The sequence below is a fragment of the Delphinus delphis genome, chromosome 19 (genome assembly GCF_949987515.2).
Source record: "Delphinus delphis chromosome 19, mDelDel1.2, whole genome shotgun sequence".
Lineage (NCBI taxonomy): Eukaryota > Metazoa > Chordata > Mammalia > Artiodactyla > Delphinidae > Delphinus > Delphinus delphis.
This window is the reverse complement of record NC_082701.1, coordinates 23,518,046-23,584,709: the sequence shown is the minus strand read 5'-3', so window position 1 is coordinate 23,584,709 and position 66,664 is coordinate 23,518,046. Positions and strand designations below refer to the sequence as shown.

Genomic DNA, 66,664 nt, shown 5'->3' with positions numbered 1-66,664 from the left:
TAGCCCAGATGTAAGCGGATTACTTCCATTCTTTCCCAAGAGTTTTACTTGCTAGGGCGCCCCTGTTGATTTGATTGCCTGACTAATAACCACGTCTTCCTTTTCTTCCTTCTGAAGGGCAGTTTGTACTGGTGTTTTTTCTCCACGGTGTTACATGTGTCAGTGGAAGGGGACCCTATCCCAACTCCAGTGGCAGCACCTGAAGTGAGTCATGGCAATTCCATTGCCCTTGTCGTTAATTGGTTTAGCAATGGTTGAGTGTCTTCTGTTGGGTTCACTAGAGCACAGCCTAAGACAGGGATGCTTGATTGTTAGATGGACTGCCCTCGGGAGAAGGGACATGAGGGAATCTGGGAAGCAAGGACATGGTCTCATTTGGAGATTAGCTTCAGTCTGAGTCCATGGGGAGTTCTGGAGTGTAAATTGCACCACACAGTTCCTCCCATCTTGAAACCAGGGGCCAACCTTTTGTACCCCCCATGAGTTAATCACTGGCTACAGGCTCCCCTGAGGAGGGGCTGTGGTGGTGATGGTGTAACCTCCACAGCAAGGTGGCTCTGGTTCAGCTGAAGGCAATTCTTTGGAGTTGGAGACAATCTGTGGGTCATTAGTAGTCAACCCTCAGGGGAATCCCCAGCCCAGCAAAGGGAATTTGAGCAGGACACCAAAGACATGTATTATAGCATGGAGCTAGGGTGATCAACTGTCCCAGTTTGCATGGGACTGTCTTGGTTTTTTTCTTTTCCTTTTTTTTTTTAATGTGGTTGACATGCAATATTATGTTAGTTTCCAGGTGTAGTACATTGTGATTTGACGTTATGAAACAATCACCATGGTTAGTCTAGTAACCATCTGTCCCCATACAAAGTTATTGGAATATTATTGACTATATTCCTTATACTGCATATTACATTCCTGTGGCTTATTTATTTCATAACTGGGGGTTTGTACCTCTTAATCCCCTGCACCTATATCACTCAACCCCTACCCCTCCCCTCTGGCAACCACCCACTTGTTCTTTGTATCTATGAGTCTGTTTTCGTTTTGTTTTTTAAATTGCACATATAAGTGAGATCGTACATTATTTATCTTTCTCTCTCTGATTTATTTCACTTAGCATAATAGTCTCTAGATCCATCCATGTTGTCACAAATGGCAAGATTTCATTTTTTATGGCTGAATAATATTCCATTACATGTATGTATATATGTGTGTGTGTGTATATATATATATATATATATATATATATATATATATACTACATCTTCTTTGTCCATTCATTTATCAATGGACACTTAGGTTGAACATAAGGGTGCATATGTCTTTTCAAATTAGAGGTTTTGTTTTCTTCAGGTAAATGCCTGGAAGTGAAATTTCTGGATCATATAGCAATTCTATTTTTAACTTTCTGGAGAACTGCCATATTGTTTTCCATAGTGCTTGCACCAATTTACATTCTCATCCTCAGTGCATGAGGGTTCCCTTTTCTCCACATCCTCACCAACTCTTTTTTTGTTGTTTGGGTTTTTTTAAAATTTAATTTTATTTATTTTTTTATACAGCAGGTACTTATTAGTCATCCTTTTTTTTTTTTTGCGGTACGCGGGCCTCTCACTGTTGTGGCCTCTCCCGTTGTGGAGCACAGGCTCCGGACGCGCAGGCTCAGCGACCATGGCTCACGGGCCCAGCCGCTCCGCGGCATGTGGGATCTTCCCGGACCGGGGCACGAGCCCGTGTCCCCTGCATCGGCAGGCAGACTCTCAACCACTGTGCCACCAGGGAAGCCCAGTCATCCATTTTATACACATCAGTGTATACATGTCAATCCCAATCTCCCAATTCATCACAGCACCACCACCACCCCGCTGCTTTCCCCCCTCGATGTCCATACGTTTGTTCTCTACCTCGCCAACTCTTGTTATTTGATGTCTTTTGAATGATAACCATTCTGACAGGTGTGAGGTGATCTCTCATTGTGGTTTTAATTTGCATTTCCCCGATGATTAGCAATGTTGAACATCTTTTCATGTGTCTGTTGGTCATCTGTATGTCTTTTTTTGAAAAATATCTATTTTTCGATAGGTCCTCTGCCCATTTTTTAATCATTTTTTTGTTTGTTTGTTTGCTTTTGTTTTTATGTTGAGGGCACTATCTTGGTTTTAGCATGAAAGACCCACAGCCCAGAAAACCCTCAGTCCTAGGCAAACCAGGATGGTTGGTTCCTCTACAGCAAACCCAAGTTTGGCCCATGATATATGAGGGGAAGTCTGCCAGGGGATTTCTAAGAAAGAGATACAAGAAGGATAACTAATCGTTTTTCTTACTCGGGACGTTGTCGTCTGGATTTATGCCTGGAACTGCTGTCCTTGCCTGGCGGCTGTGACAGAAGAGTCTTTAGGCAAAGCTGACACCATCAGGGGGTGACTAACAGTTACTCCACCTAGAAATCTGGGCTAGCTCGACAGAAGACCCCTGTAAAGTGATGTCCTGTCTTCCCTTCATGAAACACACACCAGGCAACAATGACTAAAGGGGCTGAAAAGACCAGTAGAGTATGGGAAAAAAGAGCAGTAACTTTGTTACATGTTCCCTCGTACCATAAAAGGGAAGGGTCTTCCCATCCTAGGCCTTAGAAAGGAGGATGTTTAATGTGGACGGTCCCTCTCACTCAGCTTTCTCTGTCCCCTCAGTTCTCCCCCCTTTCCCCTCTTATAGGACGCACAGTACAGTGCATCCCAGCCCCTTCTTGAGAAGCTTCACCCCTGGCCAAAAGAAAAGCAGACAACGTCAGTGTCCCTCCTGTATCCCTTCCACGTCTACTCTCCCCTCAAGTACCTTCCCTTCCACACACATGGTTCTCGACATCACGCTCCTGCAACTTCCCACTTGAGGCACGCTCTGCTGTTGAAGTGAGGTGACCTCCTTGGGGCAGGCGGGAAACGGGGCAGCTGGTGGGAGTTAACAGCTCTGGGGGTGGCCCTCAACCAATGGTGGGTAGGAGTTGGTGGATAAATACCCCAGCTTTCTCACTCGTGGTTGGGACAGCTCTGAGGTGGGTTCTGTAAGGACTGAGCCCCAGCTGCCCATAGCAATCATCTGCTGCGGAACACATCTTGTGTTGCATTCCTCCCCTCACTCCCCCACACCCCTCTCTGCCCATGCTTCCTGGGACTACCACCCAATAACACTATTTGTCCTGAAAAACAGACTCAGGGTCTGCTTCTGGGGGAACCCAGGTTAAGTCCTTTGTTCTGTTTTAAAAACCCAAACATCTCAGGATTGGGTCAGATAATTGCCAGTAATATTCCCCTGTGTGCGGTCTTTGCTGACGTCAGAGGGATAGAATGTGGTTTGACCAAATGAGAACAGAAGTGGGTTCCCCAGTTCCCTTCACGCTCTACTAGCTTTTACTGCTGGTATGGAGTCTCCTGTTCTTAACTTTTCATTTATTTTTTTTTAAGTGAAAAACATGTTTTTGAAGTCAACATAATATATTTACACCATTTAAAAGCAAATGAGGACTTCCCTGGTGGCGCAGTGGTTAAGAATCTGCCTGCCACTGCCGGGGACATGGGTTCCATCCCTGGTCCAGGAAGATCCCACATGCCGCGGAGCAATGAAGCCCGTGTGCCACAACTACTGAGCCTGCACTCTAGAGCCCGTGAGCCACAACTACAGAGCCCACGCGCCACAGCTACTGAAGCCCGTGCACCTAGAACCCATGCTCTGCAACAAGAGAAGCCACCGCAATGAGAAGCCTGTGCACTGCAATGAAGAGTAGCCCCTCATTCACCACAACTAGAGAAAGCCCACGCGCAGCAACAAAGACCCAACACAGCCAAAAATGAATGAATGAATGAATGAATGAATGAATATAAAATTTTTAAAAAAGATGTTAAAAGAAAGCAAATGATACTAAAAGGCTTATAATGGAAAATATCAATTCCCTGCCTGACCCCTCCCTACTTCTCAGAGGCCACTATTTTCATCTAACATTTCTAGCTGTTTCCTCTGGTATTACCCCCATATTTCTAAGTAATATGCTTATACTGTTAACGCCTAATTTCTCAACATTAGACATTACCCATTTTACTTATTATTATGGTAGATGAGCATAGAGCTCCCTTCAATTCCTGGTTTCTCCTCTTGTACACCTCCACACTTCACATATCTTAATTTTTGGTTAATTCAACATTTACATTTTATGACTAAATAACTATGACTCCCAGCTAAGCCATATATTATACTATAATTACATTTCCTTTCTTATGCAGTGTTTTGGTTTGCCTGGAAGTAATTGTCTCATTCTTTCATTTGTTTAGTTTTCTTTGAAGCTACTACTAATTCTTCCCTCCCCCTTCCTTAATCCCATTTGTGACTGGGAATATTTCTTTTATACGAAAGGTAGTCTTCTATACATATACAGGTTTCCCTTGCTATCTTAAAGTAGAGCGTTCCTATGAAATCTTTCATAAAATAAAATGGCGTGAAGTGAAGAAACAATTACCTTCGGACACATCTTGCTAATGGGATGCACAAAATAAACAGATAAATCACAGATGCTCACAGACTCGTTCAAAGCTGCAGTGGCTTGATGCTGAGATGCTGAGTGTAGTTCCCAGGGAAGGCGCCTGGTGGCGCCACTCCCGCTGCCCAGCTAGCTGCAAAGCTGAGCGCTTTTCTTTCTTTCTTTTGTTCTGGCCGCTCCAGGCGGCTTGTGGGATTTTATTTCCGTGACCAGGGATGAATCCATACCCTTGGCAGTGAGAGCACTAACCACTGTATCGCCAGGGAATCCCCTTTCACCTTTTTTTTTTTTTTTTAAATATTTATTTATTTGGCTGCTTCGGGTCTTAGTTGCAGCATGTGGCATCTTCGTCGCGGTGGGTGGGCTTCTCTCCAGTTGCAGCTCGCAGGCTTAATTGCCCTGCAGCATGTGGAATCTTAGTTCCAAGACCAGGGATCGAACCCCCGTCCCCTGCATTGGAAGGTGGATTCTTAACCACTGGACCACTAGGGAAGTCCCCCCTTTCACCTTTTTTCTTAAAGCAAAAATCCTCTTCAGATTTCTTTTGGTTAGCAAAAACAGATACTAATGTAGGTCTTCTGTAAAAGCAAAGTGGTGTAAAGTGAACTTTTGAGAAGCAGGGGATATCCGCATACTCTTTTGTATCTTGCTTTTTCCACTTAATGATACATCCTGACCGTGACTCTGTATCAGTTCAAAGCAAACTTTCTTGTTCCTTTTTTATAGCTGCTTAGTACTCCACTGCAGGGATGTACTAGAATTTCTTTAGCCAATCTCCTATGTTTGGGCATTTGTTTCTCATACTTTGCTATTACAAATAATGCTGAAAAACCTGTGTGTATTTTTTTAAAAAATAGTGTTGGAGGGTTATATTCAGGGTAAATTCTTGACTGGGATTGCCAGGTCAAAGGGTCAATGCCTATTTTGTTAGATATTGCCAGATCCTCCGCCATAGGGGTTGTACCATTTTGCACTCCTACCAGCTAAAGGAAAACTGTTTCCTCTAAACACCAACAATACTTCTGACACCAAATGTGTGGTTTTTTTTCCTATACCAACCAATTCTCCAATTCTCTGCAGACACCAACTGGGTGTCCTAGAATTCAATTCACACACCAACTACCCAGAGTTAGAGCAGACCCCAAGACCCCACAGGTTAAGAGCTCAGGCCCACAAAGCTACTTCCTCACTTCAGACACCAGTCGTAAGTCCAGGCCTCACATACTTCTGACCGACCAGCTGTAAATCAGGGCTTCCCACATTTATTTGTTTTTATTTTTGGCTGTGTTGTGTCTTTGCTGCTGTGCGCGGGCTTCTCATTGTCGTGGCCTCTCCTGTTGCAGAGTACGGGCTCCAGGCGCGCGGGCTTCAGTAGTTGTGGCTGGCGGGCTCAGTAGTTGTGGCTCGCAGGCTCCAGAGTGCAGGCTCAGCAGCCGTGGTGCACAGGCTTAGTCGCTCTGCGACATGTGGGATCCTCCCAGGCCAGGGATCGAACCTGTGTCCCCTGCCTTGGCAGGCAGACTCCCAACCACTGCGCCACCAGGGAAGCCCTCTCAGGTTCAATAATTTCCTAGAATGGCTCGCAGAACTCAGGGAAACACTTTGCATACTCTTACTGGTGTATTATAAAGGATGTAACTCAGGAACAGCCAGATGGAAGAGGTTCACAGGGCAAGGTATGTGGGGAAGGGGTGCGAAGCTCCCCCACCCTCTCCAGGTGCACCAGCCACGCAGCACCTCTATGTGCAGCTCCCTGAACCCATTCATTTAGGATTTTAATGGAGGTTCCATTACACAGGCATGGTTAATTTAATCATTGGCCATTGGTGATTAATTTGATCCTCAGACCTTCTCCCCTCCCCAGAGGTGGACGTGGGATGGAGCTGAAAGTTCCAACCCTCTGATCTTGTGGTTGATTCCTCTGGCAACCGGCCCCTATCCTCCAAGAGTCACCTCACTAGCATAAATTCAGGTAAAGTTGAAAGGGGCTTATCACCCCTGCACTCAGGAAATTCCTAGGGCTTTAGGGGCTCAGTGTCAGGCAACAGTGGCAGAGACCAAATATATTTGTCTTATGTCACAGCAGCAAAATATGAAAGTGTGTGTTTCCCATACAGCCTCGCCAACAGAGTATGTGGTCAAGCCTTTGAATTTCTGTCCATCTGATAAATGAGAAATGGGGTTACGGTGTACTTTTAATTTGCATTTCTCTTCTTCATTAGTAAAATTGAGCATACTTTCATCTATTTAAAGGCCATTTTTAGATGTTTTATCCTGATGTATGTGAGTAAACTATCTCTTTGTGCCTCTTGCCCACTATTCTAACGGGGAAGGATAACTTTAGAAAAAGATACTGCATTCATTAAAGGTATACACTAAACTGCTGTAACAGAGGCCCCTAATACAGTGGCTTAGGTCCTAATACAGTGGCTTAGGTAAGACAGAAGATCAATTCCTTCTCATGTAGCAGTAAGAAGGGAGCAGCCTGGGGCTTTTGGAGTGCCTCTGCCACCTTCAACATGTGCTTCCATCTCTGTGTCTAAGCCACTTCTCATCAGCAGGAAGGGGAGGCGTGAAGGGCAAGCACCTTTTATCCTTCTAAGGACGGGATCCAGAAGTTGGGCACCTCAGTACTGCTTGCCTCCTATTGGCCAGAACTCGGTCATGTGGCCACAGCGGGCTGCAAGGAGGGTGATGAAATCTGGTCTCTGGCTGGACTACCACTTATCCTTGAGGGTGGGGTTTCCATTACCAACCAGAAGAAAGGGAGACGAGGTAGTGGAGAGTAGTACTTCAGGGGGTACTTAGGCCTCTCTGCCCCAAGGCCTGCATGAATCATAATAGAGAATGTTTATTGAGTGGCTCCTACGTGGACACTCTATTTCAAACACAGGACACGTGTGAAACTTGTAATCTGCACAAAAATGTATGAAATGGGCACGAGTGTAGAAAGGACCCCGAGGCAGAGAGCAGTCAATTAATTAATTTCCCCAGAATCTCATAGGTAATAAACGATGCAGCCAGGCAGCCTGGTGCCGGGACCAATACTCTTAGTCTCTATTTTATTCTGCTTCTGGACCATGTTTAGGTATTTTGAGATATATTTTTTTTGTTTTGCTCCCTGGGGCCAGAACTTTCTTTCCTCTAACACACGAATCTATTGTTCAGCTTTCAGACATATCACCCTCGTACACTTTTGTAGGAATGTGTCATGTTTGCCAGTAAAGGACTGTCTCCCTCACAGCTGTATTGCAGCCTTCGGCATTGCTCAGTCGCCTTCCAGTCACTGCACGGCCTTGTTGTTTGGCGGCTGAGACTCCTGTCCTCCTGCCTTCCTCGTGCGGCCTCGTAATAAACCCCCATTATGTAAAGAACTTTCTCCTTGAAAGAGCCCCAAACTCACCCCCTTATATGTGAGGCTGAGAGGCTGGCCTTTGCCCTGTGCATGTTGATGTGCCAATGGAGAGGTTTAAGCAGGCAGAAATCAGGAGCAACCTGACTGTGATCTAGAAGCATCCTTAGGTAGTGATGTGAGGGGCAGGGGAGAAACAAGGAGGCCAATGCAAGACCTTAACCAAACCCTTGGGAATGGAGAGACATTCCTCCCTCTTGTTGGGCACAGGGTCCTGGCCAGAGTAGCATGTCCCTGTTTTTCAAACAGGAGCTGCGTCCCATCTGGCGCCACCTGCCTCTCTAGGCGGGTCTTGCACTGTTCTATGCTATGCACACTCCAGCTGCAGGGCACCTCTCACTGCCCTCCAACAAGCTCACAGTTCTACAGTGCGTTGCCTTTGCTCATGCGGTTCCCTCTGCCCAGAATGTCTTCCCTGTCTAGCGCTGCCTGGAAAATGCTTACTTATCTTTCGAAGTCCAAGTAAAATGTCACCTCCCCTGTGGTGACCCTTCCCCTACCGTCCCAGACTTATTCACATCCCCCCTGTGCTCCCATGGAACTTGGTACACACATATATTACAGTAGTCATTGCACTGAATTGTAATTGTGTTTGTGTTTGTAGTCACCGCTACAAAATGGTGACCTCCCAGATGACAGGGATGAATTTTATTCCTATTACCCTTTGTTCCCAAAGTGCGTACAGGACGCCTGGTATAGGTAGGCGCTCAATAAATGTGAGTGAGTGAATGGTGGGGTTGATCTCAGCCTGACGGCTGAGGGGGCTCCCCACCTGCACCTTCCTGGAGCAACCTCTAGAGGGCAGTCTCACACCACATGTGGCTTTTCTACCCTCTGTCCAGTTGCCTTTATTACTTTAGGCAGTCTACATAGATGATGATGGATAGATAGGTAGGTAGTTAGATGCTACATAGATGATAGATAGTTGGGTGGATAGATATGGTCGGGTGGTCCAGATGGGCCCAGGAATTGACAAGCACTGGGATTTGGGACTCTAACCAGGCACTGCCGGCCCATACCTTAGACATAGGCTTAGGGCCTAGGGACTATGGTTGAAAGATGGAAAAAAGTTTTTGGTTTCAAAATGAACAAAGAAAATTGCAAAATGAAAATTCGTATTTAAATAAATGGCTATAAGACAAAAACGTCAACCAGTTAACTGCAGTTCCACTTGTACCTAGTTTATGTATAAATGACATTTCATGTGGCATGTGAGTGCATCTTAGTCTTTGTCATTATGTGGGCAGTCCTAAAGCATCGCGTGCCCTTGGTGCCCTTGAAAAGGCCCTGGGAGGGAGTAAGCGGAATGGAATGTTACTTGGAAGCCCAGACTCCCCACCAGAGGGCTCAGGGTCCTTCTCTTTAGCTCAGCTACCCAATGAATCTGAGGCTGAAGGCCCGCACACCCACATCTGCCTCCCCCCTTCCTGCTGGGGGCTCTGGAGCCATGCCTACCCAGGCCTGGTCAGTAACAAAGGCTGACCTCAGCCAACATCTTTCTTGGTCTCAAGGTAAGATGGCAGAGGGGTGGTTTAAGCTTCTCCACTGGGAAGATATTGAATAGGAAGAGGTTCTGTCCCCTGGGACTTCTGGCTCAGCAGGTAGAATGGGCAGGAGACAAGAACGGGACCAAGTGACTCTGAATTCAAGTCAGAACAAGTCAGGGGCTCTAAAGCACTAGGTAGGGACCCAGGAAGGCTTCTGGGAAGAGGCAGTATTTTGAGTTGGCTTTGACAGGTGAGTGTCACACAGGCAGTAGTTGGAACATCCTAAAAGAGCAGGAGAGAGTGGAGGGGAAACTAGATGGCATGTCCTTCAGGCTTCACAGAATTCATAGGGCAGTGGTGTTCCAAGTCATACATGAAGGGGTGAAGTTCAGAGAGTTAATAATAATAGTAACCAAGGCCAATCATTGAGTGCTTACTTCCATCCAGACCCTGTGCTAAGCCCCTTACATATATTGTCTCATTTAATCCTCTCAACAATCCTAATGAGAGGTAGATGTTATTAGGTTCATTTTACAAATAGGGAAACTGAGGTTCAGAGAGGTTAAATAAGTTGTTGAAAGTTAGGATTCAAGGGCAAGATTATCTGACTTCAAACCAAGTGCTCTTAATCACTACATCATGCCCTTTTTCAAAGTGGCCTGCCCAATTTTACAGGGCTATGAATTACATGGAAGGGTGGAACATTTATTGTTCCCAATCAATGTGTCAGACCCTGTTCTAAATGCTTTGAACATTTTAACTCATTTGCCACTCATAAATGGGGAAGCCAAGGCCAAGAGAGGCTGAGTAACTTGCTGAAGGTTGCTGCCAGGCTGTCTGGTTCCAGAGTCTGGGCTCTTTACCACAAGCCTGCCTACTCTATGGGGTCATAAGGTATGGGGCTGGGGCAGTGACAAGCCCAGTGGGGTAGAGAATAAGAGGGAGGGATGTAGTGGTCTATGTGATGTGTGAGGGAGAACCCAGCCACAGGAGCTGATCACAGTGTTTTACTCTGCTGTTTCCTCAGTTGGAATTCAATGCTGAGTTCCTACCAAAACTACTGAGAGCATAATGCCTCCCCAGGTATCTTTTCCTTATGGCATTTTGTTGAAGTAATTTTATTTATTTTATTTTATTATTTTTTTTTTGCGGTACGTGGGCCTCTCACTGCTGTAGCCTCTCCCGTTGCGGACCACAGGCTCCGGACGCGCAGTCTCAGCGGCCATGGCTCACGGGCCCAGCCACTCTGCGGCATGTGGGATCCTCCCGGACCGGGGCACGAACCCGTGTCCCCTGCATCGGCAGGCTGACTCTCAACCACTGCACCACCAGGGAAGCCCTGTTGAAGTAATTTTTAATTAGCAAATACAGCTGCTCTGCAAAGAGGGGTTTATTTTCCGCTTGTGACCAGAGCTCCTGGTCTGTTGGAGCTTTCCTGAATGGCTCACAGTCCTCCAGTTAGGCTGAGGAACCACTTTGTTACGAAGGATATTAACAAGATGGGGCCATACAAGGGAAAGGCTGGTGTGGATGTGGTCAGAGATTGAATTAGGAGATGGAATGGAAAGCTTCCATGGCCCTGGTCCCTAATATGACTCTATTCAGGGTCTTTGGGACCAGTTCTAGTCCCAAAGGTGAGACTAGATCGTTTCCCCTTCTTGCCTGCCTCAAGGGGAAATATTGTGGACAGGTATATATGCAGGTGGAACGATCCCATTTGGGGAAAGGAAAATTGTAGGGAGATACAGAGCATTAATAATTAATTAAGCACATGGGCCCTGAAGTTGGGACTGTCTGAATTCAAATCCCTACTCTGTTATTGTATGATGTTGGGTAATTTACTCAACCTAAGTCTTGGTGCCCCATCTGTAAAATGGGTATATTAATGATACCTTTGATCATTAACTGTTTATACAGTAATGATTAATGGCTTTTTGTGGGAATTAAAATGACCAAGTACAAAGTGCTTAATACAATGCTTGTCATACAAACATTCAATGCCTATTATTTTATTCAAATTAAATGGGGGACAACAACAAAAACAATTCTATTGTTCAGAATATGTTAACAGGTACTGAAGTTGGCTGTAGAAAGAATTTCCTAACAACAAAGGGTGTGAAGCCTAAGAAAATTGTGAAAGCCCCTCCTCAGTTTCTTTCCAAGAGTGGATCTCAACTCAGGGGTGGTCATTTCTGGAGGCAGGGCCTGGGGATGCCCTGGTGATGGGCAGGTCTGTGTGGCTTCCTGAATCCATGACAACTGATAAACAGACACTCTGTATGGCATTGCCTGGGGTTTACAACCAGGAGAAGGAGCGCCTGCATTGCCAAGATGCCCTTTATAGCTGTTTCCTGAACCTGAGTAAATTTCTGTTTAAAAAGTACCTCCTGGGCCCCTACTTAAGTCTCCTTACTGCTTAACATTAGCAGTTGCTTCCCTTTGGCTGAGTGAGAGCTGAGCTGCAAAAACTCCGGGAAGGAAGAAAGGAAGGAAGGGATAGTGGGTTGGGTGGGGTGGCAGGGATGGGTCCTCCATAATGGGGGATGGGCCTGAATCCGAGCCTGGATGTCCCTAGGGCCTCTTTAAGAGAATTTGTCCTGACTTGAAGGTAGCTGGAAAGCCCGACTACTGGCAAAGGAAGAGTTACTAAGCATCAGCTGAAGGGATGGCGAGTGGTGAGTGGGGCCCTGGCCAAGCAGTTTTTATCTTCGGGAAAGTTTCAGAGTCATTGTCACTTGCAGGGGATTTCCTGGACTATGAACTTTATTGCAGAGGGCAGAATGGGTGGGCGAGAGGAAGTTGGCCTCAGGCGCCACACCCACCCCACCCATTGCCCCACAGCAGGATTCTGTGTTACAAACCTAAACCCCGATCCAGCTTGGCCTCCTGCAGCAGTGCCACCCTCGTCCACTCCTCATCCTCACTAAGCCCTGGCTCCCTCCTCTATAAAAGGGGATGACAAGAGCGCTTAACTGGTAGCAAACACTCAATGTATCTTGGATTTAAATAATATGTGATGACTCCTGAGGTCAAAGATTTGCACTGAGGGGAAGGAACAGAGAAGAGAGTCTGTCCCTTTTCTTGGGAGCTGATTAGAGGAACAAGCCAGGCATAAATCAAAAGAAATGCAATTGGAAAATGCCTTTTCCAGCCAGTGGTGGGGAGCAAAACACAAACATTGGAAAGAATTTCTAGTTACTCTCTGCAGTATATTTTGTCACACCTTTGCGTTGGTTTTCTCAGCCCTGTCTATCTCGAGATGCTGTTCAAATAAAAGTGTGTCCTCTGGGCTCCCACACACTGACAGCAGGAAGCAGCAGTCAGGAAGCACATGGTGGCGAGCCGGACATTTGGTCAGAATGTGTTCTGGGCCGCCTGGCAGATTCTGGGGAATTGACTTGGGGAATCGACCATTTCACTACAAAAGCACAGAGGGGATGGCAGGGACTAGATTGTGCTGGCTGAAGACTAGGCAGGGGTCACCGAATTCAACAGGAGGCAACAAGCATCTACCAGGCACCTGTGTGTTCAGTAATCAGAGAAGGCTTCCAGGTGGAGGGGGCTTCTTCTTGTAACTGGCGGGAGATTATTGGCTCAGGCAAAGGGTATAGGATTCAAAAAGGAGAGGAGGATCAACACCAAGAAGCAGTAAGGTGGAGAAAACACCTCTGCCTTGGGGGCTTGTAGAGAGACCAGGTGGTATCAGAGGTATCGGGGCAGTGAACAACACCCCAGGGAGCAGATGTTGAGAAAGGATTAGCCTCTGACAACGGATGTGAAATACTGACCCAGAGAAAAGTGCCTGGTGTTTGTCCAGGCCAGACCAGTGCAGCAGCTTCTGCGGGAGGAGGTGCAGGAAGATGGCCCAGGTTGGGAGGCCTAGGCTCCTGCAGCTCGCCCTGGGGGAGCCTCACCAAGGTCCAGAACTCAGTCTCCCTACCTGGAGACAGATCCTCCAGGAGGATTTAGAGGAGGATCCTTATGTTTGAAATCAAGGCAGGTGGCTATGCACACACAGGAGCACACACGTATAAATAAATTTTTTTTTTAAGGTCACCTATGCATAGAAAGAACTGGATGGAAATGTTAATAGTGATTGCTTGATGGAACTATATTTCTTTTATTTCTATTTCATGCATTTCAAATGTTCTTTAATGAGCAAATACTGGTTTTTAAAGAGAGAAAAGAAGCGCATCTGCCTGTCAACGTTTAGTTCCTGAAATCAAAGGTTTCTTTCTAGCCCTACTGATATAGCTAAAACTGACTAAATTACTTAGGCCTCCATCACCTTATACTTCACTTGCACGTCTTCTTTCCATATGTTTTTCTTTTCCTTTGTTAATGATTCCTTTGCACCTAATTTACCTGCTAGTATTTGACACTATTGAACTCATTTTCTGAAGCTGTTTCACCCCTCGGCTTTCAGGTGGCAGCTTTCTTCTGCTTCTTGGATGGCTGCCTAGCCCCGAAAGTTGATGTTATTCAGGGCCTGTCCTCAACTGACCCTCCACGTTAGCACACTCATTCCCATGGCTGCAGCTACACTGCCCTGTGTCAGTAACAACTTGCAGCTCCAACCCATCTTCTTATTTGGCTGCATCAGGTCTTAATTGTGGCACACAGGCTTTTCTCCAGTTGTGGCGCACGAGCTTGGTTGTCCCGTGGCATGTGGGATCTTAGTTCCCCCACCAGGGGTCGAACCCACGTCCCCTGCATTGGAAGGCGGATTCTTAACCACTGGACCACCAGGGAAGTCCCCCAGCCCATCTTCTTGCAGAAACATTTCTCCAATCATCTACTGTCTATTCCTGCAAGTTCCTCAGATTCAATATGCTTAAAACTTAAACTCTCTGCCTGAGAGCAACTCTCCCTTCTGTATCATCTATCTTGGTGGTCTGGGTCAGAATCGTAGTTATCATCTATTCTTCCCTACCTCTCTGTAGCAGGTTGAAAAGAGATGTCCATGTCTTATAATTACTACCTTATATGGATAAAGTATACTGCCTTATAAGAAGAAAGATGTGATTAAGGATCCTGAGAGGCGCTTATCTTGGATTATCTAGGTGGGTACTAAATCCAATGAGGAGTGCCCTTAAGAGACACTTGGAGGAGGAGACACACTGAGAAGAGGAGGTATTGTGACCACGGAGGCAGAGACTGGCATGACGCTGCAAGCCAAGGGATGCCAACAGCCACTCAAAGGACGGACTGTCCCCTCCAGCCTCGGGAGGGAGTGTGGTCCTGCCAACACCTTGGTTTTGAACTTCTAAGAGCCTCCAGAATCTGCCCCTGTGAAAGAATAACTTTCTGTTGCTTTAAGGCACCCAGTTAGTGTTGTTATGGAAATTAATATAACCTCATTCTTTGGCACCTAATTGATCACAAAAGTCCTGTTGACTACAACTCCTAAATAGCTCTGGTTTTCCCTCCCTTCTGCATCTCCACTGTCTGGTCCAGGCCCTCCTGAGCTCTCTTGAACCACTGTAGTGGTCTCCTAACTGGTCTCCCTTCCTCCCGGCTTCCCCTGATTATTATCCCTACACCCAATCCATTCTCCACAGTGCTTCCACAACCTAGAACCACAGGGATCATTCTAGAATATGTTTGACTACATCACTCCCCTATTATAAGACCTCAAAAGCTCTCTATTGCCTTTAATAGGACCAAGTCCAGATTATTCCTCAGGACGGTATACAAGGCCTTTCCCAGGCTGGATTTAACCTTTCCAGCCTCCTCCTTTCTCACTCTGCCCCACTAGGAACGCCGTGCTCTCATCACACGGATTGTTGCAATCTCCTTGTCATGACCTGCTTTTTGAAGCTCCTGCTCTTTTTTAGAAAATAAAACTTTACTTTTGTGGTAATTGTAGATTCATGTACAATTTTAAGAAATAATAGAGAGATCACATGCACCTTTTTTTTTGTTTGTTTTTGTTTTGCGGTACACGGGCCTCTCACTGTTGTGGCCTCTCCCGTTGCGGAGCACAGGCTCCGGACGCGCAGGCTCAGCGGCCATGGCTCACAGGCCCAGCCGCTCCGCGACATGTGGGATCTTCCCGGACCGGGGCACGAACCCATGTCCCCTGCATCGGCAGGCGGACTCTCAACCACTGCGCCACCAGGGAAACCCTCACATGCACCTTTTAATGCAGCTTCCCTCAGTGGCAACATCTTGCAAAACCTTAGTACAATATCACAACCAGGAATATCAACGTTGATGCAATTCACCTACCTTATTCAATTTCCCATTTTTCTGGTTCTCATTACATAGTTGGTTCAATGCATTTTTATCACATGTAGGTTTGTGGATCCACCACCAGAGTCAAGATACAGCACAAGGACCCCTTCCTCACATAGCCCTCACACCCCAACCTCCCTTCTACCTAACCCCCAGCATCAGTAGCCTAGTCTCCATTTCTATAATTTTGAAATTTCAAGAGTGTTAAATGAACAGAATATATAGTATGTAATTTAAAATGCTTTCAAATTTAGCTTAATTCTGTGGAGATGTCAGTCAAGTTATTGCATGTGCCAGGTTTGCTCCTTTTTATTGCTCGGTAGTATTCCATCCTTTGTCTTTAAAAAAAAATTTATTTATTTATTTGGCTGTGCCTGGTTCTTAGCTGTGGCACGCGGGATCTTCGCTGCCGTGTGCGGGACCTTCGTTGTGGCATGCGGGGATTTTAGCTGTGGCATACGGGCTTTTAGTTGCAGCATGCAGGTTCTAGTTCCCTGACCAGGGATCGAACCTGGGCCCCCTGCACTGGGAGTGCAGAGTCTTAACCACTGGACCACCACGGAAGTCCCCATCCTGCGCTCTATTATGGCATCCTCCCCAGTTTTCTCCACCTAAAGGCCACTCATCCTTTAATCAGATTTGAATCCCATCCTCCCACCCGCAGCATTTGTTATAAATTATTGCAATTATCTGTTGCACGCTCAGCTCAGACCATCTTCTCTGGTACTCTCCTCTCCCCATGCACCTCCCTTCCCATCCCTGCAGTGACTCAGAGCTGTCAGGTTGGTGCAGGGTGACCGCACATTCTGGCCACAGTTGACTGAACAAGGAGTGAGTGCATTGGTTCACCCTAGCAGGGCCAAACAAGTCCCTCCCTCAGGGAATCTAGAGTTGGACTGAGATTCCCATCCTTTCCTTTCACAACTCTTTTTTTTAAAGCAGAGTAGCCTAAAAACTCAGATAAGCAGCAACCAGTTTCCATCATGCAGTCTGGGAGGCAGAGAATCAGACTGCAGTGAAAGAGGTTTGACTCAGAGGCAGAGAAGCAGGGTAACAAATGGCAAGGGATGATGTCTCTGTGTCACCTAGCACTCTAGCCCTGAGGGCTGGGAATCTTAAGCCTGGGGCTCTGAGACACTCCTATATCCTTAAAACTGACACCCTTCGCCACCCTCCCTCCTGTCCCTTTTGAGCTCAAATGAGCTTGTTAGATGTGGTTCAACTGACTGGAGTGTCTTTCAGGACACAAACTTGTCTCTTTTTATATGCTAGTACTTTTGCTTCAAAGTTCTTTGCATTCTGGAGCGGCTTCTCTCTCCCCCTTTGTAGAGACCCTCAGGATACCCTCCCCATTTTGGTCTGCCATTTTTGTCCCTCAACCTCTTCCAAAGCACACTCTCATAAGACATCATTAACTTGGGCTTTGCTCACATCTTAATTAACACTCAGGTCCCATAGCCCTCATGTCTTCAGTTTGCGAGATGATGTCCCTTATCTTTGCGTCCTTAAATTGGGCAGTTAATCTCATTTCCCCAACAGATTAGGAGACCCCTGAAACCTGAGAATCTCTCCCCCAGCAGTTCGAGGGCTCCCAGAGGGCAGACAGAATGTCTTCATTAATCTTGCAGATCCCTCGAGGGAAGAACTTTTCTATTAAAAAAAAAAAAAAATCCTGGCCCTGTATTAGCTCTGCACACTGTGGGTGCTCACTAAATGTTGACTGACTGGGTAAACGACAGACTTAGTTCCCCAGAGTGTCATATTCTTTCTTTCCACAGGGAGAAAGTAATAACACTAGGCAGAGCAGGCTGGATCCCTTCATATGATTACCTGGGATTTGTGGGCTGGTGACTCTTTACCCCAACTTTATTGGGTCCATTCATCTCCACAAAATAGATATTCCCAGAGACCACCAATGCTGCTGGCCAGATGGTAGGCTACCATTAATTGGCCTGACGCTACTAATCACAACTGAAGCGCTGCCTCCAGCCCAAGAGAGGGGGAGAACCCAACACTGCTGAGGCAGGGGTTGTACTGACAAGTGTGATTTAACCAAGGTCAACAGTGCTGAACCTGCTCTGTATCTGTATTTAAGACATCCTAGGGACTTCCCTGGCGGTCTGGTGGTGAAGACTGCATGCTCTCCATGCAGGGGGCACAGGTTTGATCCCTGGTTGGGGAATTAAGATCCCGCATGCCACATGGCATGGCCAAAAAAAAAAAAAAAGACATCCTTTTAACCTTTTAAAAACATACCAACTTGAGATATAACTCACATAGCACACAATTCACCTGTTAAGTGTATAATTCAGTGGTATTTAGTATATTCACACAGTTGTGCAACCATCTCTGTAATAAATTTTAGAACATTTTCTCTACCCCAGAAAGAATCTCCACACCCATTAGCAGTCATTCTCCATTTCCCCCAACACCCAGCCCTAGGAAAATACTAATCTATTTTATTTCCATAGAATATTTTCTTATTTTGGACATTTCATATAAATGGAATCATGCAGTATGTGATCTTCTGTGACTAGCTTCTTTCACAGCATGTTTTCAAGGTTCGTCCATGTTGTGACATCTCAGTACTTCCTTCCTTTTTATTGCCAAATAATATCCCGTTGTATGGCTATATCATATTTACCCACTCATCAACTGACGGACATTTGGGTTGTTTCCACTTTTAGCAGGTTATTTCTCCACGTTTCATCTTATTCATCTATAAAAATGGGAGTTAATACCTGTTTCAGGGACTTCCCTGGTGGCGCAGTGGTTAAGAATCTGCCCGCCAATGCAGGGGACACGGGTTTGATTCCTGGTCTGGGAAGATTCCACATGTTGTGGAGCAACTAAGCCTGTGAGCCACAGCTACTGAGCCCACGTGCCACAACTACTGAAGCCCGCACGCCTAGAGCCCGTGCTCCACAACAATAGAAGCCACCTCAATGAGAAGCCCGCGCACCGCAACTAGAGTAAGCCCGCCCGCGTAGCAAAGAAGACCCAATGCAGCCAAAAATAATTAATAAATTTAAAAAAAGCTCTCTGTTTCAAAGGGTTACTGAAAGTATACATGGAGTATATGAAATGTATTCTAAACTATAAAGCACTACATGCTTATAAAGCCATTATTTTAATATTTATATGAGATTAAGGAGATCTCAGTGTAATTTCCCCGAGCTTGTGGCCTGTTGTTGGTTAACTCAGGAGAATTAGGTGCTATCTCTTCAGGTTTGATCTCTATGTTATGCTGAGTCCACTTTGCTTTTTTCCCTAGGTAATGGACGGCATCTTTTTGCCACAGCCTACCATCTCATTAGCATTTGTTGCTAGGAGACCAGGTTAGAGAGTGCTTAGCTCAGTGCAGTCCACAGCCACTGTAGAAAATCACTCGAATCCCAGGATCATATTTAAACATCAAGGCAGTTCCATTTCATCCCAATTTTTAGCAAGATGAGGCAAAAGGGCTGAAGCTACAGGTGTTCTTAGGGGTCTAAGTTTACCAAATATCTTGCCAACTCTCCCTTCTCTGATTTTAGGTTAGCTTTCCTTCACCACTCACACTCATGTATGCCAGGGTGACTTTTTTCCCCACTGCTTAGTGAGTGTGCTAAGGTAACGCAAAAACATTTTAATATTAGAAAAGAGAAAATGAACTAGGAAGGAAAACTTGTTGCCAGAATAAGTACACAGATTCTCAAATCCATTTTGCTCCCACAAGCTGTTATTTCTTGCAGGAATTTTCCAGCTTTAAAATCTGTGGGTGTAAGAGGTATAGACGGGAAAGGCTGGGGTGATGATTGGATTATGTAAGAATGACTGTTTCCTTTACCACTAGTAGATGCCTGGAGCGTAATTTCCCCTTCAAAGCCTTGGTAAGAGCAGCTGGGGATAATGAACAGTGGTTAAAGATGCTTTGTTTTACATCCAGCAAAAAGGATGATTAACACCTCAACTGCTTTTTTGTACCAAGCCTGTGGAAGGGCTCCTGCTGCTGTTGATAATCACGGTAACCCTCAGGGTAGCAGGGGCAAAGGGGTGGGTGATTCACCAGAAAATGGTATTCGCTGATTTGGGTTATGTGCACCACTGCTCCTCTCCATTCGTGTGCTTAATTAAGAGCTGACTAGTATAAAATAAATGAAACTGCAATTCTTCACTGGAACTATCTGGGGAGCAACAGAAATTTTGCAGGAAGGGTATCTGCCAGAAAAACTGTGTTACTCTCTCCCCGTTATATTTCTATTCATTCATTCATTTATTTTTTTGGCTGCGTTGGGTCTTCGTTGCTGCGCGTGGGCTTTCTCTAGTTGCGGTGAGCGGGGGCTACTCTTCGTTGCGGTGCGCAGGCTTCTCATTGCCGTGGCTTCTCTTGTTGTGGAGCTCTAGGCGCGCAGGCTTCAGTAGTTGTGGCATGTGGGCTCAGTAGTTGTGGCACACGGGCTTAGTTGCTCCGGGGCATGTGGGAACTCTCTGGACAAGGGATCCAACCCTTGTCCCCTGCACTGGCAGGCGGATTCTTAACCACTGCGCCACCAGGGAAGTCCTATATTTCTATTCTAAACTTTGTCTTAATGTCACATCTGATTCTTACAGGGCAAAGGCTTATGAGTCCAAGAGACATCATATCGAAATGGTGATACGGGAGAAGCAGTGGGAGTATAGTCTCATCTTCATTTTATCAAAGGAGAAATAAAGGTGAGGAGCTGTGACTAGGACAATACAGTTAGTCTAAGGCCTAACTTAGTCACGTCAGGGAAAACCACAGAAGGAATGCAGAGCTATAATTGGCTCAACCTGATCCACAGCATCATGTTTCACATCATTCAAAAGTTTCTGTAAAAGTCTCTACAGTGACCAGCTGGCTGACGGCCTGGGAGTCATTTCCATTTGTTCAGTCCCTGGGGTGGAGAAAATGGAATTGCTTCTTATAGTTCAATTAGGCAGATCTGGATGGAGGGAACTGAAGTTAGTTCACAAAAGGTGCCCAAATCCACACCCTTTCAAAAATGCACAGAAAGTTAGAACAAGAAAGTCAGGGCTCCAGATTTCTCAAACTAATGCTTCATCACCTCCCTCTCCACCTCAAGATAATGGCCAGGACACTCTTTTGTTGACTAGTTAAGACAGGTGAAGAGAAATCCTTGGTGGAGTCTATAATTCCGACAATCCTTTTGATTATACTTTCCCCACAAGCTTAAAAATAAAAAAACATGAACTCAAGGTTTATTTTAAATTACCAAAGTCCCTGAATAGAGGACTAGTTTATTTTTAGTATTAAAGCGATTAACAATAGTTCTTATTCTAACTTATCCATATTCAAACTCACCTGCTCAGAAAGTTGCAAACCCATACAGTTTCTAACAAGTCCCACTAACCATTAAGAAAGGACTTACAACAATAATAGTTATGTGCACAGGAAAAAACCAGAGTAGAAAATGCCAGTCAGAGGTATCCAGAGAGAAAGCCTTTCTGTGAGTGAAATATTTCATGTCCATTGTTCAGGAATGCTTCCGTCGGGAGCTGGGAAATCAAGATGAGAAAACTTTGGTATCCAAATTGGATATCTGGGTTCTCTGCCATGCCTTTTTTGACTATTCTAAATTAGTTGGAGAAGGAGGCCTGAGGAGGAGGTAGAAATTCTCAACCTCTGATCAGTCACCAGCCCCAGGGTTAGGACTGAGGACTGAGTACAAACACACTCAAGGCCTGACCTTGAATGGCAGTGGGACAACCTGGAAAACTACTCACTTAGTACTCGAGTCAGGCCTCCTGTGAACAGCCAGGTCAGCTCCAACCCAGGGCCTTTATGCTGGAGACCCTCGCAAGAATGGGCATTTTAGTTGAGAGGCTGACACAGCTGGAGTTATGTGACTTAAAAGGTACTAAAACCCACAAGGATGGAAGTAACAGCCCTTAACACTATGCTTCAGATAACCGACATGACTCCATCTATAGGGCAGCAGGACTAAGTAAATCCCTAATGATTCAGGTTAGGCAGGATCTTGGGTCATAACTCATAGTAGAAGCTTCTACTCTATAAAATCCATGTACAGTATAGATCCAGGAGGCCGGGACACTTAGAGAGTGTGGCACAACACATGGTCTTCAAAGATCTGCTTCTCTTTTGCTGGGAAGGCCTTGTCACAAATTGGACAATTCAAACTAAGGGGCTGCATGTGCTGCTCCAAGGTGTGATCAAACAAGTCATCAGGAAAGTCTGATTTGCAGGTGGGGCATTTCTTGATGGAGAGCTGGGAGGAAGAGCAAAGAGGTCAGTCCGAACGTAAGCTATATGCGGCAGAGACTGTGTCTGACTTTCTACTATATCCTCAGCACCTAGCATCATGCTTGGCAGATGGTAGGTGATCAAGAAGTAGAGGATGAATGAACAAATTCACATTTGGAGCTCCTCACTGGGGCATTCTCTAACCCCAGGATTGAAAGGATGTAATACTGCCTGGAAGGGGCACTGGACGTACCTTGTTTGGCTACCTGCCTGGTTCATATCTCCTCCCTAGTCCTTCTACCAAACTCAATTCACAGGTGAAAAATCTTCAGCGGAACACTGATGGATGAACTGTGTTTTCTTCTCCCCGCCCTAACAGGCTCTCTCAGCTTTCGGCACTGACCAAATTGACCCTGCTGACTTGGATTATCACAGTGAACCAGTCTCCCTACGGTTCTCCCGTGAACTGGATGGAGCAGGAAGGGAAATCTTCTCAAAGATTTGCTGTGGGCAATCTCAGGAGTCAAATACTTACCAGGCTGGGGGCAGGACTTTCTTGGATACCTGAAGGTAATAAAAAAGACTGCACTCAATGAAATGCATCCTTAGAATACATTCTCCAGCTGTGTTCTAGCAGCTGTTTTTTGTAACCCTCATTGTTCCCCTTCTGATTCTTTAGCTCTCATATATACCATCTACTTTGATAGAGGGGATCTAGGTCAAGGATAGTGGGAAAAGAGGAAAAAATAATGAAGTGGCATTTTCAGTAGCCATTATATAATCAGAAAAAAACAATAAACCTATTTTCAGTGTGGAGAAAATGAGATTTTAATGAAAACAGTAACAATTTAACACGGAAATAGTCTGAGAATAGATTTTAAGACCAAATCCACACAGTCATTTTTTAAATGAAATGTTTAAAAATATACTTTTAAGGAAAAATAAACTTGTACCCCTGCCTGTTGCAAAGATCAGATTGTGACTGTTAAGAGAACAGGACTGGGCTTCCCTGGTGGCGCAGTGGTTGAGAGTCCACCTGCCGATGCAGGTGACACAGGTTCGTGCCCCGGTCTGGGAAGATCCCACATGCCACTAAGCGGCTGGGCCCCTGAGCCATGGCCGCTGAGCCTGCGCGTCCGGAGCCTGTGCTCCGCAACGGGAGAGGCCACGACAGTAAGAGGCCCGTGTACCGCAAAAAAAAAAAAAGAGAACAGGACTGCTTTAAACTGTCGCAAAAAAGCAAATGAGGTCTCATATCGCTTTGGAGACAAAAAAGGAGGAAAGTTCCCTGTTTGGCAAAGACATCTGACCCCGGGTCCTTCAATGACAAGACTGGTTGTCACCCCACTTCCTGTCCTCCAAACCACTCAGGAGTCTCTGTTGAGCACATCCCTGCTACCCTTGGTCAGGCCACGGGGGTGGCTGCCTAACAGCCCATCCTGGGTGGCACAGTCCGCCTCTCGTGCTTCCACTTCCAAATCTTAATTAGCCTCCTCAGCTTTAGATGTATATATCTTCTACACAGAGACATTTCTCTGACTCATATATTTGGAATATAGCCACGGGACTCAATTTGTGTCTGCTGCCTCTAGGCGAATGATCTATTTGTGTCTTCTAGATTCAGATTTATTTCTCAATTAACACTTCTTGCCTGGCAGTCTTTCTGTTGGGTACTCAGCTTCTGCCCAACAAGTCTTAACAATGAGGCTGGTCTTAATTAGCATTTCAGATAAAAAGAAAATTTATTGGAGGAAAGGGATGCAAGCAGGGGCCTCCACCTCGAATGGCAAAGTTGTCTTACCAGAATATGGGTTTCCATAGACAAGTCCTGGGTTTGGTCTCGCACCTCCTTGATTCGAAGCAGGCGCTTGATACGGCAAAGAGTCATAATTCAGACCCATGTAACTCAGCAGTGTGCTGTTCTCCATCTTCAAAAGCTAAGGATAGAGTATTTAAAGAGACATGTTAAAAGCCAACAACAAATGGCCACAAGGAACTGGCCAGGGATGCCCATTACAGGTAGTCCTCAATTAACAGTGTGGCACTGGAGAAGCCCAAGAAATGATAAACCATAATCCTTCAAAAGGGGAAGCAGCAGCCTCAGTATTCCAAAGATCTGAGTTCTTAATATCTGAATTTAAATATGTATTGAATTTTGTTTAGAATGAATGCAAAAAGGAATTTTAAACCTTTAAATACACACCAACTGAAGGGGGTACAGAAGTTTTATGGATATGTGAGGGTGGTGGGAGCTATATTAAGATTGAAATTGTTACACATTATTGAGAGCAGAATGCTTTTTAGTCTCCTTCCTAGAACAATTTTCTTACACAGTGTGAATATTCATCTGATATAATTTTCCCTCTTCATGTTTTATCCCATTAAATGGATATGCCAACAGAGAGTGAGAGGGAGGAGAAAAGAGAGGGAGGGAATGCGAGAGAGAGAAAGAATGTAAGAGATCAAGCCACAAGGGGGACAGGCAGCGTTTAAAGTTCTTAGAAAAAAGAAAATCAGTAAATTTCCTCTTAACATCTTCAGAGGGTTTTACTACAGTTCCTAACAAAGCTCCAAATATCAGATCTTTCTCTTCTTGCTGCAAGTTGTGTGCATTCTTCCTCCCCATCCGCTGCACACCCTTCCCCCACCCCCAGCCCACACCATCGACTATTTCAAAGTCAAAGTACCGCTAACTAAATCAAGAGGATGAGAATGACAGGACCAGAAACAGACCCCAAAGTCTTTCTGCAAAATTGAAACACATTGGCATAAATGATATAATCAAAGGTAGAAATGATCACTTGAAGGCACAGCCCAGAAGGTTATGGAGAGGGTAGAGATGGAGAATGGCTGGAGGTGCAGATCGGAGGAGCAGCCAGAATGCATGGACACCTGCTCTTTGATGCCAGCAAGCACGTGAGAATGACTTCAAGTTCAACCTTATTTGCTGCCATCATCCTCAATCAATCAATAATAATGTGTTAGCATACAGCAGAAAATAAATACTGGTTGGATGAAAGAATGAACTGATGAATGAATGAATGCATGGTATTTATTTGGGGCCTACCATGGGTCCAGCACTGGTACAGACCACCACTTCTCCTGGTTTGGCAGCAGAGAAAAAGAAAAAAGTTGTGCTGAAGGAAAAGAGTCCCTCAGCTAGCACAAAAATGATGTAGGATATTACTCCCCAAAGACAATACTTAGAATAGCTGTGGAGTTAAAAGCAAAAATAATAAGTTAGATCTTCATCAAGGCTGTTCCTTTCAAGGTCACTACTGCCATGCCAAACAAGCTTCAGTTACAGAACAAAGAATGGGTTTTGCGGTAGATTAGGAAACCAGATGAAATGTACCCTTTGTTTGGGAGCAACTGTCTCATCCAATGTCCCAGAAAGGGCTCTTTTGTTTAACTTTTTATGTTATCATCACATCTCTGGGTCACCCTGCTCCTTCCCTTAAAAAGTCTTTTACACACTTACACCATTTTCTTCTTCCATTCTCTCTTTCTCTTTCTGCAGAACGTTATATATAATCTTGTTCTCACTCAGTCTTTTTGACAGGTCAAAGTTCTGGTCCTGTCAAAAAAAAAATTAGGATTAGGACCACCTATTGCAGTCTGGATCCAAGGTGGGGTAAAACAAGATCAAAGAGGATCTGGCTGTCCAAAGTGGTGGGACTGAGGTGGTGGAGAAGGAAATGGGGGTAGGGAGGAGTGGTACCATGGAGGTGATGCTGACTTACAGAAAAATGACTTAACAAAATGCCTGAAGGCTTGGGCTGGCATCAAGATGCCAGTTTCGTTTGGTTTAGCTGGGAGTAAGTGACCAAAGAGAGAAAAAGTTAGCTTGGGGGAAACCTCAAGACTGGCTTAACAGAATTAGGGATAAACTGAGCTTTTTTTAAACCCCACGCAACCATGGAAACAATCATCATCTTTGTCTTGAATAAACATCTCACCCAACACAGCGTGAAGCACTGAGTTAGGCTGGTGTGACTCCCTCCCAGTGTGAAGATAGGCATATGGACTCAAGTTACACTGAGGAAGAAGGAACCCTGGAAGGCATTTATCCAAGGCTAAAAGGAACCCAGACTGCGGTCCTGGGCTTCCCAGTACGATGGGTTCACCTGACTAGTTTCATGGAGCCAAAACTCATAGGCATGCTTCAGCGCTTCCCGACACCTGCCTATATACACACACATGCGAATACCTCACAAAAACACTTTAAGCTAATCCTACCAGTTGTGGGGTTTTTTTTCAAGATTTTTTATTTGAATGCTGTGCACTTCTAGCCGACCCTGAGGTAGTAATGCGAAAGGGGGCTACCCGATGACAGTGCTGACTGCAGGCCCCTGGTTCCCCACCCCCACTGGCTCCTGCTGGCTCTTCTGGTCCTGGTTCACTTCCTCAAAAGGCAGAAATAAGAAAGCACTATCTGAGTCTGTACAGAAACCTGCTCAATGGTTATAAAAACCTTCCCTGAGGGCTTCCCTGGTGGCGCAGTGGTTGAGAGTCCGCCTGCTGATGCAGGGGACACGGGTTCGTGCCCTGGTCCGGGAAGATCCCACATGCCGCAGAGCGGCTGGGCCCGTGAGCCATGGCCGCTGAGCCTGCGCGTCCGGAGCCTGTGCTCCGCAACGGGAGAGGCCACAACAGTGAGAGGCCTGCGTACTGCAAAAAAAAAAAAAACCTTCCCTGAGACCCATGGCTGAGCTGGGGCCTCTATTTCTGGGGATCTCCAGGCTGGTTTCTGGCCCCATACTCCATCCCTCTTTTTAGCAGAGGGTGTATTCTCCTTAACAAGGGTGTACAATCCTCTGGGCTTGGTCCAGGAGCCACAAACCTTCACACCCTTTGCTTCCTGGGCCCCTCATCTCTGTCACCTACCCGTGCGGCAGCCCTGAGTTGCCTGATCTGTTTGTGGAGCCGCTGACACTCTTTGTACTTCTCCAAGAAACAGGCTTTCCCGGCCTCTACCTTTGCCTTTAGGCGTTCCACCTCTTGTACTAGCTGCTCCTCCACTGCTGTTTTCTTGTTCTTAGGCTCCTGAAGCCTAAGATACATAGTCGTCAGAGTTAGGGGACTTTTGGATGCATGAGGAATAAAGAATTGCTATCAGACAGCTGGGGAGCCCCTGGATCTTTCAAAGTATTCCATGAAAACCAAGGAGGTTCAAACCTTTGAATGGCTGTAGATTATTTAAAGCAGATTTCTTTGTTACATCAGAGGTCACAAACTCAAAAGTGCCAATAGGGGCCTGGCAAGTAATGGAACTGAATGAAGGAGTGGGATGTAACAAAACAGTGAGGACGGCAGCCACATGGGGAACGCATGACCCATCTAAGGGGTCAGCAGCTCCAGCTCCAGATACTGCTACTGGGCGGGAGTGTCGGCTCATATGTTGCCAGAGCCTCTGATTTTTCAAGAAGCTGGAAATACAAATTTCTTTTAACGGGAAATGTTCCCATTTTTAAGTGCTGTTCACCAAATCAGTTTTTTAAAAAACACCATCTAGAACAATAAAACATTCCTGTGAGCTATACTTAATCTGTGAGTTGAAGATTTTCAAACTTTGTTGCATCTATTCTTTATTATATAAGCTAAAATACGCAGTATCTTATATACAGTAGGTACTCAATGATCAATTAGATAATGATTGAATGAATGAATGATGCATAGAGGATATGAGTTACATTCCCAATAACTGGATATTCTCCACACATCAGGAGTTCTCATGTCCTTACAACAGTTCAGAAAATGGAGCTTCTAGGCACCTGTGATCACCATGAGGCCTTGTTTCCAACAATATATTATAGGAAATTATTAGTCAATTAGGCTTTCATTACTATATTACATAGCTCAGAACAATTTATAATTATGATAATTGCTAACATTATATTAATTATAACAAAATTTGTCTGACTACTATAATATCTTCTAATTGTAGAGCTCATTTGACAATCATTAATTTGTCTGCCCCGACAAAAACTCTTTAAGAAGGGGGTAGGGGTTATTCTGTGTGATTCCTAGCCCAAGGCTCTATTTACTACAATCTCTCGTGAAGTTTAACTTCCAATATTCCTTTTCACTCGTCACATATTAGAAATGCCCACCTCTCCTCAACAGTCTATAAATGGCAGATTCTCTGTCCCTTTGGGTAGAGAGAAGAAAGTCCAGAGGTAAATGCTATTCTAATCTGTGTCATTTATCCTGTCCATCCCCTGAAAATAGGCTCTATCCCTTCCTTTCTTTAGGCTCCCTCCCACATAGCCATCCAAAGACAGACATGCCGTTAACTCCTGTTCTTTCTTCGCTGCAGCAGTTTCTTTCTGCTTCATCTCCTCCACTGTCCGTTCGAGCTCCTTCCGGTGTTCCCTCTGCACAAAAACAGATTTCAGTACCACTGCTGGGAAAACACATGCACACGCACACGCACAAGCACATGTGCGCACGCACTGGGGAAAGGCCTGCTAAGCTAATGAGCGAGCAGGGTGCAGAGAGAAAAGCAAGTCTTCTCTTGTAAGTTTCTGAGAAAAGCCGTTAGATACCTCATTTCAGATGGCTTCCCTGAGACCTTTCCCGCAGCCAGTGACACCCAGGTATATGATAGAGCAAAGAAAGAACAATGTATATATTTTTTCACAAATGCCTAAAAATATTTTGTTCCATGACTCTACCTGTTCAGTTAAGCTGAGAAAGAGCTGGCCGTTTTCCTTTTTCAGGTCCTCCAACTGCTCTGCTTTATCTTGGACTCCCTGAACAAGCTTCTCTATTTCTTTCTCTTGAGTTGACAGCTGGGCCTAAAGCAAAAATAGTGAATGTAACCAAAATAAAAAAGGAAAACTAAACAGGAACAATGCTTTTAAATGTGCAGTAACATAAAGAGATGTGTGTCCCCAGCAACTCCCAGCTGCCAAATACCCCTAAGAACGTCTTCACTCTTCAGCTCTACCTTACACCTGAGAATCTAAGGCTCAGCTGAGTAAAATCTGACAAGCCACCCTTTAAAGCCCCTCTTCAAGGCACAGCTTCCTAAAAAAGAGAGTCCTGCTGCTACCTGCTTTACATTCCAGGCCTTTTAGTAAGACTTTGCTTGAAAAGATTTTGTAGCTAAAAGAAAAGTTAAAAAGGGTGTGGAGGGCCAAGAACGGAAAACACACACACTGAAACTGTAGTGTGATGCTCTGAGCGATCCACCACTAGGCCCTCAGTACAATGAGCTGTATCTTCCTGGGCCACCGCAGTGGAGTGGTGGCAAGGCTAAGGAAATATACTTTGGCAAAGGTTTGGCATTACCTACCTGAAGCTGATCCACTCTGACTCCCATCTTTTCATTTTCTGAGGACATCTTCTGGTTTTGTTCTTTCAGCCTGTGGAAGTGGAGACGACTAAGTGAAAAAAAATACTGATTCTAGGTCAGCTCCCCCAGACCTTAAACGATTTAAGGCTGCCTTGGCCCTAAGCCTGCAGAGTTATTTTTAAATCCACTAGTCTCTTCTTCAGTCCTATTTTGGCTTCCTGACCTCAAACTGCAAGTGTTCAATACTTAACGCTAATACTTGAATTCAGGTCATTTGTCCTTACAATTCTGATACTAATTCTCTAACCTAGAATCAAAGAGCTCATGAATCAAAGAAGGAGAATCATACCTATCACTGTCATAATAGGAAGACTGTTCTAAAATCTAATCAGACCCTGCCTAAGGGTGTCTATAATACAGCAGCTCCTCCCATTCAAGAGTCACACTCACTGAAGAAGCTCTGTCTCCCAACAGTCCTTCTGCTCTTTCATTGTCTGTTCCAATTTCTTATTGATGCTCTTTAGGGTTTCTAGCTCCTCCTGTAGATTGAAACATCAAAGGGACTTAACATTTCTAAGACAGTGTTTAGGATCTCAGGCAGCCAACAAATATTTATTGAGCACTTATATGTCAGGCATATAGCATGACACAGCAGTGAATGAAATATCCAAGTAAAAGGAGTTCTATATTAAAATGTTCTTAATATGTTCTTTCCATATTAAAAATACATCTACCTTAGGAGTTTGGGATTAACATTATACACACTACTATATATAAAATAAATAACCAACATGAACCTACTGTATAGCACAGAGAACTATACTCAATATTTTGTAATAAGCTATACGGGAAAAGTATCTTATATATATATATATATATATATAAAAAACTGAATCACTTTGCTGTACACCTGAAACTAACACAACATTGTAAATCAACTACAACTCAATTAAAAAAAGGAAGAAAAAATACATCTACCTAATTTCTCTTCTAGTGGAGCTTATATTTGTCCATTAATTCATTAAACAAATATTTACTGAGTGCCTATTACACACCAGACACTGTTCTGGCACTGCAGACACAGCAGTGGGCAAAATAAAGGTGCTTTTCTCCTAGAAACGTGCTGTCCAATTAATTCATGAAAGCCACATACATAATTTAAAAATTTTAGTAGCAACATTAAAACAAGTAAAAAGAAATAGATGAAATTATTTTACTAATAGTATATGTATTTAATTCATTAAATGAAAATATCATTTCAATATGTAAACAATAAAAAGGAAATCTCTAATATACTAAAATCTGTGCCAGATATTAGTATAAGGGCGTGAGATCACAAGAAAAACAGAAAATGATTCTGATCTCCAACCTCCAAGTTCACCTTTAACCAGCAGCCATACCTGCTTCTTCTGGAGCCTAGCCTGCATGTCTGCGTTCTGCTTCTGGAGGCTGACACAGCTGTCCTTCAGCTGCTTGTTTTCCCTGCAGAGCTCCTCGTTGTGCTGCTCAATCTCTTCCACCTCACCCTACGAAAGAACGTTCCATAAACTCATGTTTGGCCCTTTATAGCTCAATGGATATTCAAGTCCCTCTAGCAGAAAATTCCCATAGGCTGGGATGGTTAGGGTCTAGCTGATTCCCACTCACTGTAGTGACATCTGTGTACCCCAAGTGGAAGCAGCCCCTCAGTATGTAGGGAAGCGGGGTAAGAGAGGTGTGTCTGTATAATTGCAGCATTGAGGCTGCCATTACCAAGAAAGAAAGATAAACAAAATTAAGGCCACAAAAAGTTAAAAGGGGTAATTGACAAAAGAACAGAGTTTTTTCTTGCAAACACTTAATATTGTTTGTCTCTCCTCTCAGACTTAGCTCCTTGAGACTGGGACAGGATTTTAATTGATTCTTCACTACATCCCTAGTGCCTACCAGAGTGTTGGATGGAAGTAGGTGTCCTGTTAAATAACTGAGTAAGCAAATGAATCTGAGAGATACAAAGATGAATATCTGGTGTGTCTCTCCTCAAAGGAGCTTATAAAATTTACTATGGTGATAAGATGTGCAGATGACAAAAATTAAGTAACTGGGAAAGTTAAATAACTGAATGTCAACTGAGTTACAGAAGTTTTAGAGAAAGGAGAAATCACTTATTGTTATGATTCTTGTTAACATTCCTAAGTCATTCCCTTAGGAATGGTGGGTTTGAATGGGTACTGTATAAAATTTTCCCAACAGTTAACTGTTAGACATTCAATAAAGGCTTACTGACTAAAATTCTACCCTATCCTGGAATTGCTACCCTTAGCGGCAGGAAGGGATTGAGATGAGACGCTTACAGACCTGAGTGGTAACAACCAGGATGTCCTCCTCATTTTCTGGACAGAACTGGAAAGGGATACTTGCCCCCCGGACCACACCATCCTGATCCACATAGCAGAACTGGTAATACTCATCATCCTTGGGCAGGTAATAAGCTGAAAACAGAACATGATTTTTAATCCAAAATAAGGTCTATTCAGAAAACTAAAAATCCGGAAGTCTTTTATCTACCCAGAAAGCTCAAGCTCAAGGGAATTAATTAGTCTTGGCTGCTAGCTGTCTTCTACCTTTGATCCAGTATTTTTCTCACCTTTGAACTGGACCTCCTGCTGTTTGGGAGATTTGCTGTTTAGGTCAACAGGCAAAGTAACCCACATGAAGGTGTAGTACTCACGGGTTGTCTTCCATCCCACCTGCAATGACAAGAGGCTCTTGTTCAGCATCTGAAAGCGCTCAGGTTTGGGCCACGTCTTCGTAAAATGCACTTTTTGTTATGTTGATTTTACAATAGAGTAAGTTCATTATGATACGATCTACCCACAATGGATCAAATCTTGTTTTTTGACTTATGATAACTATATATACAATTAAAAACTGGTATGCACACACACAGTCTAAATTACTTGTCTTAGAAGGAAACAAAAACTGGCCATTCAACACCCAGGACAAGAGTTCCAAATATTGTATCTCCAAGTCAGACATAGAACCGAGAGTGATCGGGGAAAAGTTGTGGGATTGTGAACCTTGATCCCGCTATTTTCCTACAACAGTGTTCTTGGAACTTCTTAATCAGAAAGCACTTCTGATCTGCCCTCTCCACTGGTTCGTCCTCTCCTGTGTCCAATTCAGTCTTGTCACCTATACCAACCCGGTTATATCACTGCGTTTAAAAGTGCATTTTATTTTATTTATTTATTTTTGCGGTACACGGGCCTCTCACCACTGTGGCCCCTCCCACCGCGGAGCACAGGCTCCGGATGCGCAGGCTCAGCGGCCATGGCTCACGGGCCCAGCCGCTCCGCGGCATGTGGGATCTTCCCGGACCAGGGCACAAACCGTGTCCCCTGCATCGGCAGGCGGACTCTCAACCACTGCGCCACCAGGGAAGCCCCTAAAAGTGCATTTTAAAAATAATGTGTGTGTTGGGGTTGGATGCAAGAGTGTTCTTAGACTATGAGGTACCAGATAACTGAGTCCAATCTGTAGAGTTTTCTTTCTTCAGTGTTTTTCTTAATGCATGTTTAATGAAGGCTTTTTGGTGATAAAGATAACAACAACAATCTGGTAGTCATAAAGGCCCCTTCTAGGTATGGAATGCAGTAAGTCATAAGATATAAGAATACTGTAAAATATGCCTCAGAGCAGAAAGCTGGCGAAGTGGAAAACATTCTCACTAAATGTGAAGAGGGTAAAAGACGGCTCAAATCCCATCTGGAAGATGAGAGTACACTGGAGAACAGAAAAGGAGCCGTGTGTCTTCAAGGGGAGAATACTCAGCAAATAAGCAAAATTACATTTATTGCCATATTGTGACCCTGCCTGAGCCCAGTGGGAAGAAAAAGAACTAAAAATAAATTCCACGTTCATATACTAAGGAATCAGAGCAGGGTTGAAAAGGCTGTAAGTGCATCACACATACTAGGGCATGTTTTAGTGTCTCATTAACACCCACACCATTGCTGTAAGCACCTCTGGGCCACTGAAACCTGTGGAGGTACAGGAAGCAGGAATTTTATGGAGTCTTCATTCACATCCTGGAGTTTCTTAATGCACTGTGACCAAAATATCATCTAGGAAGGCCTAAGAATTACTGCTGCCTTGGAACAAGGAAGCAACTCCTAGCCACCTGCGATTTCTGTCCTTGGCTCTTCCATCTGAGCAGTCCTAGTCGCAGCCTGCCTCTTGTGCTATGACATCTCCCCTCCCCGGAACCTTGGAACATCGCATAAATGCCCGGGTAAAGGAGAGTATGGAGCACAGGGCTCCACGTTGAAGGAAGAAAAGCTAACTCCCATCCACTTTAGGCTTTATCACTGGTGGTAGCTTTCACTCTATGGAGAAGATGTAGCATATTGCACGTGCAGAAACATTTTGTGAGGGCCTACTTGGTGCTGGGAACCAGCAGTGTTAGGGCAGATGAGGAGTTGAGGGGTATGATTAAGACTACACTGCAAGAACACCAGGAGCACTTTAGAAGTGAGCTAGGAAGTACACAACTTTACAGTCAGCCCTTAATTCTCTAACTGACCATCTGTTGTTCAAAGGAATTCAGCAGAAAAGAGGAAGAAAAGCAGAGGTTTGGGAGTCAAACAAACTTGCTTCACCGCTAGGAGACCTTGGGAAGGTCACCATCTTGAGTACATTCACTTTATTCATCTGTGCACAAGCAATACTACTACTTACCTCAGGGGGCTGCTGTGCTGTAAGGATTAAATTAGAAAACACAAACACACACAAACACACACACACACACACACACACACACACACACACCCCTCATCAAAGACCTAGCACATCATATGTTCTCAAAAAGTTTGTGTTCTCTCTTTATTAGTCTTAAACTTTGCTTACACACTTTAGGGTAGGTGTTCAAATCAACAGCTTTGTGACAATGAACATCAGAGGCCATTCTCTGGGTTAACCACAATTTCCTTATTGTGGTACGCAATACCTCTGAAATGAATGAAGTATAGATGCATTTAAAAACAATGCTTTTAAACATTTGTTTTTAAAAAGAATAACACTTTCGGGACTTCCCTGGTGGTGCAGTGGTTAAGAATACACCTGCTGGGCTTCCCTGGTGGCGCAGTGGTTGAGAGTCCGCCTGCCGATGCAGGGGACGCGGGTTCATGCCCCGGTCCGGGAAGATCCCACATGCCGCAGAGCGGCTGGGCCCGTGAGCCATGGCCGCTGAGCCTGCACGTCCAGAGCCTGTGCTCCGCAACGGGAGAGGCCACAACAGTGAGAGGCCCACGTACCGCAAAAAAAAAAAAAAAAAAAAAAAGAATACACCTGCCAATGCAGGGGACATGGGTTCAAGCCCTGGTCTGGGAAGATCCCACATGCCGCGGGGCAACTAAGCCCGTGCACCACAACTACTGAGCCTGCACTCTAGAGCCCGAGAGCCACAACTACTGAGCCTGCGTGCCACAACTACTGAAACCCGTGCACCACAACTACTGAAGCCCGCGCGCCACAACTACTGAAGCCCGTGTGCCTAGAGCCCGTGCTCTGCAACAAGAGAAGCCACTGCAATGAGAAGCCCACACACGGCAACAAGAAGTAGCACCCGCTCACCGCAACTAGAGAAAGCCCTCGTGTAGCAATGAAGACCTGACACAGCCAAATAAATAAATAAATAAATAAAAATAGGGCTTCCCTGGTGGCGCAGTGGTTGAGAATCTGCCTGCCAATGCAGCGGACATGGGTTCGAACCCTGGTCTGGGAAGATCCCATATGCTGCGGAGCAACTAGGCCCGTGAGCCACAACTACTGAGCCTGCGCGTCTGGAGCCTGTGCTCCACAACAAGAGAGGCCGCAATAGTGAGAGGCCTGCGCACCGCGATGAAGAGTGGCCCCCGCTCGCCGCAACTAGAGAAACCCTCGCACAGAAACGAAGACCCAACACAGCCAAAAATAAATAAATTAATTAAAATAAATAAATAATTAAATAAATAATAAATAAATAAAAAGCATAAGACTCTCATCTGTTTTAGAGTGAAGTCCTCACTGGAAGTTGCTCCGGCTGTCCCTCCGGTTGTCCACTACCCCCACCTCTAAACACCAGCCTTGTTACCTACAGCTTCCATCGTTCTATCACTTAGCTTGGAATTCCAAACAATTAAGGAGAAGGAATTCGATGAGGAAATGTGAATTAGCATCAGCTCCTACACAGTGCACTCAAGAACGATGTCTGATTTTAGGATGAACAGCATTGGTAAACAAGCACATGACATACTGAGGTGTCAAAACAAAGGTCACTTATGTTGGGACTCAGCAGTGTAAGTTACTTACGTTTGACCTTTATCTCTGTCTCTGTAATTAGGACGATTTGTCATTATGGTGTGTGAGTGAGTGAATGAGTAAGAGTGTGCATGTGTGTGTTTGTGTGTGAGGGGATGTCAGAGACAGAGATACAGAGGGGGAAAGAAGAGGAGCTAGACAGTAAGTTGACTATAATAAAAAGTACCATTTCTGTACTTGAACTGACAGGGCGATTAGACACTGGAAGAGGAAACCGAGGGAGCTCATAAACTTTCCGTTCTTGGAAATCTTCACAAAGAAGCAAGACACGCTTATTCAGGAACAAACTTCTTGGATGCAAGATATAGGACAAGGTAAATTTTCAACATCCTTTCCAGATTTGTAATACTTATATTAAAACAAATTAAACACTGTACTAAGTAAGCAAGTGACGTTTAAATTCACAGAAATTATATAAGGGGCCACCTACCCCAGTCAAGTCATAGATGAATATTTCAAAATAGGATAATTTAAAAAACATTTACATTTGGTCTTTGAAAGTATAATAAAACTTGTGGATTGTATGATTTGCTATCTTATTTTAGCTTAAGACTGAAATTAAAATTTGAGTCCTACAGCACATGCTGGTGTGTGTAGGGAGAAGTGCTAGGGAGCTTAGTTTAGGATTTTAACATTGGCCACACATATATGCAAAATGCTTATAATACAGAGACAGACACACACTCAGGTAACTAAGATGAACCTCTAGTTCCCAGTCACTTGGTACTAAATTAAGCACTTACTCTAAAGATGCCAATCCAATCCTTTCGACGGGGAATGAAATGCTGGGTGAGGGTGTAATAGCATGTGATGTCCCCTCCAGGGACGTAGAACTTCTCCACACTGTTAAAGATGACCTGAGAGAAATGACAGTGGTCCAGCAAGACAGCTGATGTGGGGGGATCTTCTACTGTCTCTTCCATGGTAGGGGTCCTGTTATGAGATATGGGATAGAATAAGGCTCAAAAAGGGTTGTCTGAAATGCTGGAAATTTCTGGGCTCTCACCCAGGAAACATTCAGTTCGGGGCAAGTCAGTTAAAGCAAAAGCCTGACAAGTATTGAGATCACACAACTTGCTTTCGGTTTCACTATGAGCCACTTTGCATTCATAACTTCCTGTGCTATAAGAATTTTCTGAGTCTCTGTGACCTCTTCACCACAGGCACCACCACCCTCACATACCCTTGTTCTCTGCTCACATCTAGTTTGCGCCCCTTCCTCTAAATGCCTTAAGTAAGGCAGCCTAGAGGTTCCTGAGCTGGGAACTGTTAAGACTTAGATTCTAGATTTTTCATTCCAACAAGCCCTATGACTTTTGGAATGTCAATTTCTCTAGATTTCAGCTTCTCTATTCAATTTCATTTATCCTGTAATTATCGGGTCCTTCTATACATTAAGGCACTCTGCTAGGAGCTGGGGATGGGTGCAGAAAGAAAGATAGGGATGAGAGAAGGAGATTATTTGACATGCAGTGGTGACGAGCATGGGTTCAGAAATCAAAATGTTGGAGTTCAAATTCCAGCTTCATCACCTATTAAACGCATGCCCTTGGGTAATTTACTTAACTGGACTCTGTGCATGGTTCCTCATCTGTAAAATGGGGCTAATAACATCTACCTCATTCTTTTTTTTGTGAGCATTAATTGAAACACAGGCATACCTCGGAGACATTGCAAGTTCAGTTCTAGACCATCTCAATAAAGCACATACCTCAATAAAGCAAGTCACACAGTTGTTTTGGTTTCCCAGTGCATATGAAAGTTATGTTTACACTATACTGTAGTCTATTAAGTGTGCAGTAGCATTATGTCTAAAAAAATGTACATACGTTAATTGAAAAATAATTTATTGCTAAAAAATGCCAAAGACTTCCAAAAGTAACATCAAAGACCACTGATAACAGAGCACCGTAACAAATATAATAATAATGAAAAAGTCTGAAATATTGTGAGAACTATCAAAATGTGACACAGAGACATGAAGTGAGCAAATGCAGTTAGAAAAATGGCGCCAACAGACTTGCTCAAGGTAGGGTTGCCACAAACTTTCAATTTTGTAAAAAAAAATAGTATCTGTGGGCTTCCCTGGTGGCGCAGAGGTTGAGAGTCCGCCTGCTGATGCACGGGACATGGGGTCGTGCCCCGGTCCGGGAAGATCCCACATGCCGCGAAGCGGCTGGGCCCGTGAGCCATGGCCGCTGAGCCTGCGCGTCCGGAGCCTATGCTCTGCAACGGGAGAGGCCACAACAGTGAGAGGCCCGCGTACCGCAAAAAAAAAAAAAAGAAAAAATAGTATCTGTGAAGCAGATAGGTATGCCTACAATGTGCAGTGTCTAGTCCTTAAATCAGTACCTGCCATAGAGTAGGCAATTCACACAAAGTAAAGGCTGAGTGACAGAATAAAGCACGTGCACAAAGTCTGGATAAAGAGAGGGTTTTACAGATGTTAGTGACTATTACGTTTGTGTTTCTTTTCTTTTCCGTCAGTCTTTGCCCTCAAAAGAGTCCCAATCCGATATGGAGGTTAGATGAGAATTTAAGTGACTGCCAAATAAGTGCAAAATGCTCTTGGGTTCAAAAGAGAGAGAAGTGAAACTGGTTAGGAAAATGAAGAAAAGCTTCGAGGAGTGAGTAGAATCCTAGATAAGCCCTCGAGGAAGATTAGAATTCTGACAAATGTGTTTGGGGGTGAGGAAATTCCAGATGAACGAAGCAGCATGCATAAAAGCAAAGAAACAGAAAAATGCAGCCCATGGAGGACAGCAAGCAAGTTTGGATTCCTATCTATAAAATGGGGCTAGTAAGCTGTATTTCACCTTTCTAGGTCATAGTACAGATAAAATGTGATCAAGGATGGGAACTATTGGGGAGATAAAAACAACACACAAAAGAAAACAAAGTCTTTTGAATTGTCGGGACCTCAAAAGCCACATGCCTGTCTTCTAAATGCATTTAGTGAGTCTATGTTTCTCAACCCAGAGTTCTACTGGGAAATGAAAACAATACTGCAGCTCCACACAGCAGATGCAGAAAGGGCTGGACATTTGCAAACACTACTACATGGTATCTTACAAATTCAGCTGTTAGAACGTGTTGGAAGATTGTACACACACACACACACAGACACACACACACACCCCCCTTAAAAAAAGAGTAAGTACAATAACCAGAAAAACACAGTAGCTCTTCTAGCTCTGCCCCACCCCACTTATTTCCTGGTTTTATTTTGAACTCTAAGCTAACAGGCCTCCTCTTCCAGCTCCCCCAGAAGTCAATTTTTTCACAGAGAAGGTAAGAGAACTTTGAGGCACTGAACTGTCTGTTCTCGAGACTGAGCTAAGGAACTAAGAAATGTACTAGCTTTCTGGTTTGTGACACAGTTTGGCCACATCCTCAACCTCAAACCTCAGATCAGTTTTTCTAAGGAAGAAAGAGGTCACATTCCAGTCTAGGCCAGTACTTGTTCCTCATGATAAGCTGTTGACTACTGATCTGTTGGATGCTGTGGGAGGTTGGGCAGGGAGATTTCTCAGCTCGCAGACTCCCTGTCTTTCCTAGTGGTCTTCAGTCACACTGAGGCCAGCATAGCCCCTGTGTCCTAAGCCTGGAGCACCATTTATCTGAGCATGTGACTTAATCTGTCCTTTACTGTGGATCATGAGAACACTCCGGAAAGAGTGAATTCGGGGCCTGTCTCTCAATTAGCCTAAATACCATCATACTCCCTGTTCTTTTCCTTCATAACACTATCACCACTACATACACAACAGAACACCTAGCCCATAGCAATCACTTATTGCTAGGTACTCATAGTACTTACTCACTGAATAAATGAATGAATAAGATACATATGCAATTCATCAAAAAGTGAAAGGAAGCGGCTTTGTAGGTAAACAATGCTGTGAATGATGGAGGGGCTGATTATTGTCTTTAGCCCCGCTCTTAACTTGTTGGGTACCTTTGGAGACGCTGTTTCTCAGCTTTCTCTTTTCTAAAATAGGGTGAGGCGGGAGTTCCCTGGTGGCCTAGTGGTTAGGATTCTGGGCTTTCACTGCTGTGGTTCGGGTTCAACCGCTGGTTGGGGAACTGAGATCCTGACAGAATCTCACTGAAGAAAGGACAGCATACACACACAAAATGACATGAAAGAGCTCATATTCTGAGGCCTGAGTGCACAGCCAATGGAACCTTCATCTCTTGTCATTCATCTGAAAACCTAACATCTGTCTGGAAAAGTCAACAGCCTTGGTTCCTTGCTTATCAAAAATATAAGAGACTCCATGAAGTTTTCCATTTCAGAGACCTCATTACATTCCCAGAAGGACTCAGGGGACACCCAATGGCACTCCGGGTGTTTGGAACTCAATCATTCTTGAAATAAAAAACTCTTCTGCCAAGACTGCAGAAGGGTTTGAGGAGGTAGAGTGAAGAAAAATAGTGGCTTTTCTGCTTCTTACCAAAGCCGACGACTTTTAGAAAAGGCCATGGGTAAACCTAGAGCATAACCATGTCAATCTACACTGGGTCAGTGAGGAGGTACCTCATTCAACTTTTCCTGGAAGGAAGCTATCTACTGATTTTTAAGGTCAGTGATCCTTAAAGCTTATCCTCCCTCCCAGCGATAAAATTCCCTGGGAGAAATGGGCTCCAACAACGGCTTGGGAAATTGTCTTTCTGACAAAGCAGTCTAGAAATGACTGTTTGTGGCGGGGGCGGGCAGGAAGGATGCGGAAGGAAAATTAGAATGATTTAAGCATCAGCTCCCCTCTTTTAACCACTCTTCCCACTATAGAACCTGTCCACCATCCACTTCTAATTCTGGCAATATCCACAGAGACAAGGAAGAGAGAAGAAATACAAAAAGAGCAAATGTTAAATTTAGAAACCTAGAGTCATTAAAAAGCAGTGGGATGAATTAGGCTCCCTAGAAGTCATGGAATGGTATTCCACTTAATTCCTTACTCCTACCCTCAAATCAAAGACTGGCCATATAACGAGTGACCAGGGAAAACAAATAGAAAATTTTAAAAACAAAGCATCAGGGCTTCCCTGGTGGCGCAGTGGTTGAGAGTCCGCCTTCCGATGCGGGGGACGCGGGTTCGTGCCCCGGTCCGGGAAGATCCCACATGCCGCGGAGCGGCTGGACCCGTGAGCCATGGCCGCCGAGCCTGCGCGTCCGGAGCCTGTGCTCCGCAACGGGAGAGGCCACAACAATGAGAGGCCCGCGTACCGCAAAAAAAACCAAAACCAAAAACAGAAAACAAACCATCAAACGTGGGAAAATAATGCAGAGATTCCACAAACTGTCAGAGGCACTTTAGTTGGACTCTGACACAGTTGCTACTTTTTCTTTTTTTTCAGCTCAGTTTCCAAAATGATTAGGGTCCTCAGAGGAGGCAGGCAATAATAGGCAATATATCTTAAAATGAGTCTCCCGAACTGGCTCCTGGCTTCTAAGAAAACCTGACACATTTTCATCTAATGAGCTTCTCAAGCCTAATACAGTACTCCCAGGACTGTTCCATGAGGGCATAGATTCTCGTATATTCTCCTGAAGGAACAAGAAGCCAGTTCTACTCCTGCTCTTTCTTGAATCTGTAAACTACGCTGATACGCTTTTTAGCAGAATAATTGAAAAATGTTAAGCTTTCTGTCTTTTTTTTTTTTAAGCTTTCTGGTTTAGGTTCTAACAGTGCAAATATTCAACCAAATCAATTCACCAATTTTCCTAAAGCTTTTTCCTCATGTGTGCTGAACCACAAAGAATAACCTTATAAAACGACAGCAACAAAAACTAAAATTCTAGCACAAAGAATGCCCAACATTTTTACATTCGCCTTTTATACCAGTGGGCACATGTTTCAAGAGAAGTGAAGACTATAGATTATAAGTTTCTCTGGATCAGTTCACAGAAGGAAACCAAATGAATCCACAGCCGAGAGAGAAATGCCAATCAGTTCTTCATTTGGGAACAGTAAAAACAAAAATAAGTAAAAACTAAACACACATTCAACCTAATCCCTTCATCCTTCTGCTTACTTAAGTTTCTAAACTACTAGCAATTAGCAAAATGGACAAACTGATTTGAGTTCCACTCCCCCTGGCCCTGGAATAGATGCTTCCACAAAACTACCCTTTAGAGAACACTGACAATAGATATTATGGGTGTGTAGATGGCCCTGAGATGGGGAGCAAAAGCACAGACACATAGTCACTGGTCCTCAAATTATGAGAGCCACTTGCTCTAATCCGAATTTTCCAAGTTCATTCCAGTTCCTTACCTAAAATCTTTCTAGTGCCTTAAGTAAATTCTGTACCCCCAGGAGACTTTTAATACCTAATTCAGTAACAACTGTTTGGATTAGCTGCCCGGCTTATTCTAAGCAGCCTTCATCCCACATACCACAACACCACAGTGCCAACAGTACTAGGGAAGAACAGAAAAACTGTTCTGGGCAACCAGGAGAAACTGCAAAAAGCTCCAAGCTGTGGACTAAATCTCCATTTTATTCCATTTTACTTTACTGAGATTTTATACTTTTTCTGTGAAAAGGGTGATTCTGCTAACCCTTGAAGTGACCTGGGTAGTGACAGTGTTTGAAGTGTAATAGAAAGGGGACTAAGCTAGGAGCCAAGGCACCTGGGTTCCTGTCTTAGTTCTGCCACTAACTAGCTCTGAGATCTTGGCCAAGTCACATTACCTCTTTTTAGGCCTCAGTTTCCTCATCCGTAAAACACACGGATCAGGCAAGAAAATCTCTAAGGAACTTTCCAGCTATAATGATGATCCCAAGTGAAGGAAAAAGGAAATGAAAGAGTTTAACTGTCTTTTCATCTAAGAAAATGAGGAAGCATGGTATTATATTAATAAGCACAGTCAAAAATTTTAAAGAGCCCTATTTGTACTATCTGACTCCAAAGACCACATGACTTGTGTTACATAACTCTTACTACCTTTCTTAGGGTCCTTCCCACTCCACAGCTGTCATTTCTGCAAAAGGGTAGAGTTTCAAATAGAGGCCCTCTGAAAGTATCGGTGAAAGTCACTCACCTGGATATTCCTTAATCATGTGCTCTACACAGTCTACAAAGACCTATTGTATTAAAAGTCTTTTGCTTTTAACAGTTTTTGCAATAGTGGAGATGTTATAATACATAGCTTTTGTATTATTCTACTCAGCTCCAACCATGGCCACTTGTTGGCTTACATCAGAAGCCAAGAATCCAAGTGATAGAAAAAAGTTTAAATGTCCAGGAGGGGTTGAAATCATAATAAATTAGAGTGGGAACATTAGCCCCAAACTAAATTGGGGGTGGGGGAAGATGGGGGGGGATGGTGGGGAGGGAGGGGCCACCGGAGATCAACGGTAAAGAAGCAGGTCACCGCACCCCAAGTGCTCTTTCTTCTCGGTCGTCTAGAACATCTCCTCCAATTACAAACGGCCTCAACTGAAGGAAGGGGGCTTCAGGGATCAAGACGGGGAAATTGAGGCCCATAACTTGCCTAGGGTGACTGGGCAAGGTCCGCCCTCGGCCACAGCCACCAATGACGTCAAGCACGGGGATTAAGGAACCAACACGACCTCGGCCAGAGAGGCGAGGGCATGACGTCGTGACTTCAAGACCCTCACTCGGGTCAGAGGATTCCTTCTGCCCCAGGAGCCGCCCACCCGGCCCCGGGCACTGAATCCCTACCCTCCTCGGGGAAAAAACTGCCCTCAACCCTCCAAGGCCGCGGAGGGGCTCCAGGGGCCCCATGACGCCACTCTCACGGTCACCCTAGAAGGATGGAAGGAGGTGAAAACCGAAACCAGCCGCACCACTGCCCGCCCATGGCCCTTTCTCAGGACTGGATGTGTGAAGTCGGGGAACCCGAGGGCCCAACTGTCCCTAATTGCCCACCTTCACTCCAGGGACTCACCAGGGGCTACAGCCAGCGGCGGCGCCACAGCAACAGGGCGGGGAAAGAGACAGAGGCGGGGCTGAAAACCCAGGGCAGAGCGGTCCCGTCTGACCCCGCCCGCTACGTCGTAACGGTCAGCAAGCCCCGCCCTCACCGCGGTGCTTTTGGGGACTTGTAGTGTTTAGGTGACTGGGCCCCAGGGTTGCTCCGCAGCCCTGTATGGTTTTCCCCAGTCTGGAGCAAAGATCACATTCCAAGGAGCCTACTTCTTTCCCTAGAAAGAGCCATTTACCTTCCTTTAAAAAAATTTTTTTTTTTCTTTTAGACCTGAGTGCAAGCTCCACACATTTGAAGGACCATTCAGAAGTCATCTTCATTTTTCTCCTGCTCCACGTAATACTTCACTAAGAGTCTTATAGATGAGAATCTCTTTGTCATTTAATCATGCCTCCCACTTGCCCCTAAAGGAGACCCAGCAACCCCCCTGGGTAGCCCAGTTTGTGTTTCATCATTACCCCTCCAGAAAGAAAGAATTCTTTAGTGTTAACTCTGTTAATGTAGTGCTCTTCCTAATCGGAGTAAGAATAAACTCAGCAAGAATCCTGCTAAGTCAGTTTAGAGAAAATTCCCCATCCTTTATATCTGATCAAACCCTGACCTGCCTTCAGCAAGAATCCTGTAAGTAGGTTTAGCAACAATTCCCTCACCCTTGATGTCTCCTCTTAGTAATTTTCTATCCACTTGTCCTTATTGTATTTGGAGTTGAGTGCAATCTCTCTCCCCTATTGCAGTAGTCCTGGTTAAAGTCTCTTTTACTGTTTTATCAAGTGTCAGGATAATTATTTCTTTTTTAAAAAAATTATTTATTTTTATTTTTGGCTGCATTGGGTCTTCATTGCTGCACACGGGCTTTCTCTAGTTGCAGCGAGTGGCGGCTACTCTTTGTTGCAGTGCGCAGGCTTCTCATTGTGGTGGCTTCCCTTGTTGCGGAGCACGGGCTCTAGGCGCAGGATTCAGTAGTTGTAGTACTCGGGCTCAGTAGTTGTGGCTCGCGGGCTCTAGAGCGCAGGCTCAGTAGTTGTGGTGCATGGGCTTAGTTGTTCCGTGGCATGTGGGATCTTCCCAGACCAGAGCTTGAAGCCGTGTCCTCTGCATTGGCAGGCATATTCTTTTTTTTTTTTAATTAATTAATTTATTTGTGGCTATGTTGGGTCTTTGTTGCTGCATGCAGGCTTTCTCTAGTTGCAGCAAGTGGGGGCTATTCTTCATTGCAGTGTGCAGGCTTCTCATTGCGGTGGCTTCTCTTGTTGCAGACCATGGGCTCTAGAGCACAGGCTCAGTAGTTGTGGCGCATGGGCTCAGTTGCTCCACAGCATGTGGGATCTTCCCAGATCAGGGCTTGAACCCGTGTCGCCTTCATTGCCATGCAGATTCTTAACCACTGCGCCACCAGGGAAGCCCTGGCAGGCGTATTCTTAACCACTGTGCCACCAGGGAAGCCCAGGATAATTATTTCTTAACACTGAACATGCTGTCTATGGAAGGTTAAATTCAGAAGTGCCCCTTCTCCAAGGAGTAGCATCTGTCTAAATCTGGAGAGAAAGTTTTCCATGTCATCTAACCAGGGATTTATGCCCCTGAAGCCACTTGAGGTTTCAGGCAGGAGAATGAGCATTCTTAATCCTGCCTTCTCACAAGACTGGTGGCACTCAACTGAGATGAAAGGATGGTGGGAAATGATGAGTAAACCTGGGAGTGGGGTTTCTACTGAAAGTTCAGATCACCTTCTGAGTTACCAAAATAATACTCTTCCCTTTAAAACTCTATCTACAGGGGTGACCTTAGAATCTTGGATATATTTCCATTAATTCTACTTATTAGCTTTCTTAAAAGCACTGAGAACTGACACCTCCTACACACACACAGCTTACTGTCTATGTTAATATGACAACTATTAACACTCTTGCCTGGAAGTTAAAAATGCAAATAAATCCATTGTTCATTTTAAGAACTTCCTAAAAGAACCATCAGCTTTTCAATAGGAAGTATCACTTGACAATTCTGTACACTCCAAGACTCTTAGAACCGCTGGTCTCAAAATCCTTGCTGTGCCCTCCAGTCCTAAAGTATTATATCATGACCCTTGCCCAATTCTAATCAAATCCTGCGCCCCCCGCACCTGCACTGAAAGATTCTCGCCCCCCCCCACCCCGCCTCCAACCAATCTTCAAATTCTCAATAAATACTACTACTTTGTCCTGCCACCTGTCGGCCACTATTACAACTCTGTCAAGATACTAGTCTTCCTTACTGCAGTAAGAATAAACTCACTTTTGTCTTATCAATAGGTTGTTTTGTTGATAGCTTGGAGAGCTAAATTTGACAGCACAGAATAATAAAAAAAAAGGTTAATTAGTCTGATTTACTTATTTCCAATAGAAGTGTCAAGGGAAGCCTGCAAGTACAACCCTTTATAACTGAATATTGAAGAAATGGGAATTTACATTCAGACCTACAGAGAAAATCTTCCACTTTTATCTTCAACTTCCAGGTATGGAGTCGAACAAAGACTGGGGATTGGGGTAATTTGTCTGTGCCTGACACAGTGGGTTATCTCATTTAATTCTTATAAGAGAAGCACTTTTATTATCCCCATTTTACAGATGATAAAATTGAGGCTTAGAGAAATAAAGTTATTTGCCCAAGCTCACACAGCTAGTAAGCGCCATTAGAAGGCTTTGAACCCAGCATTCTGACTCAAGTGTACTCTTAATCACTATACTCGCTATACTTTTCATGAGAGTTCAGTAATCCATAAGGGGCGAAAAACACATAAATGAGTTTAATACCACGATATTGGCTTTAGAAGAGGAATTGATGTGGTGCTAAGATAGAAGAGAATTAATTTTTCCTAGGGACGAGAAGGAAGGTTTCATAGAAGAGGTGTTAAAGAAAAAATTATTCTGAAGCCTGTTAAATGGTAAGGAAGACTTTATTCAGAACTGTTGCAATAGGAACATTAAAACAGGGGAGAGAGATTGTGCTCAGCTCCAAATACAATAAGGACAAGTAGGAATTTATAGCCATTAAGAGAGTGAGGGGGGTCAGTAGATGAAAAATTACCAAGAGGACACACCAAGGGTAGTGGGGATTCTTGCTAAACTGACTAAGTAGGATTTTTGCTGAGGGCAAGCTAGGGATGGATCAGATCTCAGGGGTGGAGGATTCCCTCTAAATTGACTTAGGATTTTTGCTAAAACTGGACTTGGCAAGGATTAGACACAGAAGCCAAAAGTTGAGACCTAGTTGAGAAAAGTGCTCAGAGGCACCTAACTGGAGTTTGGTCAAAGAGACAGTCTTTGTCAGACGCTTGATTTATTTGAATAACAAACGTGGCAGGCAGAAAAAGTGATGGGAGAGAAATCTGAGATGGAGGGAGGGAGTGGTCATCTTCAGTGGTGCAGTCCTGTAGAATTCTCTGCGATGATGGAAATGTTCGCTACTTGCACTATCTGATCCAGTAGCCACTTGCCACGTGTGGGTATCGAACACTTGAAATGTGGCTATTACAACTGGAAACTGGATTTTTTCTTTTAATGTAAATTTAACTAGGTCTACGTGATCATTGTCCTGGCTAGTGCAGACCTGCAGCATCTGGGTGGCAGGGGTGTGGACTTCGGGAAGGAGAAGGCGCCCAAGTAGCTGCTGCTACTTTCACCTTTGCCCTCAGCTCCGGCCCTGCCCAGTCCTGCACAGTAGCAATGGCTCCTCTGGCCTTTGGACTCTCGACTCCATGGAAAAGGAAGGTGAGAGGAATTTTTATCCCTGAAGCTTGCTGTCTCTGTAACCATTTAGAGACTCTGCAATTTGATGACTTACAAAGCAGAGATAGCTTGTATGCCCAGGTTTGAGAAAGAGAAGGAATGAGTAATCAATGGGAAGAAGGAGACTATTAATTAGGTCAAGTGTGGTATTTTATAAACTTCAGGAGAAAGAGGAACCAGGGACTTCCCTGGTGGTGCAGCCTGGGTTTGATCCCTGGTCAGGGAACTAGATCCCACATGCATGCTGCAACTAAGAGTTTGCATGTCACAACTAAGGAGCCCACATGCCGCAACTAAGACCTGGTGCAAACAGATAAATAAATAAAATTTAAAAAAAAAAGAGAGACAGAAACAGGAACCAGGTATGCCTCAAATTAACCATGCGTTTCTAAAATGTTCTGGCAAATCAAATCCCCTACTAAGCACTTCAGGGGGTGTTAATATTTAAAGGTGCTTTGGAATGTCCTGTTAAAAATTTGGCAATAAAGATGTTAAAAAAAAATTGTGGAGGGATATATTTGTTTTTTAAAATTACTTTTTTTTTTTTTTTTTTTTTTGGCGGTACGCGGGCCTCTCACTGTGTGGCCTCTCCCGTTGCGGAGCACAGGCTCCAGACGCGCAGGCTCAGCGGCCATGGCTCACAGGCCCAGCCGCTCCACAGCATGTGGGATCTTCCCGGACCGGGGCACGAACCCGTGTCCCCTGCATCGGCAGGCGGACTCTCAACCACTGCGCCACTTTAAATAAACTAAAAAAAAAATTCCATAATGCCACCCATGTTTTTAAGACTGCCATCTGTAGAGAAAAATGTGTGTGTTGCACACCCTTCCTTTAATTAGCTGATTCAAATTGATTTCACGGGAATTATTTCACAATTCTGTAAATTTTAAGTAATTTGTGGACGAGTAATTTCTGACTTGTCTGACAGAGGCTTGATTGTTTTCCCTCCTTTCCTTGTGGAAAAAAATCAGTTTTACCTCTGCTTGCAATTCCTTTCAATATATATTTTTTAAGTATTTATTTATTTATTTGGTTGCATTGGGTCTTAGTTGCGGCGCACGGGCTCTTCGTTGCGGCGTGTGGGCTTCTCTCTAGTTGTGGCGTGCAGGCTTAGTTGCCCAGCGCGTGTGGGATCTTAGTTCCCCGACCAGGGATTGAACCTGCATCCCCTGCAGTGGAAGGCAGATTCTTAACCACTGGACCATCAGGGAAGTCCCTCCTTTCAATATTCTAATGGAAGAAATTTTCACATATTGTGGTATGGGGAAATCATTCTGGCTTGTAGATGATTGAACTTGAATTTTATGCTAACTAAAACAGCCTGTTTGTGGCCTATCGAACATATATTATACATCTGTTTTAGTCATCAAAGAAAAGGTTATATTGACCCGAAGTAAAAAATGTCCATGTTAAAAATAAAAAGTAAACGTCTCCCTTCCTGGGACACCAATGCTGGAACTCCTTTGATGATAAGACTCCCTTCCCAGGTGTCAAGGCCATACTGCTTGCTGTGTATGTGCTGATCTGTTGTTTTTTTTTTTTTTTTAAACCTTGAAGGAATGTATCCCTGACTTTTTTGATGTTCTTTGTTCTGACAAGATATAAAACTGTGTTGAAAACCATGCTTCTCCAGAACAGTTCCTCAGAGATATCTGAGGGGCTGTGTCCTATGCTATAGTCCTCAGTTTGGCTGAACTACAACTCCTTTCTATTCCTATTATAGTTTGGTTATTAATTATTTACATCGACAATGCTTGGAGTTCTTGACAGGATATCAGAAAAACTGGCCTGAGGTCACGTGGATGTTACTTTGTGCTGGTGCTTGGTACCAAGCCCCCTGAGGAGACTCCCACCCTCCACCCCTGCTTCACAGCACTCTTCAGATGCTTTGGTGAGTTTTTCCTGATATCTGGATATCCTTTTATTAAGTAATGGTCCGTCACTTTTATTTGAGCTGTTATCTTAAGATTCGTAGTCTTAAGGGGGTAACAGTTCATTTTCTAGGTGAAAGTAACCTAGGGAGAATTCCTAGACAAAAGGACCTAGGGGGAAATTCCTAGGCAAGGACCTAGGGAGAATTTCTAGGCAAGGGACCTAGAAAGAACTTTGGAGTGAACTAGGTCAGCTGACCTTTTTTAAAAAATGTAGCTTAAAATTGGAAAGATGTGTACTTTATAGTAAAATTAAACTTTTTTAAAAAAGTGGGAGGGCTTCCCTGGTGGCGCAGTGGTTGAGAGTCCACCTGCTGATGCAGGGGACACGGGTTCGTGCCCCAGTCCGGGAAGATCCCACATGCTGCGGAGCGGCTGCGCCCGTGAGCCATGGCCGCTGAGCCTGCGCGTCCAGAGCCTGTGCTCTGCAGCGGGAGAGGCCACAACAGTGAGAGAACTGTGTACCGCAAAAAAAAAAAAAAAAAAAAAAAAGTGGGAAACTATGCTTCTAAAGCCTATCAGCTCCCAGACAGACAGCGACCCACTGGAACTGTTGGCTTCATGTACAATTACAGAGCCAATACTTGCAAGTACTTATCTAACCCTAAAATGGCCAGGATGGAGCTCTTTTGACATTCCAGAACTGCTTTTTGCATGTGCAGTTAAAGAAATCTGGCTTGATAAAACATGTTTTCAAAATTCTTACCCTGAGAGAACAAAAGTACTCCTAGGAGAAAACTTGAAGTTATAACTCTTATCATGTCCTTGAAATGCAAACACAGACCGCATTGCCTGAGACTACAGCCTTGGCTCAATTACTAGAAACTAAAATTGAAAACAAAAGGCAGGTGGGGGAAAGGAAGGAGAGAGGCCTTTTAAACTCAAGCAAGAAAACTATGAGATCTCTGTGTGTGTCTATCTGGATATACGTGTGTCTTGTGTGTGTGTTATAAATATGATGTTTCTACCTCCAGATGATATTATCAAAATTAATTTGTAAAAGAGCTCTATTTAATTGACTTAAAAGTAAGCACTTACAAATCAAATATTTCTACATGTAATGAAAAACTAACCCCAATTTTTAAAGGATCACATGATCTAAGATTAATCTTTAATGAATGAAAACAAGTTTAAGTTATTGGTTTTATTAATACAGGCATGTCTTTGGAGTCATCAACATTAAGTATAATACTTTTAATGTGCCTGGGTTTACTGAAAGTCAATAAACTTATGTTATCTCTGTTATAAAACTTGTCAACAAGAAAATTAACTTGATATGATAATATTTTCGTAAGTAATAAAATAGAGACAAATAGGATAAGAGTTTTTAGGTGATTAAGGATAATTACATTTTTTAAAATTAATTAATTAATTTTAAATTTTTATTTATTTATTTTTGGCTGCATTGGGTCTTTGTTGCTGCTCGTGAGGTTTCTCTAGTTGTGGCAAGCAGAGGCTACTCTTTTTTTTTTTTTTTTTTTTTTGAGGCTACTCTTTGTTGCAGTGGACAGCCTTCTCATTGCAGTGGCTTCTCTTGTTGCAGAGATCAGGCTCTAGACACACAGGCTTCAGTAGTTGTGGCATGCAGGCTCAGTAGTTGAGGCACACGGGCTTAGTTGCTCCATGGCATGTGGGATCTTCCTGGATCAGGGCTCAAACACGTGTCCCTTGCATTGGCAGGCGGATTCTTAACCACTGTGCCACCAGGGAAGTCCCGAGAATAATTACATTTTCGGTATGTCTATTTTTTTTTTTTGGCCACACCACGCTGTTTGTAGGATCTCAGTTCCCTGATCAGGTCACAGCAGTGAAAGCCCAGAATCCTAACCACTAGACCACCAGGGATCTCCCTGGTATGTCTACTTAAAAATAGGTTCTCCAGATTTTGGGGTTTTGCTAAATTAATTTAAATAATGGAATTCATTGAATACTCAGATCATTTCCAATTAAGATAAAATACTAAAACATTAATTGCTAAGCAAGTCTAAGTTTACCTACTTTGTCTTCTTAGATGTTTGGGTTTATTGGAAGAGAAAATGTATGTTTCTAGAGGTTTGGAAATATATTCATAAGTTCACCAATCAGGAAATGTTGGTATGACAAATAGTTCACAGTGGCTTGCTTCTTGGTTTCTTAATCTAGCAACTAAGGTTTTTTAAGGGCTAAAAATTATAATACATATGTAATTAAAGCTACTAGAAATAATATGGGAAACGTTTCAGTATACAAGGAAAATAGGTGTGTGTTTTAAGTAAAAGAAGGTATGAGGAGGGACTTCCCTGGTTGCACAGTGGTTAAGAATCCAGCTGCCAATGCAGGGAACATGGGTTCGATCCCTGGTCCGGGAAGATCCCACATGCCATGAAGCCACCAAGTCTGTGTGCCACAATTACTGAGACCACGTGCTCCAACTACTGACGCCCGCGTGCGTACAGCCCATGCTCTGCAACAAGAGAAGCCACCACAATGAGAAGCCCGCGCACCTCAATGAAGAGTAGCCCCTGCTCGCTGCAACTAGAGAAAGCCTGCGTGCAAAAACAAAGACCCAATGCAGCCAGAAAAAAATGGTATGAGGAATGGAAATGAATTTTGTTAAGGGAAAAGAAAGTAATTTTGTCCTAAAGTGTCTCAAAGGGAGATATTAAACTAATTGGGCTTATTTGTTATGTTAAATTACATGGGAAGCATTGTCAAATAAAAGGTAACATTAAGCCTCCTTTATGTTATGCCTATATAAATATATATTATAAACGTTCCAGAAATTATGTGAAATTCCTGGAAGTCTTTTTTTTTTTGGCTGCTTCAGGTCTTAGTTGTGGCATGTGGGGTCTTTGTTGTGGTGCGGGGGCTTCTCTCTAGTTGTGGTGTGTGGGTTTTCTCTCTCTAGTTGTGGCATGTGGGCTCCAGGGAGCGTTGGCTTTGTAGTTTGCAGCACGTGGGCTCTCTTGTTGAGGCGCACAAGCTCAGTAGTTGTGGCTGGCAGGCTTAGTTGCCCTGTGGCATGTGGGATCTTAGTATCCTGACCGGGGATCGAACCTGTGTCCCCTGCATTGGAAGGTGGATTCTTTACCACTGGACCACCAGCGAAGTCCCTCCTGGAAGTCTTATATGTCCTCACATAAAAATGTCATTAGTCATCAAAATTGAGGTTCACACTAAAGGGACTGAACCGAAGTATTAGAGAAATGCTCTAGCTGACTTTCATACAAAGGCAACAACAACAGAATCTGTAAAGGTTATGGCACGTGTAGATAAAGTCCATTCTGCTTTTTCAAAAATGAACCCCTTGCTGTCAGACTTTTGCCATCTTGATGTCTTTGTAACATGACAACAGTCTGCTCCCAAATCAGAGAAATTAAGATGGGTAAACAATAGCTGTAAATTAAACAGTTGGGGCTGCTATGGGAAACCCAATATAGCTGCTTGGCTCTTCCTGGCTCCCTGGCAACCCCCTTTTTGTTTGATGGGTTAAAGCCTTCCCTTGCTGCAAAGCTGACACCCTCCCAAGGACAAAGAAACTGTTAGAAAATGTATTTTCCATGTGGGGTATGCTTTCCACAGTCTCCAGTGATCAAGGCACCCACTTCACTGGGCAAATCATAGGAGTCTTCTTTTTATCTTTTATTTTTAAAAATAAAATTTTTTTATTTTTTATTTTATTTTTTATTTTTTGACCATGCCACATGGCATGCGGGATCTTAGTTCCCCAACTGGGCATCGAACCTGTGCCCCCTGCAGTGGAAGCACAGAGTCCTAACCACTGGACCTCTAGGGAATTCCCAATCATAGGAATCTTAAAAAAAACCTTACAAACTTCTTAAAATGATTACTGTCACCATCATCCTCAATCACTAGGCATGGTCAACAAAACTAAAGGAAAAACTAAACTCAAGCAGAACAAAAATCAACTACATGGGATTTGACTAATTGGTAAATGTGATTATGATTTTTGTGACTTTTTATCTGAAATACCACTGGCTTTTGGGCTTCCCTGGTGGCGCAGTGGCTGAGAGTCCGCCTGCCGATGCAGGGGACACGGGTTCGTGCCCCGGTCCGGGAAGATCCCACATGCCGCGGAGCGGCTGGGCTCGTGAGCCATGGCCGCTGAGCCTGCGCTTCCGGAGCCTGCGCTTCCGGAGCCTGTGCTCCGCAACGGGAGGGGCCACAACAGTGAGAGGCCCGCGTACCGCAAAAAAAAAAAAAAAGATTTACGATCAAAAGGGGGAAATAATGGAAGAAATTTTCACATAGAGGTATGAGGAAGTCATTCTGGCTTATAGATGATTTATGTTGAATTTTATGCTAACTAATACAGACTGTTTGTGGCCTATCAAACATACATTATGCATCTGCTTTACTCATCAAAGAAAAGGGGACATTGACCAGAAGTAAAGAATGTCCATGTTAAAAATAAAGTTCCTGGGACACCAGTGCTGGTACTCTTCTGATGATAAGACTCCCTTCCCAGGTGTTAAGGCCATACTGACTTGCTGTGTACGTGTTGATCGGTTTTTTTTTTTTTTCCTGGAAACCTTGAAGGAATGTATCTCTGACTTGTTTGATGTTCTTTGTTCTGACAAGATATAAAGCTGTGCTGAAAACCATGCTTCTCCAGAGCAGCTCCTCAGAGATATCTGAGGGGCTGTCTCCTGGTTGGCTCAAATACAACTCTTTTATATTCCTATTATAATTTGGTTATTGATTATTTGTATTGGCAATTCTTTCTATCAGACAAATTGTGCTGCTTTTTTTGAACCAGCTGAACGATCTGACTATCTGACTATCTTCAGTGAATAAGTTAAATAACATCTTTAATATGCATTCACTTTTATGCCAGTATGAGTCATGGTTTTACCTTTTTTTGTTTTGTTTTGTTTTTTAATTAATTTATTTTATTTTGTTTATTTTTGTCTGCATTGGATCTTTGTTGCTGCGCACGGACTTTCTCTAGTTGCGGTGAGTGGCAGCTGCTCGTCGTTGCAGTGCGCAGGCTTCTCAATGCGGTGGCTTCTCTTGCTGCAGAGCACTGGCTCTTGGCGCCCAGGCTTCAGGAGTTGTGGCCTGCGAGCTCTAGAGCGCAGGCTCAGTGGCTGTGGCCCACGGGCTTAGCTGCTCCGCGGCATGTGGGATCTTCCCGGACCAGGGCTCGAATCCATGTCCCCTGCATTGGCAGGTGGATTCTTAACCACTGTGCCACCAGGGAAGCCCTGGTTTTACCATTTTTGGTGAACATTCTCTTAGTACTTCAAAATTTTAATGCAAACAAATACATGTTTGACATAATTATAGTCATAGCCTTTATAAAATTATTTTTCACTTACTACTATTAGGTAAAAAATTCTTTTATACGCTGTAAAACTTCATAATGATTGGTTTTGTTTTTTTTTTTTTTTGGTTGTTGTTACATAAGTGATTCTACCACAGTTTACTTCCCCATTCTCTAACCATTGAATATTTAGGTTATGCATTAAACAAACTTTATATATTTATTTATTTATATTCTTTTTTGGCTGTGCTGTGCAGCATGTGGGATCTTAGTTCCCTGACCAGGGGTTGAACCCATGCCCCTGCAAGTGGAAGCACAGAGTCCTAGCCACTGGAATGCCAGGGAATTCCCTAAACAACTTTTTTTTTTTTTTTTTTTTTTTTCGGTACGCGGGCCTCTCACTGTTGTGGCCTCTCCCGTTGCGGAGCACAGGCTCTGGACGCGCAGGCTCAGCGGCCATGGCTTATGGGCCCAGCCGCTCCGCGGCATGTGGGATCTTCCCAGACCGGGGCACGAACCCGTGTCCCCTGCATCGGCAGGCGGACTCTCAACCACTGCGCCACCAGGGAAGCCCCCTAAACAACTTTTAAAAAGCAAAGATTCTACATCTATTTAACTGCTTTGTAATTCTTGAATTTGACTATCATTACTATTTTTGCCCTATAAAATGACAGCAATGTGTAAGTGAGAGGAATCCATACTATATACCCATGTCACACACATAAATATTGTTTGGCCCACCAAAAAGGAGTGTTGGTGGGAAATGAGTGTTCCAAGCACTTTGAAGAAAAATAAAAAGGCAACTTTGCAGAGGATCCTTTGCTACATGCAGTGCACTTACAAGTGCATGTGTCTTAGTGTCTCCCATGGCACCCAGCAAACTGCCTTGCACATAGAAATTGTTCAAGTAATGTGCCTGTTATTTCAGCTGCAGTCAGGGCACTTTCTATGGAACTTGTTTCTAAGAGCATCTATGCCAAGAAAAGGGTGCCCTAAAAACAACTATGAATAGCTCCTTTCAAGGAAAGCTGTTTTCCCCAGAAGGCAGAGGGAAGATGAAGAAGGACAAGATAAAAACAGAAGCCTGGAGAGCTTCCCTGGTGGTGCAGTGGTTAAGAATCTGCCTGCCGATGCAGGGGACATGGTTCAAGCCCTGGTCCAGGAAGATCCCACATGCCGCGGAGCAAGCCTGAGCACAACTACTGAGTCTGCGCTCTAGAGCCCACGAGCCACAACTACTGAAGCCCACGCAACTAGAGCCCATGCTCTGAGACAGGAGAAGCCACCTCAATGAGAAGCCCGCGCACCACAACGAAGAGCAGCTCCTGCTCGTGGCAACTAGAGAAAGCCCGCGCAGCAACAAAGGCCCAACGCAGCCAAAAATAAATAAAATAAATAAATTTAAAAACAAAACAAAAAAACCAAAGAAAACTCAGAAGCCTGGAAGCTGCATTGCCCTCGTCAAGTAACCCCATTCCCAGGGGCTCTCTCAGCCCCACCAGATACATACCAAAATGGGAGACATCAAAAGAGGTGCTGGACAGCAACTTCTGTTTCTGTTTCACCAATTACAGCACTAAGAATGTGTGAAGGAAGGAGCCGTTCTCTATGAAACCCTGCAAGGCCTTGGCCAAGCCACCATATTTTTCTGGGCCTCACTTTCCTCATCTGAAAACAAGAGAAATACCAGGGTCTTTCAGATCTCTTCTGATTTAACAAGACTTCTGATTCTGTGATTGGACACAGTTCTATAACATTCCCTAATACATTGCAGCATTTCAACTCCTTACTTCCTCCCTGGTACATATACCAAGACTTTCTTTTGACTGGCACAGGAAGAGAGTGCTTCTAGGTGGGACCCTGGTTCAGGGGAGCAAAAGCAGGACTCTCTCTTTTTTCATTAATTACTTAAAGGAAGCATCTCAAACTGAGAGTGTGTGTCAACTGTAAACAACCTTCTGAGGGGTCTGTTATTGTCTTACTATTTATTTAGTCAGGTGGGTGCCTTAGGCACAAAAAGTGAAAACCAAAGTTTCAGACCTGTATTTTTTCACACAATCTTTCCTCTGAGTTGGAGCTCAGAGGAGGGTACATAGTTCACATTTTGCAACGACCGGCAGGACCCTCCAACACACTGCTTCAACCTTCATACCCAGGCTCAGAAAACCCCTCACTTATTTGTCACATGTATTTTTCTGTTTCCGGTTTGTCTGCTACAAATCGCTGATGCTCTCAGTTCTCCTGGCTGTCACTCTCTGGCCCTGGAGAGGATGCCCAATGGGGTCGAAGCCTGCTTTGTTCTACAGTGGGGGCAGCTCTACTATTCACCCTGCGTTTGTTCTTGTCATCACCCCTGAAAGGACAGCAGTGCCAGGCTCTGGCCTATTAGCTCCCACTGCAGCCAACCCTCTCATAAATAACCCGTTGTCAGGGATTTTAATGGAAGCCCTCTGGAAGCTGTAAATCTCTGCAGCTCCCTCCTGCATCCTCTCCCTCATTTCCATCACAATATCACTCCACAGGAACCAGAGACCAAAGTGTGAGCTTGCCAGAGCAGATTGGTAGGACACTGGGGAAAGAAAGAGGCAGGATGGGGGGAGGGGAACCAAGCTGGGACAGTTGGTCTTAGGGAAGCATCTGCTGAGTGACAAGTCGATGATGGTCACCTGGGTCCTCGAGGCCCTGGAGAGGGGGAAGGGCAAGATGGCCTAGGGCCACCTGGAGGGAAGAGGGAAGAGGGAAAAGGGAAGAGGACAGGATGGCAGAGAGTTTTCTGGAAGAGCAGCAGATGGGCTGCTGGTTCCACCTCGGGCCCTACAGTGTGAACTTAAGTACCATGTAGCAGGATTTCAGTGTCTGCTTCGGGTTAAGCTATGCCTTTGCCTCTATCCTCCTGCCTGGGCAGATCAGCAGGTAAAGGGGCAGTGTCCTGTGTTGGCAGGAAATCTTTTCCTCTACCAATTTACGTCTGAAAGGTAACAGTTTATATGCATACGAGAGCAGTCTAGAGTGAGTAACTCCCCCGATAGCTAGGAATTAAGGTTTATACATCAGTTTAATAAGGGTGTGTGCGGGGGTGTTCAAGGCTTCAAAGGATAGAAGGCTCTGATGAGACTTATTTAGACAGTTTGTTTGGAATATCCGTGTATCCCGGGATGGTGCCTCCCTGACTGGAGGTCTCCCTGGAGGGGTGGGGGTGTTGCTGGGTTGTAACTGCTGGCTCTTGTAAACCTCTGCATTATTCAGATAAGGGAAGTTCAGATAAGATTTCTTTCTGCATCTGCTGTAGCTCAAATGTTTCCACCTTAAAGTAAAAACCATCCTGAAGGGTTTTTTTTAGTCCCTTCACCTGCTGTTTCTCCAATATCCTATCACAGCATAGCATGAAGTCCTGGGCATAGTCACTGACCAGAATGTTCCCAATGAATCTGCTAAAAGCTTACATACTCTAAGAAACACTCCTGGACTAACTCCAACATGCTTCACATCAGAGACGTGGATTTTGCCTCTTCCCTTAGTTGTTTCGACTACAGGTTTTCTGAAATGGCCTTGTTTCTCCTTTTTACATGTCTCCCCTCAACTGCTGGAAAAGAGCTCTACCCTCAGTGGAGAGTAACGATCCAAATCTTACATAAATCTTACTCCTTGGGACTAAATGATTTTTTTTACAGGAGCAGTTACATTTCAGTGGCATCAAGTTAAGCATCTGGAAAAATTTCAAGAATGAAGAGGGATGGACACAGGCAGCAAGACTCCTCGGCTCAATCCATAAGGGAGTTTCTCCAAATCACTATGGTTCAAGACCTTAACATCTATCCTTTGTTCAATCTTTCACCAATCCTGAATCAACCCAGGCAGAAACAGCCCTACTGGCTGCCAATCCTTTGCAGGCAGGACTCTGAGCTTAGACAGGTGGAAACATTAGGAAACCACAATTATTTAAATCCAGTCACTACTCTGATTCTCCACCTAAGGACAGTCAAGGTGTTGCTTCGAGAAGCCAAGACCCCTGAGCCCTGGGCGGCCCTCTCTTATTGGCCAGTTCAGTGCAAGGGCCAGGACCCCTCACACTCTGAGGAGATGGCATGATTCAATAAGCCTGAGCTGTTCATCACAGGTTTGTGATGCCCATTTTACTGCTAAAGAAGCGAGGCCTCAGGTCACGTCAGCTGCCTGAGGTTACACAAGCAACCTGAGATCTTGACTTAGGTCTCAATCCAGTGCTCTCTGCAAGGTGCCTCCTGCTCCCGGTTTTGGCTTTTTATCCTCCGCAGAGGCCCGAAGGGCAAGGTGCCCCTAGCTCGGCGCCACCCGCGCCGCCGGAGCTCCGGAGGTAGACTTGCGGATCTGCGTTAGCCAGGACGTTCCAGCCGCGCCTGCGCACGACGCCCCGACGGCGCGGGCCCGGACCGACGCGGACGCGGAGGCGGGGCGGACCGGGGAGGGCGGGGACCTGCGTAGGGTGAGCGGTAGTCGCGCCTCGCGCGCTGGGAGCGCGGCCCGGCGTCCCCGCGTCCTTGGCGTCTCCCAGGGCGACCTCGGGCGCTTCCTTCTCCGAGCGGTTAATTGGGGAGCGGGATGGGCGCGCATGTCAGCCTACCGCAGGGGCCAGTCGAAGGCCTGGAAAGCCCTATATGCAAATAGGAGGGCCGGGCAGACCCCAAGTTAGGAGGGGCGCGGGTTGGGGTTACGGGTTGTCTGGCAGCCAATGGGAGCGTGTCTCAATCCTTGGAGCAGTGGACCCACAAGTGTGGTTGCGAGCGGTACAGGTGGCAGAGCGGGGCCGAGACAGGAGAGTAAAAATCGCGGGTAAGAGCGCCCCAAAGCTCGGTGCTGTCCCCAGGCCGCGGCTTCCTAGTGCCTCCCCACTGAAAACCAGGTTCTACATGTCCCCGTTGGCCCCCACGGTGCCCAGTGCCCCAGGGCTACCCCCTCTGCCCTCCCTGGTGGCGTTCTACCAGGTGGCAAAAGCCACCCGCACCCGCTTCCTCTCGGCTCCATAGCCCACCGCTTCTCAGCAGGTCTAGGTATCGCTCACCCTCTTCCACGCCCCATACTGAGTTCACTGCTAAAATATTCTCACACCCTTTTCTCATCCTCAAGACCCCCATGCCCAGGACCTTTCTCGCACACCGACCCTTCTTTTCCCAGCTCCTTACTCCCCTCCTGTCCTAGCTTTTCTCCCGAACCCGGGTCGCCCTTTGTGTGCACCCTCACTTCCTGACCTCCCTCGATTTCCCAAACCCGGTGCCCCCAGGGAGCAGTCCCTTAGATACAAGAGATCCCTGGGAATCGCACAACCCTCTCCACCTCCCCCTTCCCCATCTTTGGATCCTTCTCTTGATAACCTTTCTTCCTTTGCCTGGAGAATCCTTAACAGAAAGACACTGCTGTTTTTCTTGGCAGCACAGCCCTCTGCAAATAACCTACCCCCTTTCCAGCCTCTTTTTCTTTCATTTCCAGATGTTATTTCTCACCCTCCTGAGGGAAAACTCTTCTAAGCTTGAGAAAAGTTCTTTGGGATATGAACCCTAGGGAAAAATGTAACTTCCATTTGGGGATGACGCAGGAAGGGAGCTAACAGTTTACTAAGCACTGGTATGTGCCAGGCACTTAAATAAGTTATTTATTGTATACACCAATGCCACCATTATATTTTCATTTGACAATATAGCCCTTATTTTGAGCCAAACACTGCTTTAAGAGCTTTAGAAATATTAACTCATTTAATCTTTAAAGCAACCCCATGAGATGAATATTATTATCTTCACTTTACTTATGAGGGAACTGAGGTACAAAGAAACTCAGTTACTCACCCACAGTCGCCCTTGTAGTAAGTGGTAGAGACGGGATTTAGATCCAGAACCATCTGTCTTTGTTAGTTATGCACTGCGTTTTGTGGAGAAAATGACTGGGCATGAGCCTGCTCTGAAAAGTGCATCTTCCAGTCTTGCAGAATTCCTCAGTTTCTAGCAGAATAAAAGGTGGCATCTGAGTCAGCAAGATTCTTATTGTTCCCAGGGAATGTGGTCAGTCATTCTCAGCACTTACTGGCAAAGCCCTTGAGTACTTGAGTGTCCCCTCCCCTCCCTCGTTAGTCCACGTTTTGCTAAGGATCCCTTCAGGCCCTGTGCTGAAATTCAAAGGGTGGCTAGAATGCAAAGCCAAAGACCATAGAAGGCATCTTATTTTATCCTGCCTGCTTCAAAGCTCAATGCACTTTTCTGGATATGAAGCTTTTATCTTCCTGGTGATTCTGTAATGATGGAGAAGACAGGGAATGAGGGAGGAGATAAATACTGGCTTCTTATGACATACTGTGTCAAAGAGGCAAAGCTGAAAGCAAGATTCAGGGGTCCTACCTCCACATCTTTTTTTTTTTTTTCCCCTATCTACTTCGACCTTTTCCAAGGACTACCCACTGAAAGCCTTCAGAGGATGCATCTAGAAGGGGAATGAGGACCAGAAGATGAGAAGAGGAGGGGAGTGCAGGAAAGCCTATTATTTGGGAGAAGAGAAGGAAAGTCACAGGCAGACACAGTAGGAAAAACTCTTCAGTGCCGTATGAATTCCTACAGACTGAAAGAAAAGTCTAGGCTGTGAAGGTCAGGGTGAAAAAACTTGGCGAAAACTTGAAACACTTAACTACCAAATGATTCTTTTCCTCCCATTTACAGAACACCCATATTAATGCAGCCTTGCAAAGGAAAGCACTAAACATTTCCCACCCTTCTGCAATACCCTTAGAGCCAAGAAGAGTAGTCAACATGAATAGTCCTTCAGAAGTGGAAACGAGTCCCTCCAAGTAACCTGCAAAGTGTTTGTTTGCATGGAGCCATCCCAGTGCTCATCCCCTCCCCCTGGTGGCCAATGAAGGTCATTTTCATGCTGCGTAACCCGGCTTTAGTTGGCAGCCTCTGACTTGGAAGATCCCAAGATCAAATCCCATACCAAAATGGAAGGAAACATCAGGGTTTTTTCACTGTCTTAACTCTCCTACTTGGGAAGGTGAATTGAATGTGTCTTGTGTCATCAAGAAAAACTGAAGATGGTATTTTCTATGTTTGCTACATATATTTGTACAACATAGTGTTCTTTTTTGAACTCCCCAAATCCCTTGGTCCTCATTGCCTGCCCACCTACCTGGCATAATGGAAAGCTATGTAGAAGGGCAGGAAGCTGGGGCTTTGATCCTGGCTCTGCAGACTTCTCTCCGGCTTTGTGCATGTCCCCTCCAGTAGCTGGGAGGGGGGATTTCAAAACCTTTAAAAAGCAAACAGGTTGAACTAGACACTCTCCAAGGTCCCTCCCAGTTGTAATATTCAGGACTTCCACTAGAAAATGTTCTAATTACACTCCAAATAAGAGCCCTGGTACAGCATGGATACTGGTGAAAAGAAGGGAAAGAAACAGAGTGAAAATAAATGCGAAGTAGAAACAATAGGGCTGGTCCCAGATTATGTCAAACCTGAGGAGACCTAGGCCCCTTGTTGGAAGTGGGAATTTAGAAGCACTTGGCTTTAAGGAAAACAATGTGGGACCAGCTGATTCTTGAGGGACTGAAGTCACCGAGACTGTTTCTGGGAGCTAAGAAGTCAGTTGCTTCTCTTTATGGTCACAATCATTTATAGGTGATAACAGAGAGGAAAAGGCAGTGCATGGAGTATAGAGGAGAGACAGCTGGTGGGGTCAGACAGACATGGCTTCTAATCCCAGCTCTGCCGCTTAACCTCTCCATGTTTCAGCCTTCTCATCTGTAATAGAGGGAAGAGAGTATCTGTGATATGATATTATGAGGATGAGATGAGACAGTATGTATATAAAGTGCTTTAGTATAGTTAATACCTGTTACTTGGTAAGTAGGTTGTAAATTGTATTTACTATTATAAGTGAATGAAACTAAGTGTTTTAAGCGCCTGCTATATGAAAAGATGCAAGGTCGATGCTTTAAAAAGTGTTTTTTATTTTTTAATGCTCACAGCAACATTTCTATTATATAAATGGGGAAAAAGAACCTTAGTTAGGTGAAACTAGTTCATTTGTTTATTCATCCTTCCAGTCCATTCATTCAAGAAGCATAGAAGCCTCTGCTATGCGCCAGACACTGTGGTAGGAGCTGAGAATTTAGACATAGCCTCTTCCATCAGGGAGTCCACGGTCCAGGGCCACACAGCTGAGAATGATAGGTAGCAATTAGTGAGCACCTACTATGTGCCAGGCACTGTTCTAAGCACATTGTATTAACTCAAATGAATTACCTCATCTAATTCCCATGGCTGGGGCAGACCATTTTACAGATGGGGAAACTAAGGCAGAGGGCTGTTATGATAAGTAAATTGCCTGAGGTCACACAACTAGGAAGTGGCAGAGCAGGGATTGAAATCCAGGCAAATAGACTCCAGAATCTTGAGTTCTTAGCCACGTCACTACAGCTGCCTCTTAGCAAGTGATTTAAAGCCACATCCCTGACTGCAGAGGCCCTTAAACTGGGAAATAGATATAGTATTTCAGGATGCCAGCAGCAGCCCCCTTCTCTCTTTTGTATTCTCCTTAGCCTTGTCCTTTGAATCTGTGGCCCCACCTCTTTTGATTCCCCGAGGCTGCAAGACTGCTTTCGAACAAATTTTAAGGCAGGAGAGGAACCCCCGGGTTAGCAGGGAGCAGTTGTTGAGACTGGGAAAGAGAAGTAGAGATGCGCAGGTGGAGGATGGGTAAATTCAGATGTCTGGGGTCAGGCGTGTAGCCTAAATGAGAGAGAAGTGATCTGAGGCATATGAAAATGTTCCCTCTCTCTTAATGCTACTATATGGAAGATAATAGCACAGGGGCAGCTGTCACTTGGCTCCTGAATCACGGAGACAATAGGGGAAGACAGGGACTGGGACAGGCTGGAAAATGGCTAAAGAGGGAGCCATTGCTCGGCCCTAGTTGATTGCTGGCGTGAAGCAATGGGGACCTGCTTTTCCAAAGAGGAATGGAAATCTAGATTTTTATGAGAAATCCACATTTCCTAGTTATTGGCAGCTACTTCTAGTTTCTACTTCTAGTTTACCACCGTGGCCCAGTAAACATTTCTGTAGGCTAGATTCAGGACGCAAGCCCTGGTAGGCAACTTTTTCTTTTTTGGCGGTACGCGGGCCTCTCACTGTTGTGGGCTCTCCCGCTGTGGCGCACAGGCTCCGGACGCGCAGGCTCAGTGGCCATGGCTCACGGGCCTAGCCGCTCCGCGGCACGTGGGATCCTCCCGGACCGGGGCACGAACCCGTGTCCCCTGCATCGGCAGGCGGACTCCCAACCACTGCGCCAACAGGGAAGCCTGGTGGGCAACTTTTGAGTGAGCCGTTCTCTTTCGAGGGTTGGAGAGAAGCCAGAAGGATTTAGCCTTGGGGATGAAACAGGAAGGAGAGGGCTGGGAAAAGAGAAAGCCCCCAAAGAGAAAGCAAATATAGTCACATGTGGCACTGACTGTTGTCTGCCGTCTTGCACCTGTCTCGGGTGCCTTCCAAGAGGTTCTCGTGTCATAGGTAGCATAGTTTACAGGGGAAGGTGGGCAAGGCTGCCGGGATGAACCAGCTCCTGCAGAAGTATCAATACATGGGCTCCATCCCTTCCTTGCTTACGTGCCTGAGGCCTTCTTGTGCGAAAGTAAACAGAATTTGACTGTTTTTTGTTCTTCTCTTTGAGGCAGACACATATAAGCAGCCACGGCTTGTTTATACCACTTGGGCAAGGATTCGAAAAAGGGCACAGACAGCTCACAACTCCAGAGACGAAATTCAGGGTCAGTTTTCTCTCCTCAAGTTAACATTAACATTGAGGTAAACGGAGCCAGTGCTCCTGGAGGGCTTGGTAAACAGGAGCTGTTGTGGAGGCCATGGGAGGGGAGATGGCCGTTTACCTGGCAGGAAGGGAGCAGCCCAAGGTCAAGATCTCATGTACTATAGTCCTCTTGGGCTTTTGCCAGGAATGTGCCCATTCACTAAGAGAAACTGACTCACAAGACCCAGGTTTCATCGTTAATTGTGCTGAGCACAACCCTTTCTGCCCCTGTTCCGGTGTCACCACAGAGGCCTTGGGTGTTAAGGGACAGCCCTCTTCAGCAAGAGAGAGAAACAAGTGGCAATCCCTGGCCATTAAAAAACTCTGCTCTCCCTCTGAGAAGTGGCTACGAGCATTCAGTGAGATCGTATATGTGACAATTCTTTGGAAAGCCTAAAGAATGATGCCCATGTAAGGGTTTATTATGAAATTATTCATAGGTAGCCTCTGAGTTAGAGCCCCCTTCCCCATTCTGGTTTGAGAAAGAAGCAGAGAGAGGTGGCAGGGTGTATTAATGTTAAAAAAAAAAACCTGGCCGTAAGGTATAAAAGTTGTCTAGAATTAGCACGGTTGGGTACAGAGGGGAGATGATTCCCAAGAGATTGTGTGACTCTGGTGAGCCTGCTATCATTGCACGTTGCTGGTGGTAGTCGAAATTGTTGGAATCCCTCTGGGAAATAACATGGTGATATAAATAAATAAATAAAATATCAGAGGCTACATGATTTTCATATTCATTAACTTAGTAATTCTAGTTCTGGATAAATATCTTAAGAATATAATCCTGAAGAAATACAAGCTCTTCTGTACATGAAAGTGTGCATTTTAGAGCTATTTATGTAATAGCGAGATTGAAAGCAACTTACATTGCCAGTAATAGGGCAATGGTTGGTTAAATTCAGACACGTTCCTTCAATGGGATATTATTACACAACCATTAAGAATTAGAACTATGTAAACTTTGCCACAGCCAAAAGGATGGTTATGTTATGATAGTAAGTGGACGAAAAGCAGATACAGAATTGTTTATCTATTATGGTTACAATCCTATAAGAATAATTATGCTTAGAAATTTAGAATAAGAAAGAATACACAGTAGGGCCAAAGTTGCTGTTAGCTACGGGTGATTTCCCACACTGCCCTTTTCTGAGCTTCCTTTAATGTTATAGTATTTCAATGATAATAATACATTAGAATAAATTATAATAAAGATATTATTAATATCTTTTTTCAAAGCCAAAGAGTTTGTGAGGAAAGAACAGGGTAAGTAGCAAGAAGAGGGAGGGCCTGAAATAGTGAGGAGGTTGGCGGGCTTTGGGGAGGTGAGGAGAGGAGGGGAAAGCACCAGAAATTTGGCTTTATGGTCATAGAAGCCTCAGATGTGAAGAGGATATGAATCAGTTTATTGGGCCTGGGCAGTTCTGGGTACCCAAAGGCAGACTAAGCACATTCCTAAGGATTAGTGAAGCAGGGGCATTAAAAACCATGTCAAAAAATTTGATATTTGAAATTTCAAGCAAACATCACAGAAGTCATCATGGGGGTGGCGGGGGTGGGGGTGGAATGGGAACTTTGCTGGACTTCCTTGTAGGTATTTTACAATTTGGTCTTGCTTTTATTTTGAATTGGATGGTGAGGGAGACACTGTAGCCTCTTCTGTGGTTGAGGTCTCCGAAGGGCTGCATCTGGCCCCGGGCTTGAATCTTGTTCAACCAGCTACGAGTCAGTCCTGCACTCATGAGCGCCAGTTGTGTTCACTCTCAGGCCAGCAGATTGTGGGAGGGAGGTTTGGTGCAGAGCCCAAATAGTTAACAGACCTCCTCAAAGCACCTCGTCTGCACCCACGGGGACTAACTCCCTCAGCTAGGGAGGCTTAGGGCTTGGTTCTGAGGCTGTCTCCAGACGCTTACTCACTTTAATAATAAGATTGTTTATGGCATGGTGCCATGCATAGCATCTCAGCTTGCTTCTGAAAACCCCAGGAGGGAAAAACCAAGGCCAGTGTTGGCTGAATGAGTCCCCAAGGTCATAGTCATGGCAAAAGGTGGAATCAGCTCCTTGCTGGAGCCTGCACCAACTGTGGAGGTGGCGTGGCATTTTATAAACTGCAACCTGTTGTCTGGTCTCTGAGCGCTGGTCCACCGCCCACAAGAGCAAGGGAGGGGGGTCCCCCTGCAGGTGGATCCGAGTAACTGCCACTCCATTTACCCTCTCTCCAGGGGAGGACCCGTGTTTCCCCAGAGCTTCCCCCAGGCAGGGGAGATGCTCCAGTGCCTGCTTTTGGAAGGAGAGGAAGGGACAGACTCGGAAGAGAGAGAGGACAGTTCCATAGAAGATTCAAAAGAAATCGTCACCCTGGCTTTTGTGAGAGAGAACACTGGGGCTCAAAATG

At 44.8% G+C, this 66,664-nt stretch overlaps 1 protein-coding gene across 2 annotated transcripts; it reads right to left on the bottom strand.

Moving 5' to 3' along the window:
* Positions 1–20,357: 20,357 nt before the first annotated feature.
* On the bottom strand, positions 20,358–43,517 carry CALCOCO2 (calcium binding and coiled-coil domain 2). Of its 2 annotated transcripts, none has more exons than XM_059998236.1 (13): positions 43,451–43,517; positions 36,273–36,462; positions 31,817–31,919; positions 31,528–31,661; positions 30,591–30,716; positions 29,641–29,729; positions 29,191–29,260; positions 28,568–28,690; positions 28,181–28,267; positions 25,372–25,467; positions 23,692–23,827; positions 22,426–22,454; positions 20,358–21,184 (listed from the first exon to the last, which is right to left on the bottom strand). In XM_059998236.1, exons 2-13 carry the CDS (start codon positions 36,450–36,452, stop codon positions 21,107–21,109), a joined length of 1,251 nt encoding a protein of 416 aa, XP_059854219.1. In that variant the 5' UTR covers positions 36,453–36,462; positions 43,451–43,517; the 3' UTR covers positions 20,358–21,106. The 2 variants fall into 2 exon arrangements, with proteins under 2 accessions (XP_059854219.1, XP_059854218.1); XM_059998235.1 differs by having other exon boundaries at positions 20,647–21,915.
* Positions 43,518–66,664: the final 23,147 nt, after the last annotated feature.

Excerpts from the sequence above, each read along its gene's own strand:
- CALCOCO2 (XM_059998235.1), bottom strand. The coding sequence starts at position 36,452 with ATGGAAGAGACAGTAGAAGATCCCCCCACATCAGCTGTCTTGCTGGAC. Across the intron at positions 31,662-31,816 it reads GCAGGAGGTCCAGTTCAAAG|CTTATTACCTGCCCAAGGAT; the intron begins GTGAGAAAAATA and ends TTCTGTTTTCAG. Across the intron at positions 29,730-30,590 it reads CTAGGCTCCAGAAGAAGCAG|GAGGAGCTAGAAACCCTAAA; the intron begins GTATGGCTGCTG and ends TTCAATCTACAG.